At 41.2% G+C, this 59,269-nt stretch overlaps 1 protein-coding gene and 2 long non-coding RNA genes across 3 annotated transcripts; 2 read left to right on the top strand and 1 right to left on the bottom strand.

Annotated features, from left to right (window-relative positions):
- Positions 1 to 2,978: 2,978 nt before the first annotated feature.
- LOC106599267 (uncharacterized) lies at positions 2,979 to 42,730 on the top strand. Its single transcript, XM_045713269.1, has 12 exons — positions 2,979 to 3,080; positions 9,311 to 9,476; positions 10,964 to 12,786; positions 25,851 to 25,926; positions 26,133 to 26,190; positions 26,473 to 26,820; positions 28,021 to 28,139; positions 28,213 to 28,411; positions 34,738 to 34,831; positions 38,807 to 38,972; positions 40,459 to 41,327; positions 41,362 to 42,730. The coding sequence occupies exons 1-12, from the start codon at positions 3,069 to 3,071 to the stop codon at positions 42,145 to 42,147; spliced, it is 4,716 nt and encodes a 1,571-aa protein (XP_045569225.1). The 5' UTR covers positions 2,979 to 3,068; the 3' UTR covers positions 42,148 to 42,730.
- LOC106599835 (uncharacterized) lies at positions 20,916 to 24,781 on the bottom strand. The gene is made up of 6 exons (XR_006762237.1): positions 24,217 to 24,781; positions 23,423 to 23,496; positions 22,542 to 22,596; positions 21,745 to 21,777; positions 21,474 to 21,596; positions 20,916 to 21,191 (listed from the first exon to the last, which is right to left on the bottom strand). It is a non-coding gene; the product is annotated as an uncharacterized lncRNA (long non-coding RNA).
- Positions 42,731 to 44,018: 1,288 nt separating the features above from the next.
- LOC106589163 (uncharacterized) lies at positions 44,019 to 45,232 on the top strand. Its single transcript, XR_001324795.2, has 3 exons — positions 44,019 to 44,405; positions 44,554 to 44,676; positions 44,957 to 45,232. It is a non-coding gene; the product is annotated as an uncharacterized lncRNA (long non-coding RNA).
- Positions 45,233 to 59,269: the final 14,037 nt, after the last annotated feature.

Genomic DNA, 59,269 nt, shown 5'->3' with positions numbered 1-59,269 from the left:
GTAGTGGCAATTGAATGCAATCTTCACAAAAAAATGTCATTGTAAAACATTTCTAGCATGTCTATGTATGGGGAGAGGGTTGACTTGCTCAGTTTTGCACCACAAAAAGCAGTAACTTGATAAAAAGAGTAGAACCAGCTCACCTGCTTTTACTCTGATTTGACTATTAGACGTTCAATGTTTCTTTTGAAAACATATTTTTTAAGGAATATTTTCACCATATTAAAATGAGAGTTCAGTGCATGTAACAAGGTTGATCTTAAAATGAGGGTCACTAATCACATTGATAATAATCTTCAGAAAGGACTTTGTCAAAGCAACAAAATATCTAGTTCTCCTACAATGAGTGTGATTACATGCACACTCATCATTTGACATTAAACTAGCTATGGCAGTAGGCCGAGTATGGCATTCGTCACGTAAACACCTTACACTGCTTATCTTAAGTGGCTTAAGTTGACAATCAAAGTGACGCTGTTAAAAACACCTGGTGTTCTGAGCAATTTTTCAATATATTAGGACACATAAAGGCCTTCATCAGATTCATAGAGGCATATTTAATCTGCATATGTTCTAGCACAAGCATCGCAAGCTTCCTTCTTTTGCTCGAGTGCAGGGAGTTCAGGGAAACTGAAAGTATGCATCTTAGAAATAGTTTTCACATACAAACTTAATATGTCCAAAATCGGAATCAAATATGCTCATCACAAATAACATGGATGCTGTGGTAGTACGTTTATTTTGATAGGCAGTTTTCTGTATTTATCAAGGTCCCATCAGTTAACCTGCTATTCATTATCTTTGTTTCACAGGGGACAGCCCTAACCGTTGCTCTCTCAGTGGGAGGGGCTTATCATAAGGGGAGCCTCAACAACAACATGATGCTGACAAGACGTCTCTCCAGAAGAGCCTCTCCAGATCAGAACGTCTCAATAAACACCAGCAGAGACTTATAGGGAAGAAACCTCACCACCGCTGCTCTGACTGTGGGAAGAGTTTTACTAAACAGAGAAATTGGTCATTCACCAGCGGATTCATGCTGGAGGAAGCCTTATAGCTGTGATAAGTGTGGGAAGAGTTTTGCCTGAGATTTCACCGTGACCAAACACCGACTTATACACACAGGGGAGAAGCCTTATAGTTGTGATCAGTGTGGGAAGAGCTTTAATCAATCAGCAGCCCTGAGCAGACACCAATGCATACACACTGGAGAGAGACAGGAGTAAGGTGTATGTGGAAAGAGCTTTGCTCAATCAGGGTCACTGAAAAAACACCAGAAAGCACAAACATGTTTTCTTTCTTCTCCCTCCTCTCAGTCACCGGTTCAAGATGTCTAAATAAAGTTTGAACAGAAAACATGTTGTAAAGAGTCAGCTCTGGAACCATATGTATCAAGCTTCTTGGAGTAGGAGTGCTGTGGGTTGGCGGTGGGGGTGTTCAGAGCTGTATCTTATTTCAGTAACTCCTATTATCCATTAATTAATTGTATAATGTAGAATAATGTTTCAACAATACAAGGTGTGTATTCATGTATTCAATAGATCAATAAATTAAATCCATTATCTGCTCAACAACGTCTGCTTATCACATTCATTATGTTTTTTAAATCTAATAATACATTTTTAAAAGGACCTTAGTCCTCTTGTATAATTCGTTTGGTCCTAAAAGATGTTCACATATTTATTTTTAAACCCTTCACCAGGTTTTAGTGTAGCTGATGGGACATACGGAAGTACAGAAGACATAGGACTATTAGTGTCGTCAAATTATGTTGTTGAATTTATTTTAAAGGATTTTATTTGTGATATCTTTGAACTTTCCTTATTGTGTATTAAGTGTGCTCCAGAAAGATGTTCACACATTTTATTGTGAATTGAATGATGTGTTGGTTGTTAGGAAGAGGCATCATGAGGGCAGGAAGCCAGCTCTGCCCATCAGTACTTATAGGTCATGTCAACCACAGACCTCACACTCTTCTGTTCTCTCACGGCCAGTAAGGTCTCCTACCAAACTCCTCTCTCTTCACACTGGAAATACACTTGACAATATCTTATACCTTACCATTCTACTTTTTATTGGTGATGTGTTATGTGGAACGAATGTTTGCATGTAAATGTCATTGTAAAACATACATACGAATGTGGTTTCATGTTTTCTTGTTTTGTTTGACGTTGCTGATTGCATATACATTTTTTTTTTTAAATATGTATTTTTTTAAACGTTTAGTTGAATTATGTAGAAGAGACCAGGATATGTTGTTGCCCTGTGTCCCAATACTCAATGTTGTAGTCATGGTCCTGAGAATGAAACATGTTTTAAACAATCAACAGAGATTCACGTGTCTTACAGTGCTACACCTCTGTTATAATAAGTGCTTTTTCCTGCTTAATTGAAGTATCAGATGTAGTTTTTCACCAGTTATAAAGTGTGTTTGTTGTCTCTCTTTATGTTTAATGTTGCAGGGAGGGAGATGCAACAATAGCCTTGAGAATAGCTAGACTCAAATATAACTCGGTTCCAAGTTGCTGTCAGGTAAAAGTAGACGATAGCAGACAGCAGGATTCTTAGTGAAAGGTGTGTTGTTGAACGTTTTCTTGGTTTTACTCAATCTGTATAGATTAGGTAGAATCTTTTCCAGGAACTTTCTGAAGTAAGATTAGCCTGGGGCAGCAGGTAGTCTAGTGGATAGAGCGTTGGGACAGCAACTGAAAGGTTGCTAAATCGAATCCCCGAGCTGACAAGGTAAACATCTGTAGTAGTGCCCTCTAACAATGCAGTTAACCCACTGTTCCTAGGCCGTCATTGTAAATAAAAATGTCTTCTTATCTGACTTGCCTGGTTAAATAATGATGTGAGACGTTATGCTGTCATAACGTAATTGCGCTTGAATATCTAAATACATGTTTGATTGCTCTGGTCTAGGGGTGCATCAGTTGCAGCCTTGAGACTGGAATTCTCCCCTGCGAACTCCCTAATCCTTATCTGAACTCTGTGACAACAAAGTAACTGTACTGTAGCCTACACATTTCTTGTCTTAGTAAGAAACACTGAAGAAAACAATAGCTTCCATGATGGATCCGGTAAGTCTGGTTTCCTTTTAACAGTAAAGGCCTGCTGTGTTGTATAAATGTCTAGGTGTAGTTTCATCATCTTTGATCCTCCACATTCCTGTGTTCGGTTTAAACTGCTGGACAAAAATAAACATGATTGTAAAACTTGTTAGGATATTTTTTCCGTCAGCAGAGTAGTCTACAACTATATCATGTTTGGAAATCTGTCATATTACCTAATTTATCTCTACTTCCTCCCAAACTGTGCACTTGTTCACCTCCACTGATTTGACCAGATACTCACTCTGACAGTGAAAATACATATTCTTCTTTGGGGTTTATCGGTGGTTGGCGTCCAACTTTATGGTACATTACACCACCTAATGTACTAGAGTGTGGGCCAGCAACAGGGATCGAGGACCTAAATCCTATCTGCCAGCCTCGTTTCTCTTAAAAAGTAGAAATATTTGCTCACACACGCAGGAGAGAATCCTTACTCCTGTCTTTGTGGTGTCAGAGAAATTCTATAGAAAGAGAGACTTCAAACAACATATTTATTATAAGATTTGCAAAAATGAAGCAATCAACCATCACTAAGAATAGTCAGTGTTGAAAGCTCAATGAACAGAGCTGTCTTTCGCCTTTTATTGAAAGTACATCCTTTTATATTTGACAGTTAGCCGATGTGCAGAAACAGCCACTGGAAACAGAGTTGTAAGAGGTAATTTAGCTTGTCTGTGTAGATCAAGATGGCTGATATCGGCACCACTCTGTTCCTCCCTGCACTTCCCACATAGCTACATTTCTGCCGATTGTAAACACAGGAGCTCACATATTGCGGTAGCACCCAAGCAGCTCATAAATCTGTACGCTCAGATTTATGAGCTGAGCGTACAAAACAAGCCTGTATCAGCAAAGAATATTAGCATATAACAATAGACAATTCTCTCAGTAAAATAGTAACATATACCATAGACAATTATCTAAGTAAAAACAGTATAGTATGTCTAATTTAACAGTATAGTAGAATAATATAATATTAAAATGTCCACCACAATGGAAAGAGATTTGCTCATTCAGGGTCACTGATAAAACAGCAGAAAGCACAAATGTGTCATCTTTTATCTCCCTCCTCTCCGGCACCGGTTCCAGATCCCTAAATAAAGTTTCAATAGACTACTCTTTACAGGATGTTTTCTATCAACCATTCTCAAACAGTTTATTAAGTCTAATTACCATGGTAACCTATGTATCATAATATGCAGCTCTGGATCCATATGTATCAAGTGTGTTGGAGTAGTAGTGCTGATCTAGGATCAGGTCCCCTATCCATGTATTCTCATTTTGATCTAAATGGCTTAATGTCATCATGGAAAATGTCATAGTGAACCTGTTTGTGTGTAGAGGGGGGATGTTGAGGTGGGTGGGGGTGTTCAGAGCTGTATCTTATTTCAGTAACTCCTATTATCCATGAAATAACTGTATAATGTAGAATAAGGTTTCAACAATACTAGGTGTGTATTCATGAATTCAGTCGATCAGTATATTAAATCCATTATCTGCTCAACCACATCTGCTTCTCACTTCATTTATATGAGACAACTTATAAATGCAGAAGGTCTTTAACTTCATTATGACTCATTCTTATCACTTTACAAGATCCCTATAACGCCTGAAGAGTTTACAATTGTTTTAGTCTCCATTCCCTCAGGTGTTGCTTTATTATTCAGGAACATGTTAAGACCCTCAGAACCTACCTTCGATTACCGCTGTTCACTCAACAGTAGTAAAGATTTGTTTTTGTTTTGGTCCGTTCAACAACAGAGCGGTACTTGCCTTGTATCAACAAGATTTTGTATCTATCTATATACCTTATGTCATGCCTTATTGGAGAAGTAGAAGTACAAAAAAATAGATACATTCAAGTTGTATCTTTTGTAATGACCACCTAGAAACAGTGTTGCATCTTTTTTTTATGGTATTCATGTAAAGAATCTGTGGCAAGACATAAGTAGATTTATAATGGAACAAAATCATGAAGATTTGACACAATTATGGAGAGATGTACTGCATGAATTCTTTACCTACGATATAAATATTTTGGATGGATATTTTTATTTGTTGTTCACCCGCCGTACAGTAGGTGGCGGCAATACGCCAATAGGTGTAGTCTGCCATAAAATCTTAAAGGAGAACAAGACAACAGAACGTTGTTGACGAGGACAGCTAGCGACGAACAGTTCATATCATACAAAGAAACAGCTTCCACAATGGGTCGGGTAAGTCTGGTTTTAACATTATATGCCCGCTGTGTTTTATAAAATGTCTAGGCCTAGTTTTCATCATCTTTGAACCTTCACATTCCTGTTTAGTTCTGTTTGGGGCGGCAGGTAGCCTAGTGGTTACAGCGTTGGCCCAGTAACCGATCCCCGAGCTGACAAGGTAAACATCTGTCCCTGAACAAGGTTGTTAATCCATTGTTCATAGGCCGTCATTCTAAATAATATAATTTTTTTGTATATCGGATTTGCGGTTACATTTTTTTTTTTAAAGTAGCCTACAACTATATCATTTGTATTGTAATGACCCTGTGTTTATAAGCGCGGATATCGACTCTACCGCTCGAGCATGCTTTTGCGGCTTTCTATAGCGCGCTGGACTTCGGGCTAGAAGGTCGAGGTTTCGAGACCTGCTCCCTACTTGTTCCAGCAACATTTAAGGCAGTCCATTCAATCATGTTTAGGAATCTGTGACTATGACCTAATTCTCTCCTTCCTCATGAAGTGTGCACATGTTCACATTCATTCACTGATTTCTTACGTATTAGCCATTACTTGACCAGATATTTAAGTGGCCGTTCTAACAAAGAAAATAAATGGCTGCAGTCCAAACACGTTGTTTTTCCCTTTATTTGGACGGTTGAAGTGTTGTAGAGGAGTGGGCGTAGCAGCACTACACTCTTACAAAAAAAGGGTGCTATCTAGAACCTTAAAGGGTTCTTCGGCTGTCCCCATAGGAGAACCCTTTTGAGTTTCAGGTAGAACCTCTTTGGATGTATCCCCGTCGAAACCGGATGCAGTTTGATTGCCAATTCCCTAACGTTGGCCCTCGATTTAGCTTGAAAGAGCGAGTGAACAACTTTGGTCACTTGCGGGGTTGATATGACCCACAATTCATTGCAAAATGTAGTCACATTGTCAAAATCTGGTGGCCGCTAAGTGTCACATTTAATCAACACCCTGCATTTTCGGTATCTCAGTAAAAATATGAAGCTAGCTTGCAATTATAAAAATATATATTAGTGTTGGTAAATTGGCTTAGTTTTGTAGTGAGGAGTGCAATTCTGAAATGTATTGGAATAAATGACCAAACTATAAAACTAGCTAGCCAGCTATGGGTAACTGTAGCTAGCTACCTGGTAGGAGCGCTAGTGTTGGGGATTTTCCAGTACCTATACTGTTTTCTTAGAAGTAGTCAGCAGAATCGATATGGAGTTTACCATTAGTATATGTGTAAGCAGAACCAATGTGTATGTGCAAGCTGAGTCAATACAGGCTTAACCATTCTGGGTCATGCCTGGTCTTCTGACGGCTTTTGGACATGCACATTAGTTAATCATTTATAGGCACCATTAGCCTGGTCTTGTGAAGGCCATTGGACATGCACATTAGTTAATCATTTACAGGAACCACTAGACATGTACCTGTATTAGGAAGGTACAGTTGATGTCGGAAGTTTACATACACCTTAGCCAAATACATTTAAACTCAGTTTTTCACAATTCCTGACATTTAATCCTAGTAAAAATTCCCTGTCTTAGGTCAGTTAGGATCACCACTTTATTTTAAGAATGTGAAATGTCAGAATAATAGTAGAGTGATTTATTTCAGCTTTTATTTCCTTCATCACATTCCCAGTGGGTCAGAAGTTTACATACACTCAATTAGTATTTGGAATCATTGCCTTTAAATTGTTTAACTTGGGTCAAATGTTTCGGGTAGCCTTCCACAAGCTTCCCACAATAAGTTGGGTGAATTTTGGCCCATTCCTCCTGACAGAGCTGGTGTAACTGAGTCAGGTTTGTAGGCCTCTGCTTCATTATATCCACATAATTTTCCATCCTCATGATGCCATCTATTTTGTGACATGCACCAGTCCCTCCTGCAGCAAAGCACCCCCACAACATGATGCTGCCACCCCCGTGCTTGACGGTTGGAATGGGGTTCTTCAGCTTGCAAGCGTTTCCCTTTTTCCTCCAAACATAACGATGGTCATTTTGGCCAAACAGTTCTATTTTTGTTTCATCAGACCAGAGGACATTTCTCCAAAAAGTACGATCTTTGTCCCCATGTGCAGTTGCAAACCGTAGTCTGGCTTTTTTATGGCGGTTTTGGAGCAGTGGCTTCTTCCTTGCTGAGCGGCCTTTCAGGTTATGTCGATATAGGACTCGGTTTACTGTGGATATAGATACTTTTGTACCTGTTTCCTCCAGCATCTTCACAAGGTCCTTTGCTGTTGTTCTGGGATTGATTTGCACTTTTCGCAACAAAGGACGTAAATCTCTTGGAGACAGAACGCGTCTCCTTCCTGAGCTATATGATGGCTGCGTGGTCCCATGGTGTTTATACTTGCATACAATTGTTTGTTCAGGTGAACGTGGTACCTTCAGGCGTTTGGAAATTGCTCCCAAAGATGAACCAGACTTGTGGAGGTTTAAATTTTTTTCTGAGGTCTTGACTGATTTATTTTGATTTTCCCATGATGTCAAGCAAAGAGGCACTGGGTTTGAAGGTAGGCCTTGAAATACATCCACAGGCTAATTGACATCATTTGAGGTGTACCTATCAGAAGCTTCTAAAGCCATGACATCATTTTCTGGAGTTTTCCAAGCTGTTTAAAGGCACAGTCAACTTGGTGTATGTAAACTTCTGACCCACTGAAATTGTGATACAGTGAAATAATCTGTCTGTAAACAATTGTTGGAAAAATTACTTGTGTCATGCACAAAGTAGATGTCCTAACTGACTTGCCAAAACAAGAGTTTGTTAACAAGAAATTTGTAGAGTGGTTTAAAAACTAGTTTTAATGACTCCAACCTAAATGTATGTAAACTTCTGACTTCAACTGTGTGTGTATATATGTATATATATATATATTTTTTTTTTGTTGTAATGTACTATGGTGATGCCACCAATATAATCTAAGATGGGTTTAAGTAAGTCAGAAGTGAGACAAAAAGATAATGGTGGCGAAATGTCAAAGGGTATTTTGCATAAAGAGGAGTGACTAAGTAAGGGTGACACTGTATAAAAGGAGTGTGCTGAGACTGGCGAAGTCAGATGATCCTTGGACCAGCTTGGCTTTGTAATAGTCTATTTTAATTTAATGTTCCGGTATCTGAGAAATATTATTGGACCAATATTTCCACGACGCTAGCTAGATACGTTAGCTTACTAGGTACGTTGATAGCTTTAGGTTGGTTGTTTTTAAGTTAAACTTCAAGATTTCCACCAAGGACGTTGCCTCCGATCTTCACTCTCCCTCGCTTGGGCAAGGGACATTTTAAGGTACACTCGGATGTAAAACGCAATTCAAGGGCTGAGGGTTTAGGGCCGAGGGTTGTTGAGTTTGTAACGCAGCTGGAAGGCAATCGGGATGAGGCAAGATCAGGTGGGACCATTATAGCCAATGAGAGGGCAGATATGCGTGTTTTCACTAGTTGCCACAATGTCGAACATCTATATCATATTTTTATTCATTTAGGGTTAGGCATAAAGTTAGTGTTTTCAAGGTTAGGGTTAAAATCACATTTAAAAAGATCAGTTGTAGAAATGGATGTGGTTTATGGCTTTGTTTGTGGTAACTAGTGACGACCAGGTACTACTCCCATACAAAGTGTTTTATTCCTCAAAGTTGCCGGGATGTCACGTGTCCTACTTTTACCAATACACTCCTAACAACCAACTCGTTACGAAAATGTATATAAGATCAAATAAGCCAGAAGCAAGATTTTGGGCCCAGTTATCTCTCTTGCTTCTCCTCTTCCGCGTTGTTTGATAGGAAATGACTGGTATAAGAAATATGGTGGAAACTAGCCCATGCCCACCAATCCAATGCTCTTAGATTTGTGGGTTGTAGTGAACGGTTGAACATTTCAGGTAAAAGGAGATATTCGAGGGATGCACCCAAATCAGAGGTTCAGACTGAATTAATACAATATTTGGTTTAATGATCAACTGTAAACTTCTTGTGGCCAACAGGACAAAGCTAGTCCGTCCCCCTCCACACTCCAGGAGTCCCCAGGTCCACCGCCTCTCCGTACTTTACTGCTGGTTCTGGTCGACTGTAGGAAAACACCAGGGCAGAGTGGAACTGAGAGACGAGAAGAGGAACATGGAGATATGATTTCATTAAGTAAGAACCATGGTGTGTGGATTAGTCTGCTTCTGTAACAATTAATTGGTAAATTATATATTGATGAAAATATTTGGTAGTTCCACCCAATTTTGAGAAGTGTAACTTGGTCCCCCCCAAAAAACGTTGGATTTCACCTAATTTTTACTTTCTTTCATGAAGAGCACATGTTCGATTTCATAAAAACATGTTTTCCATCTCAAGAGGTTATATGAAAATACATACTGTGGTAAGTGCCAATGTGCTAAATAAAGTAACAGGGGACTACTGAAAACAACAAAACCACTAGTTTACATTGGTAAAATAGTCCTTTAAATCAGCCACAAATTTGCTTATGACAGGGATGGAAGCTAGTTTTGTTCCACGGGGAGTGAAAAAAATGTAATGCTAGCTTCACAAAAACATTATTCTACCATACCAATTTCTGGATAAAATGGTTCACTTGCTCAGTTTTCTATAAAAAACACCATAGAATCGATAAGACTAGAACCAGAAAATCTGATTTGACGTTCAATGTTTCTTTTGCCCCAAAAAATGTAGAGAACCGTTTCACCATATTAAAACATGGGTTGATCTTAAAATGAAGGACAGATGTAAATGAATCACTAATTACATGAAATAAATAATGTTCAGAAATGACTGTCAAAGTAACCAAATAACTAGGGCTTTACATGCACACTCATAATTTGACATTAAACTAGTTATGGCAGTAGGCTGAGTATGGCATTAGTCATGTAAACACCTTACTCTGCTTATCTTAATTGGTGTAAGTTCATAACCGAAGTAAGGATACAGCTTTAAAACACCTGGTTTTCTGAGCAATCTTTAGAATGATTAGGACATGTGAACACTTTAATCAGAGTTATAGAGGTGTATTTAATCTGTGCATGTGCTAACACAAGCAGCGCCAGCTAAATTCTTTTGCCCGAGTCCTGTGAGTTCAGGAAAAACTGAAAGTATGCAGCTTAGAAATAGTTTTCACATACAAACTTTATACTGCGTCAAAATAATAACATAGTCGCTGTGGTAGAACGTTTATTTTGATTGATAAATGCTGAAAATTGCCAAAGTCCCGTCAGGTAGCCTGATTTCAGATGTGTCCATGTAAACAGGTTTATTAGGGAAATTGTTATTTCATAGCATGTCAACATTTAAATCAATCTCTTATATTAATTGACTTCACAATAATCATATTATTCTGCGCTTGTAACTTTACTCAAAGATGGTAAAACTTGGAGAAATGATTTTATTAGTTGGGTTAAAATCTTTCTAGAAGTTCTACAGGGTTGACGGAGGGACTTGTCAAAATTCAGAAATTTGTCACTTTAGCAAGTCTTTATTCATATTATTTAATAACAGATTTAAAATGTAATACTGGTGCACAATTTCTCCTGGAAAAATATGAAAGGGACGCAAAAGGGTCCTTCCATGAAATGAAGGCCATCTGTTTATGGACCCATATTCGCAAAACCTAAGTATTCAATGTCTTTGTTTCACAGGGGACATCAATAATCGTTGCTCTCTTAGTGGGAGGGGCTTATCATCTGGACAGCCTCAACAACATCATGATGCTGACAAGAAAGAGAAGAGTCTCTCCAGATCAGAACACTTCAAGAAACACCAGCATAGAGGTATAGGGAAGAAACCTCACCACTGCTGCTCTGACTGTGGGAAGAGTTTGGCTGAACAAGACTTGACAATTCATGAGCAAATTCACACTCTAGAGCATGCATCTAAAACCTTGAAATCTCATCTGAGAACTCATTCAGGGGAGGGACCTTATACCTGCTTTGATTGTGGAAAATACTTAAATCAGTCAGGAGCCCAGACTAAACACACAGGAGAGAAGCCTTATAGCTGTGATCAGTGTGGGAAGAGCTTCAATCACTCAGGAGCCCTGACTAGACACCAATGCATACACACAGGAGAGAAGCCTTATAGCTGTGATGAGTGTGGGAAGAGCTTCAATCACTCAGGAGCCCTGACTAGACACCAATGCATACACACAGGAGAGAAGCCTTATAGCTGTGATCAGTGTGGGAAGAGCTTCAGTCAATCAGGACACCTGACTATACACCAACGCATACACACAGGAGAGAAGTCTTATGGCTGTGATCAGTGTGGGAAGAGCTTCAGTCAATCAGGACACCTGGCTATACACCAGCGCATACACACAGGAGAGAAGCCTCATAGCTGTGATCAGTGTGGGAAGAGCTTCAATAATTCAGGATCCCTGAATACACACCAACGCATACACACAGGAGAGAAGCCTTATAGCTGTGATCAGTGTGGGAAGAGCTTCAATCAATCAGGATCCCTGATTACACACCAACGCATACACACAGGAGAGAAACCTTATAGCTGTGATCAGTGTGGGAAGAGCTTCAATAAGTCAGGATCCCTGAATACACACCAACGCATACACACAGGAGAGAAGCCTTATAGCTGTGATCAGTGTGGGAAGAGCTTCAATAAGTCAGGATCCCTGAATACACACCAACGCATACACACAGGAGAGAAGCCTTATAGCTGTGATCAGTGTGGGAAGAGCTTCAATAAGTCAGGACACCTGACTACACACCAGCGCATACACACAGGAGAGAAGCCTTATAGCTGTGATCAGTGTGGGAAGAGCTTCAATAAATCAGGATCCCTGATTACACACCAACGCATACACACAGGAGAGAAGCCTTATAGCTGTGATCAGTGTGGGAAGAGCTTCAATAAGTTAGGACACCTGACTATACACCAGCGCATACACACAGGAGAGAAGCCTTATAGCTGTGATCAGTGTGGGAAGAGCTTTGCTCAATTTGGAATCCTGGCTACACACCAACGCATACACACAGGAGAGAAGCCTTATAGCTGTGATCAGTGTGGGAAGAGCTTCAATCAATCAGGATCCCTGATTACACACCAACGCATACACACAGGAGAGAAGCCTTATAGCTGTGATCAGTGTGAGAAGAGCTTCAATCATTCAGGAGCCCTGACTACACACCAACGCATACACACAGGAGAGAAGCCTTATAGCTGTGATCAGTGTGGGAAGAGCTTCAGTCGATCAGGAGACCTGACTACACACCAGCGCTTACACACAGGAGAGAAACCTTATAGCTGTGGTCAGTGTGGGAAGAGCTTCAGTCAATCAGGAAACCTGACTAAACACCAGCGAATACACACAGGAGAGAAATCTTACTCCTGTCTATGTGGAAAGAGCTTTGCTGGTTCAGGGTCACTGAAAAAACACCAGAAAGCACAAACGTTTTCTTTCATTTCCCTCCTCTCTGGCACTGGTTCCAGATCCCTAAGTAAGTTTAAATAGAAAACATGTTAAGAGTCATGTCTCCCATTCTCTAACAGTTTACTAAGTCTGATTGCCATGGTAACCTGTGTAGCATAATATGCAGCTCTGCATCCATATGTATCAAGTGTCTTGGAGTAGGAGTGCTGTGTGTGGGATGGGGTGGGGGTGTTCAGCGCTGTATCTTTTATTTTCTTAACTCATATTATCCATTAAATAATGTATAATAAAATGTTTCACCACTAGTAGGTGTATATTCATGTGTGGGGGGAAATGTTGTCTGAAGGGAGAGCCTTGAATTGTACTGCTTGTCTCATACAATCATTGGTTCCTGTAGGTGCTGGGTAGAGATGTGAGGGGGAGATGGTCATGACCCCCTCAGACATTTTGGCAGAACGTCCAGAATATGTTCTATAAGTTACATGCAGGAACCAAACGTTAATGATGAATAATGTAAATCATGCAAATATAACTTGTCTGTGTAAGCAGTATATAAGAGAACTAACGGGACTGCCCCGAAAGAGCTCCCGACCGAAGTGTACTATGGTGCATTAAGTTTGTTGCAACCTCTCCAGCTTGCTGATAATAAAGAATGATGCATTTAAGTTTGACAGTCCTTGGTAGTAATTTCCACGAGACATGTATTGAAAAATACATTAAATCCTTTATCTTATGTTGCACTGCATGAGGCAAATGGTGGTCACACCAGATACTGACTACCGTTTTTTTAAGGGATCTGTGACCAACAGATGCATAACAGTTGCATAACAGCTGTTTCCTCCAACATCTTCAGAAGGTCCTTTTCTGTTGTTCTGGGATTGATTTGCACTTCTCGCACCAAATACGTTCATCTCTAGGAGACAGAACGCGTCTCCTTCCTGAGCGGTATGACGGTTGCATGGTCCCATGGTGTTTATACTTGCGTACTAGTGTTTGTACAGGTGAACGTGGTACCTTCAGATGTTTGGAAATTGCTCCCAAGGATGAACCAGACTTGTGGAGGTCTACAATGTTTTTCTGAGTTCTTGGCTGATTTCTTTAGATTTTCCCATGATGTCAAGCAAAGAGGCACTGAGTTTGAAGGTAGGCCTTGAAATACATCCACAGGTACACCTCCAATTGACACAAATTATGTCAATTAGCCTATCAGAAGCTTCTAAAGCCATGACATCATTTTCTGGAATTTTCCAAGCTGTGTAAAGGCACAGTCAACTCAGTGTATGTAAACTTCTGACTCACTGGAATTTAATTATAAGTGAAATAATCTGTCTGTAAACAATTGTTGAAAAAATTAATTGCGTCATGCACAAAGTAGATGTCTTAACCAACTTGCCAAAACTATAGTTTGTTAAGTACATTTTATGAACAGTACCAGTTAAAAGTTTGGACACAGCTACTTATTCAAGGGTTTTTCTTTATAGATTCTTCAAAGTAGCCACCGTTTGCCTTGATAACAGCTTTGCACACTCTTGGTATTCTCTCAACCAGCTTCACCTAGAATAGTTTTCCAACAGTCTTGTAGGCGTTCCCACATATGCTGAGCACTTGTTGGCTACTTTCCCTTCACTCTGCAGTCCACCTCATCCCAAACCATCTCAATTGGGTTGAGGTCAGGCGATTGTGTAGGCCAGGTCATCTGATGCAGCACTCCATCACTCTGCTTCTTGGTCAAATAGCCCTTACAGAGCCTGGAGGTGTATTGGGTCATTGTCCTGTTGAAAAACAAATGATAGTCCCACTAAGCGCAAACCAGATGGGATGGCGTATCGCTGCAGAATGCTATGGTAGCCATGCTGGTTAAGTGTGCCTTGAATTCTAAATAAATCACAGACAGTGTCACCAGCAAAGCACCCCCACACCATCACACATCCTCCATGCTTCACGGTGGGAACCACACATGCGGAGATAATCCGTTCACCAAAATCTCAGATTTCAACCGGTCTAATGTCCATTGCTTGTGTTTCTTGGCCCAAGCAAGTCTCTTCTTCTTATTGGTGTCCTTTAGTAATGGTGTCTTTGCAGCAATTCGACCATGAAGGCCTGATTCACGCAATCTCCTCTGAACAGTTGATGTTGAGATGTTGCTTGAAGTCTGTGAAACATTTATTTGGGCTGCAATTTGTGAGGCTGGTTACTCTAATGAACTTATCCTCTGCAGCAGAGGTAACTCTTGGTCTTCCTTTCCTGTGGCGGTCATGAGAGCCAGTTTCATCATAACGCTTGATGGTTTTTGCGACTGCACTTGAAAAAAACTTTCAAAGATCTTGACATTTTCCGTATTGACTGACCTTCATGTCTTAAATTAATGATGGACTGTCGTTTGTCTTTCCTTAGTTGAGCAGTTCTCGCCATAATATGGACTTGGTCTTTTACCGAGTAGAGCTATCTTCTGCATACCACCCTACCTTGTCACAACACAACTGATTGGCGCAAACGCATTAAGAAGGGAAGAAATTCCACAAATTAACTCTTAACAAGGCACACCTGTTCATTGAAATACATTCCAGGTGACTACCTCATGAAGCTGGTTCAGAGAATACCAAGGCTGCGGCCCAAACACTTAAAAGACACACCCTTCCCCACTTACCCTCACCTTATGCCCTTGGGGGAACCCCCGTCGCCATCTTGGGGGGTGATCCAAATGATTTGCCGAGCAAGGGAAGTTTGCAATGTAAGCCCCTCAGCCCTTATTTTTAGTCAGCATTACGAGTGTGCAATTATGTTCACTCCGGGGCCTGAAACTCCCCATAATTCAATTTGCGCCGATTGTACATCCACTAAGAAAAGTCTGTGAAAACTTAAAAACAACATCAATAGAGAAGTTATTATACAAGTATACAAGTGAAAAATAATGCAAATAGGTTAGAAATTGTGCTACTAATACACATGACGGCACAAACACGTGTCGTAAAAAAGTAAATATGTTTTTGTTTGGTTCTTTTGGAAATTGTAGAAATAAAACATTTGGAAAAAAGAAAGGAAAACGCCGCACACTGCTGCTCATGCTCCCAGGTGATATTTATTTACATTTCGACCCTTAGGTCTTCAACAGGCATCCATATCCCAGGTGGGCGTGGAAGGTCCTATATATAGGGGCAGTACTCTGTAACATCACTTCCTGAAACAGGAGTTAAAAAATGTATAACAGTTTCACAATATTAACATTCAATGTATCAAAATATATGATCATACACAGAGAATGTCATAAATATTTATAGTAATATACATACACATTCAAAATTCAATTAGGATTAAAAAAAACACAATTTAGAATTATTGAAACTATAAAAACGTTTTCAAGTCAAGCTCCTCTTTAAGGCCAAGAGGAGACCATGTGTTGAGCCTGTGGATCCAGAAAGATTCCCTTTGAAGAAGTTTCCTCTCAATGTCCCCTCCCCTGCAGGACATCTTCACCATTTCTATTCCAATGTATCTCAGAGAACTAAAAGGATGTCCAGCTTGTACAAAATGAGCAGCAACCGGATTTTTTGTCTCACCTGTCCGTATATTGCTGCGGTGCTCACTGATCCGTGTCTTAAGGCTTCTATGGGTTTTCCCTATGTAAGACAGACCACAAGGACATGTCAACATGTAAATAACATTGGTGGACATGAAGGTAATCAGGCCCTTGATCTTAAATCTTTGTCCTGTGCAGGGGTGTGTAAATGAGTTGCATTTGTACGTGAAGCTGCATTGAGCACATCGGCCACATTTGTAATTACTCTCCGGAACCTTGTCCAAATTTTTTTCCCTTTTCTCTGGTGGGTAATCAGATTTAACCACAGTATCTCTCATGTTTGGGGGTCTTTTAAAAACCATACGTGGAGGATATTTAAAAATGGGTTTCAATTGTGGGTCAGTATCAATAATGTACCAGTGCTTCCTTATATGTCCTTAAATGCCTTCCCCAATGGTGAGAATTGGGTAAAGCATGATGGGACATGTTCTGCTTTTTCTTTTTCTCTTGGTTTTAAGCTTTCCAACTGTGTTAGTCCTTCAAAACGATCATTGGCATGTTTTACCCAATTGTCTTTGTACCCCCCTTTCCTTAATCTTTGTGTGAGGTCCGTGGTCTGTCTCTGATAAGCAGCATCAGAGCTGCATATTCTTCTGATACGACTGAATTGGCTGATAGGTAGACTTTTAATAAGTGGACGTGGATGAAAGCTGTCACCTCTAAGGAGGGTATTCCTGTCCGTAGGTTTCCTATAGAGATCTGTAGGGATGTTTGTCCTTAATAACCATCACATCAAGAAAACTGATTTGTGATAGGTCATAGTTAAAACCTCTTGACGGTCGCCTAGGATAGGGGGCGCTACAGCGATTTTTGAAATAAATTCGTGCTCATTTTAAACGGCCTCCTACTCAAACTCAGAAGCTAGGATATGCATATAATTAATACTTGTGGATAGAAAACACCCTAAAGTTTCTAAAACTGTTTGAATGGTGTCTGAGTATAACAGAACTCATATGGCAGTCAAAACCCCGAGACAGATCGTAACAGGATGTGGAATTCTGAATTGCGGACTCAACTTCATCACTTTGCCTATAAATCACACCGTGAGATATGGTTCATTGAGCACTTCCTATTGCTTCCACTAGATGTCCCCAGTCTTACAAAGTGGTTTGATCCTTCTACTGTGAAAACTGACAGAATGAGAGTCTGTGGAACGTGGTCACATGGGGAGGGCCATCACCAATTATGACGCCGGCGCCCCTGGCTACCCTCCCCTTTCGAAACGTTTTGAAAGACAATGCAATCGTCCCCCTTGAATGTTATTGGAGCTCTGGTTGAAAAAGGCCCTAAAGATTTATGTTGTACAACGTTTGACATGTTTGAACGAACTTAAATAAATAAAAAAAATCCATTTTGGTAAGAGAGGAGTCCCGCGCACGACGGTACTTTTGGTGCAGCCTTCAGAACGTGCTAACAAGAAGACATAAAGGATTAACTTTTTCGAACGAAAATACATTTGTTGTGGACCTGGGATTCCTGGAAGTGCCTTCTGATGAAGATAATCAAAGGTAAGGGATTATTGACAATTGTATACAAGACTATATTTGATATGCGATTGTTCCAAGATGGCGCTGACCTGTATTGCTAGCCTATTTTTCTGAGTATCGCATCCCCTTTTATCGCAAAGTGTGATTACCCAGTAAAGTTCTTTTTAAATCTGGCATTGCAGGTGCTTTCAAGAGATGCTAATCTATAAATCTTAGAATGACAATATTACATTTTAAAAATGTTTTCGAATAGTAATTTAGTAAATTGTAGCGCTGTTTCACCGGACGCATTTGAGGGAAAATAGTCAACGTCACGCGCCGATGTAAAATGCTGTTTTTATATATAAATATGAACTTTATCGAACAAAAGAATGCATGTATTGTGTAACATGATGTCCTAGGAGTGTCATCTGATGAAGATTGTCAAAGGTTAGTGCTGCATTTAGCTGTTTTTTGGTTATTTGTGATGCATGTGGTTGGTCGGAAAATGGCTATGTGGCTACTTTTACGATATACTCCTCTAACATAATCTAATGTTTTGCTTTTGCTGTAAAGCCTTTTTGAAATCGGACAACGTGGTTCGATTCAGGAGAGGTGTATCTATAAAACGATATAAAATAGTCCTATATTTGGAAGAATTAAAAAAAAAAAAAAAATTGTTATGCAAATGGCGATAGGATTTTAAAACTGGATGTCAGCCCGTCCAGAGGTTAATGGTGAAGTGAAGGTGTTCATTCATAAAGTTAAGATAAGCATGGATTTCCAAAAGTTCTTCCTGGGTGCCTGTATAGATCAAGAAAATGTCATCCAAATATCTCCAAATTAGGAGAATATTGGAGAGAAAAGGGTTAAGGTCTGAATTCAGCACCACCTGTTTTTCAAACATTCCTAGATATAGGTTAGTATAATTAGGAGCCATAGTGCTCCCCATCGCTGTCCCTTTGGTCTGGAGGAAGAAGTCTCCTCTGAAGAGAAAATAGTTGGAGGGTAGTGCCAGTTCAGCCAAGTCCACAATACAATTGGTGCTGGGTAGAGCATTAGGAGGATGTTTATTGAGGTAGAACATGAGGGCCTCTAGACTGCCCTGATAGGGGATGTTAGTATATAGACTGGTAACATCAAAAGTACACAGAATAGAATTTTCAGGTATATGGACAACAGATTTGTAAAAATTGATCAAATCAATAGAGTCTCTAGTATACGTGGGGAGGGAGATCACCCAGGGTCTCACAAAATGGTCTACAAAGGTAGAGATATTCTCTGTCAGAGATCCATTACTACTCACAATGGGCCTGCCTGGTATAGGTGGTGTCATGCTCTTGTGAATTTTGGGTAGAGTGTATATTACAGGTGTGGTTGGGCAGTCAACTTTCATATGCTCATATTCTGTCTTTGTAATTTCCACTTCATTCAACAATTTTTACAATTTATCATGGATCAGAGACTTGAATTGATTAGTAGGGTCCTTTGGGAGTCTTTTGTAAAATTCATCATCACTAAGTTGTCTCAGAATGTCCTTTTCATAGTCTACTGCATTTAGTATCACTATTGCACCTCATTTGTACATGTAGGTAGGGGTGAAGTGACTATGCATAGATAATAAACAGCGAGTACAAAACAAATGGAGGGGAGAGGGTTGTCAATGTAAATAGTCCAGTGGGCATTTGATTAATTGTTCAGCAGTCTTATGGCTTGGAGCCTTTTGGTCCTTAACACCATCTCCGGTAGCGCTCTGGTACTGCTTGCCGTGCGGTAGCAGAGAAAACAGTCTATGACTTGGGTGACTGTAGTCTCTGACAATTTTATGGGCTTTTCTCTGACACCGCCTATTATATAGGTCCTGGATGGCATGAAGCTTGGCCCCAGTGATATACTGGGCCGTACGCATTACCCTCTGTATGGTCAGATGCCGAGCAGTTGCCATACCAGGCGGTGGTGCAACCGGTCAGGATGCTCTCGATGGTGCAGCTGTATAACTTTTTGAGGATCTGGGGACCCATGCCAAATCTTTTAAGTCTCCTGAGGGGGAAAAGGTTTTGTTGTGCCCTCTTCATGACTGTCTTAGTGTGTTTGGACCATGATAGTTCGTTGGTGATGTGGACACCAAGGAACTTGAAACTCTCGACCCGCTCCACTACAGCCCCGTCGATGTTAATGGGGGCCTGTTCGGCCCACCTTTTCCTGTAGTCCACGATCAGTTCCTTTGTCTTGCTCACACTGAGGGAGAGGTTGTTGTCCTGGCACCACACTGCCAGTTCTCTGACCTCCACCCTATAGGCTGTTTCGTCATTGTCGGTGATCAGACTATTTGTGTCATCAGCAAACTTAACCTTGGGATAGGGGGCAGTATCGGGAAGTTTGGATGAATGAGGTGCCCAATGTAAACTGCCTGTTACTCAGGCACAGAAGCTAGGATATGCATATGCATGGATAGAAAACACTCTAAAGTTTCCAAAACTGTTAAAATAATGTCTGTGAGTATAACAGAATTGATATGGCAGGTGAAAACCTGAGAAAAATCCATCCAGGAAGTGGGATTTTTTGATGTGAGTGGTTTTTCATTGAAAGCCTATTGATTATCTAATGGGTTAGGGCCCAAATTGCAGTTCCTATGGCTTCCACTAGATGTCACCAGTCTTTAGACATTGTTTCAGGCTTGTTTTCTGAAAAATGAAGAAGAATGAGACCTTTCTGTCAGGGGACTGGGGAATCATGCAGTACTGGTTTGTGCACGTGACTGTGTGTGCGCCCTTCGTTGTTTTTCCTTTCTATTGAATACGCTATTGTCCAGTTGAAATATTATCGATTATTTAGACAATTGACAACCTGTGGATTAATTATAAACATAATTTGACATGTTTCGACAAACTTTACCGGTACTATTATGATCTATTCGTCTGCATGTTTTGACCACCTTTGAGCCAGTGGATTACTGAATAAAACGCGCCAACAAAACAGAGTTTTTGGTATATGAAAAGGGACTTTATTGAACAAAATGACCATTTGTTATGTTGCTGGGACCCTTGTGATTGCAACCAGATGAAGATCTTCATAGGTAAGTGATTCATTTATCGCTATTTCTGACTTTCGTGACTCCTCTACTTGGTTGGAAAATGTTTGTATGCTTTTGTAAGCGGGGCGCTGTCTTCAGATAATCGCATGGTATGCTTTCGCCGTAAAGCCTTTTTGAAATCTGACAAAGCGGCTGGATTAAGAAGAAGTTAATCTTTATGTCGATATATAACACTTGTATTTTTATGAATGTTTGTTATGACTATTTCTGTCATTTGAATTTGGCGCTCTGCAATTTCACCGGATGTTGTCGAGGTGGGTCGCTAGCGGCACGCCTAGCCTAGAGAGGTTTTAACCACACACAGCAATGGTGTTGGTCAGGTGGCCTACTCCCTTCTCATGGTCTCCTGAGGGTTGGAAAACAAAATAGATTAGTTGAAAGGCACACTTCAGGTCAGGATTTGATAAACCCTAAACTAATATAGAAAATAATGTTTTCAAGAATGAACTTCTCTACATTTTCAAACATGCAACAGCTCCCTTACAGCTCTGTCCCCTGAAGGAATATAATCATTCTCTATTGTACGTCTTCTGACGATTATTACGTTACATTTAGAAAGGTCAAATGTGAGTGTGTGTGTGTCTGCCTGCCTGTCAGTCAGTCAGTTGCTATTCAAACTACAGTCTACCTCAATCAGTAGTGCGTTGCATGGCGATGAACTTGGCTGACTTCTTCCTGGCCTAAGCGATGGTCAGAAGTCTGCACTGAGGGGTGAAGGACAGCAGCAGGAACTGATAGGTGCTCACCTCTCCTGTAATATATTGAGGAGGGACCACAATAGAAGTGTTTAATGCAGAATAAAGCATCTCTCATGATGATTGGATGTCAAATAAATCCTTGCCAATAGTTGAGAAGAGATGCTGTTGCTAGGCTAGTCCCAGATCTGCAAGTCCACTCACCCACATCTACGAATCATAGATCAGGGGGTCAATCTGAAATTATAGAAAGGATTATCGGAGAGAGAGAATTCACCATCAGAGTAGGAGTGCTGATCTGGGATCATATTGACTCTGTCCATATAATACTAGTATTCATTATGATCTGACCTTTGGTAAATTCTTAGTCTGGATTGTTGTCTTGGGTCAAAATGGACCCTGTACATTTATGAAATCTGATTATTAAAGGAGGGGTCACCTGCTACCACCGTAGTAGTACCTAATACATATAGAATACTTGTATCAGATGTTATAGATGCATTTGAAATGATGAGTTTGGTAGCCTAGTGGTTAGAGTATTGGGCCAGTAAACAAAAGATTGATGGATTGAATCCCCGAGCTGACAAGGTAAAAATATTTTGTTCTGCCCTGGAGCAAAGCAGTTAACCCACTGTTCCCCGGGTGCCGAATATGTTGATTAAGGCAGCCCCCCGCACCTCTCTGATTCAGAGGTGTTGGGAAATACCTAGTCAGTTGTACAACTGAATGCCTTCAACTGAAATGTGTCTTCCACACTTAACCCAACCCCTCTGAATCAGAGAGGTGCAGGGGGCTGCCGTAATCAACATCCACGTCTTTAGCGCTCAGGGTATAGTGGGTTAACTTCTTTGCTCCGTGGCAGAACGACAGATTTTTATGTTGCCTTTTTATGTTGCCAGCTCGGGGATTCAATCCAGTTACCTTTCAGTTACTGGCCCAATGCTCTAACCATTAGGCTACGTGCCGCCAATGTAGGAGCTCCCTAGGTGAACCCTCCTTACCTTTACTCGACTCAGGTTTAGATATGCTGTCCATGTATCTCCTTTCTTGCCACGACTGAAAAAATATAAAGACATCTAAATACATGTACAGTTGAAGTCAGAAGTTTACATACACTTAGGTTGGAGTCATTAAAACTCGCTTTTCAACCATTCCAAATTTCTTGTTAACCTGTTGGGGCTAGGGGGCAGTATTTTCACGGCTGGATAAAAAAACGTACCCGATTTAATCTGGTTACTAATCCTACCCAGTAACTAGAATATGCATATACTTATTATATATGGATAGAAAACACCCTAAAGTTTCTAAAACTGTTTGAATGGTGTCTGTGAGTATAACAGAACTCATTTGGCAGGCAAAACCCTGAGACATTTTCTGACAGGAAGTGGATACCTGATGTGTTGAATTACCTTTAAGCCTATGCCATTGAAACACACAGGGGTTGATTAAGGTGTATTCAAAGTACTTGTTTTGCTCTTTATCTAATATACTAAGAATATACTGAAGTACAAAAAATGTGTGCCAATGTGTGCCAAAATAGATCATTTAAATGTATTTAATATACATAATGCAAATAAAATACATGTAATTTATTTCTTTAAAATTGCTCCAATTTAGATCATTTTAAATATACTTAGGTATATTTGTCACAGACATACTTAAATGTAATAAAATATATTAATTTAAGTATATTTAAATATATTTGTTCTGCTTGGGACAGCTATGAATATGAACAAGGAAATGAACAATGCACACCAGGAAAAACCTTCGGAAGCTACTTATTGTGAATTGTTATATAGCAATTTGTAAATGTCTATACATTGGATAGCAAAGGATAGGAGAAATATGATTACTGAAAAGTTATGAATGAGACCATACCTACCACAGACCAGAGAAAGACCACCAACACACTTCGTGCTGTTCTCAAGGCGGTTGTTGCATCTCCCACCCTACAGCCTTAGCAACATGAAGGTAGTCAACTATAGCTGGTGAATTACTACACCTTATACATCAAATGAGGTAAGATCTGTCCATAGCACTGTATACACATAATTATTCATTTATTGCTTCAAATCCATTTAATTCTTACAATCCTGACTGTAGCATTGAGATCAATTATTAACAGAATATACACAGTGTACAAAACATTAGGAACACCTTCCTAATATTGAGTTGCACCACCTTTTGCCCTCAGAACAGCCTCAATTTGTCGGGGCATGGACTCTACAAGGTGTTCGAACGCGTTCCACAGGGATGCTGGCCCATGTTGACGCCAATGCTTCCCAGAGTTGTGTCAAGTTTGCTGGATGTCCTTTGGATGGTGGACCATTCTTGATACACACAGGAAACTGTTGAGCATGAAAAACCCAGCAGCATTGCAGTTCTTGACACAAACCGGTGAGCCTGGCACCTACTACCATACCCCCCTCTGAATGGCAAACACACACAATCCATGTCTCAATTATTTCAAGACTTAAAAATCCTTCTCTAACCCGTCTCCTCCCCTTCATCTACACTTATTGAAGTGGATTTCACAAGTGACACCTGGATTCACCTGGTCAGTCTATGTCATGGAAACAGCAGGTGCTCCTAATGTTTTGTACACTCAGTGTATTGTTCATCACTAAAAACATACTATCAAACACTATATTATAAGATATCATCAAGTGTACTTACAGAGTGAAGTGGAGAGGTTTTGTAAGACAACTTACTGGCAGTATGGAAACAGGAACTAAGTATGTGGTATACATATTAAATGTAGTCAGGGCTTATGTCATTTCCTTCCTCATTAAGACATGGTACTAGAAGGTTCCAGGCCGAATACATTGCAGATGTTGCATTGTAACTAATGGTTACGCAACACATTATCGAGTTTCCAGATGGGCATCAGATTGCTCTATCATATATTTTTTTATAATAGTAATTTGACAATTTAAAATACATAAAGAAGACACACCAGGCAACCAATACATTGACGAAGATTATACTCACAAAAAGTCAAAGACTTGTTTCCATTGTGGTCCACTATTCTAAGAGTGTAGCCAAAATTGCTCAATTAACTCAGGAACCACACCTGGGTGGAAGCACCTGCCTTCAATATACTTTGTATCCCTTATTTACTGAAGTGTTTCCTTTATTTTGGCAGTTACCTGTACACTGGCAATGTGAAGCATTAGACAGGCCAGATCTGGTCCAAATGGGAGATCTACACTGGGAGACATTGCTTATGGGCCAACTATGGTGAATTTTTAAAATATTTTTATTTAACCTTTATTTAACTAGGCAAGTAAGTTAAGAGCAAATTCTTATTTACAATGACAGCTTACACCGGCCAAACACGGACGACGCTGGGCCAATTGTGCGCCGCCCTATGGGACTCAAAATTATGGCCGGTTGTGATACAGCCTGCATTCGAACCAGGCTGTCTGTAGTGACGCCTCAAGCACTGAGATGCAGTGCCGCTGTGCCACTCGGGAGCCCAAAATGAAGTATAAATAAATAAACAAACACATTCTCAGAAATCACAAATGATTATTAATGATAATAATAATACATATGAATAGTATGTATTGGCAATACAGCAGTATACATGTCCACACACAATACATTTACCCTGTGATATATCTAAATGTGTGTATTGCGGCCTACCTAATTTAAGACATGCCAGGAGTGTGCAGGCTGAATCTAATGTGTACTGCAGGGCTGGAACTAAAGCCTGCACAGCAGTAGCTCTCCTGGACAGGAGTTGGTAGTTGGTAGATGGTCACCCCACTGTCCCCTGTCCTTCTTTCCCCCAGAGGAGGCTTGTGGGCAGAGATATAGGAGGACAGGCTCATTGTAATGGTTTTCTGTCATAAAGAGCACATGTTCAACTTAGGAAAACATGTTTATTATCTCAAGACATTGAATTAAAATGTTACTATACTATGTGCCAAATAAAGTAACAGGGTTGACAGTAACAGGGGACTACTGAAAACAACAAAACAAAGGTTACGTATGTTACCATGGTTATGTGAGCTATATGGATATGTCCAATATATTGGTATCACTCTGCGGCGGAGGGATACATCCAAGGTGAGGACTTACAGATTAACTCCCGTGTACACCTGTGTCATGGCTGGGGTCCGCCCCAAATATAAAACCCATGGCCGCGACACACGTTCTCTACATCATTTTTGAGGTGCCTCTAGCACCGTAGAGGATTGGAGTGATCCATAAAGCTCACATAACCGTGGTTACATACGTAACCTTCGTTATGTTTCACTATATTGGATCACTCCAATATATTGGTATACCCGTACCAGATTTAGTCGGTGCTTGAGGGACCCGGCCAGCAAGCGGCGAAGTCCCAGCGGGACCGAGACTCAGGGGCCGTCAATGTGGAAGGTGGGTCCCGGCACAGTCCCCGGAAGGGGAGGTGATGCCCAGGATCACTGAAGCAACTGCAGAGGAAGGTGCCACATTTACCCAATAGTACCTAGCAAAGGTGCAAGAGGAAGCCCAGCTGGCAGCAGCAACGATATCAGCGAGGGGCACTCCTCTCAGTAGAGCCCAGGATACAGCCACACCTCTTGTTGACTGTGCCACCACAGATCCCAGCACTGGCCTGCCAGCCAGGAAGTATGCTGTCGTAATTGTGTCCATGATCCAGTGAGAGAGCCTCTGCTTTGATAACCCAGCCCCCAGGACTGTCTCACCATAGCAGAGAGCTGGTCTGTTGTTCTCACTGCCCGTGTCCACTCCACATAGGCAGCCAGTGCCCGTGCAGGGCACAGCATGCAGGAGGGAGGGCCAGACTCTTCCGCCACTCCCGGGGGGTTGTAAGCAGACAGGATAAAAGGGATGTTCACATGCCTGTCTGACAGAACTTTCGGAAGGAATGAAGAGTTGGGGCGAAGAGATATTCTCCTCCCACCGGGGTCCATCCGGTAGCACTCAGAACTTACTGAAAGAGCATGGAGCTCACCCACCCTCATCATGGAGCTCACCCACCCCCTTCATAGAAGTAATTTGTACCACAAAATCCACCTTCGTAGAGAGGTGTTTCAGGGAGGCAGACTCCAACGGTTCGAAAGGCGGCTTTGCCAAAGCTGCCAAGACCACATCCAAATCCCAGCTCGCCATTGAGAGCGTCCTAGCTGGGCGCAGGCGACGAACCCCCTTCATAAACCTGGAGACCAAGGGATGGCACCCCACTGGCCTGTCCATCCACCCCACATGGCAGGCAGATATAGCGGCCAAATACCCTCTCAGTGTAGAGGCTGCAAAGCCCTCATCCAAGTGAGACTGCAGGTATTTACATTTACATTTACATTTAAGTCATTTAGCAGACGCTCTTATCCAGAGCGACTTACAAATTGGTGCATTCACCTTATGATATCCAGTGGAACAACCACTTTACAATAGTGCATCTAAATCTTTTAAGGGGGGGGTTTAGAAGGATTACTTTATCCTATCCTAGGTATTCCTTAAAGAGGTGGGGTTTCAGGTGTATCCGGAAGGTGGTGATTGACTCCGCTGTCCTGGCGTCGTGAGGGAGCTTGTTCCACCATTGGGGTGCCAGAGCAGCGAACAGTTTTGACTGGGCTGAGCGGGAACTGTGCTTCCTCAGAGGTAGGGGGGCCAGCAGGCCAGAGGTGGATGAACGCAGAGGTGCCGTTCCCTTCACAGCTCCGTAGGCAATCACCATGGTCTTGTAGCGGATGCGAGCTTCAACTGGAATCCAGTGTAGAGAGCCGAGGAGCGGGGTGACGTGAGAGAACTTGGGAAGGTTGAACACCAGACGGGCTGCGGCGTTCTGGATGAGTTGTAGGGGTTTAATGGCACAGGCAGGGGAGCCCAGCCAACAGCGAGTTGCAGTAATCCAGACGGGAGATGACAAGTGCCTGGATTAGGACCTGCGCCGCTTCCTGTGTGAGGCAGGGTCGTACTCTGCGAATGTTGTAGAGCATGAACCTACAGGATCGGGTCACCGCCTTGATGTTAGTGGAGAACGACAGGGTGTTGTCCAGGATCACGCCAAGGTTCTTAGCACTCTGGGAGGAGGACACAAGGGAGTTGTCAACCGTGATGGCGAGATCATGGAACGGGCAGTCCTTCCCCGGGAGGAAGAGCAGCTCCGTCTTGCCGAGGTTCAGCTTGAGGTGGTGATCCGTCATCCACACTGATATGTCTGACAGACATGCAGAGATGCCATTCGCCGCCTGGTTATCAGAAGGTATTGGAGGACATACTGCACCCCGCATGACCTCAGTAGCATAGCCACGTTGGTAAAGCGGCCAAGAGAGCAGAGGGAGCCATATGTGGCTTTCAAGTCTGCATCAAAGACCCTGGGGGGGTCCCGGCTTCAGTCGCGGGTTCCGCTCTATAATCTCCTGGTCCGGGAGGACCATGGCAGCTATCATGGTGTGGTACTCCCGGAGGCCGAGTGACACTACGCCCGCAACATAACTCCATGGTCCAGTCTCTGTTGTGAGTCAGAGAGCCTCCTGGCAGAGGCCCAGCTCTCCTGCAACGCCTCGCGGAACTCAGCAGAGATGGGGACAGATGGAAAGTCATCACTGTCCACCAGTTTGATGTCCAGTGCAGTGGCTACCTGAGTGAGTAGGCTCTGTGATGAAGCCCTGCTGAAGGCTTCTGATGGCCTGTCAGCCTGGTAGCCCCTGCCCACAGGGGTGAGCAGTGCCAGCATCGTCCTCCAGGAACAGCCTATCACTGGCCAAAAGGGAAAAGCTGCCGTCGCCATCGACGCTATCAACCTCCTGACGCCCTCTGATCAAGGTGGCCCCAGCGGTCCGACTCCTGCCCCCGTCCAGGCCTGGCAACAGATGGGCTCTGCCTGTGGTGGCTCCGGCCACGCTTCCTGGGAGGGGTACTGGACCCAGTAGAAAGACGAACAGCTCGCCCCCGCACCACTCCTGAGGGAAGGAGCTCGTCCCCAGCCTGAGCCCGAGCCTGGCCGACCCACTCGTGCATGGCCTCCAATCGCACCAGGCGCAGGCATTCTGAGAACACCACACAAAACAGGCATCCAGTAGGGCGCTCCACCGCCCTCTCCGCGTGGCTCAAACCCAGGTAGTGCATACACGAGGTATGCGGATGCCCAGGGGGGATGCCACCATCACACCTGTCACAAAGGGAAGCCGTATGCTCAGCCAAGCCAGCAAGGCCATGGAGCAGAGGTCCGATGCCCTGGAGAGCTATGTCGTGATCCGCATGGAGGAATCTGATGAGGGATAAATTACCCAGTACCTCTGCAAAGAAACAGGGAAGACCCATGTGGGAAAAACAGGCAGACAAAAAAACAGCAACCAAGTAATGGATTTGATTTATTTGTTTTTTTGTTTTAGGCCAACTGCAATATTACCTAGCCGGTTTAATATCCAAGCAGTAAAAACAGCACCATATGGAGTAACTTCGTTAAGGAACTCCAAAGTTAATGTCTCAGCGTAGTGGAAAGCTCACCATGATACTCTTACACTCTGCAGGGGAAAGAACAAGAAAGAAACCCAGCAGGGTAATTAGCAGAGAACCTGGCGCGGGGAGCAGCATGTTAAATCAATTCACAACACACACATAGTACAAGCCAGTGGGCAAGTTGTGTAAGGTAAATACAGTTTGTGTCAGCAAGAGCCACCATACTAATGGATGCACACTGAGTCGTAGTGTAACACTAACGAAACAAGTACGACAAACCAGGGGCAGAAGATACAGATCAACCACGCACAGCGAGTGGAGCAATCAAGAGGAGAGGTGCTCCAGGCTGCAAACAGCCAGTGAGTTTACTTCCACGCAAGATATTACGCTTACCAGTGACTTACCAAGCGAACTTCAGAAAGTTTGTACCTCAAACCATACGGACGTCCGCCGAGAAAATGAAAGACCCCATGGCCGTGTATCAATTAAAATGAACCATAAAACTGCTTATGACAGGGGAATGGAAGGTCGCTTTGTGAAACAAGTAGTGGCAATTGAATGCAATCTTCACAAAAAAATGTAATTGTAAAACATTTCTAGCATGTCTATGTATGGGGGGGGGGCGTTGACTTGCTCAGTTTTGCACCACAAAAAGCAGTAACTTGATAAAAAGAGTAGAACCAGCTCACCTGCTTTTACTCTGATTTGACTATTAGACGTTCAATGTTTCTTTTGAAAACATATTTTTTAAGGAATATTTTCACCATATTAAAATGAGAGTTCAGTGCATGTAACAAGGTTGATCTTAAAATGAGGGTCACTAATCACATTGATAATAATCTTCAGAAAGGACTTTGTCAAAGCAACAAAATATCTAGTTCTCCTACAATGAGTGTGATTACATGCACACTCATCATTTGACATTAAACTAGCTATGGCAGTAGGCCGAGTATGGCATTCGTCACGTAAACACCTTACACTGCTTATCTTAAGTGGCTTAAGTTGACAATCAAAGTGACGCTGTTAAAAACACCTGGTGTTCTGAGCAATTTTTCAATATATTAGGACACATAAAGGCCTTCATCAGATTCATAGAGGCATATTTAATCTGCATATGTTCTAGCACAAGCATCGCAAGCTTCCTTCTTTTGCTCGAGTGCAGGGAGTTCAGGGAAACTGAAAGTATGCATCTTAGAAATAGTTTTCACATACAAACTTAATATGTCCAAAATCGGAATCAAATATGCTCATCACAAATAACATGGATGCTGTGGTAGTACGTTTATTTTGATAGGCAGTTTTCTGTATTTATCAAGGTCCCATCAGTTAACCTGCTATTCATTATCTTTGTTTCACAGGGGACAGCCCTAACCGTTGCTCTCTCAGTGGGAGGGGCTTATCATAAGGGGAGCCTCAACAACAACATGATGCTGACAAGACGTCTCTCCAGAAGAGTCTCTCCAGATCAGAACGTCTCAATAAACACCAGCAGAGACTTGTAGGGAAGAAACCTCACCACCGCTGCTCTGACTGTGGGAAGAGTTTTACTAAACAGAGAAATTGGTCATTCACCAGCGGATTCATGCTGGAGGAAGCCTTATAGCTGTGATAAGTGTGGGAAGAGTTTTGCCTGAGATTTCACCGTGACCAAACACCGACTTATACACACAGGGGAGAAGCCTTATAGTTGTGATCAGTGTGGGAAGAGCTTTAATCAATCAGCAGCCCTGAGCAGACACCAATGCATACACACTGGAGAGAGACAGGAGTAAGGTGTATGTGGAAAGAGCTTTGCTCAATCAGGGTCACTGAAAAAACACCAGAAAGCACAAACATGTTTTCTTTCTTCTCCCTCCTCTCAGTCACCGGTTCAAGATGTCTAAATAAAGTTTGAACAGAAAACATGTTGTAAAGAGTCAGCTCTGGAACCATATGTATCAAGCTTCTTGGAGTAGGAGTGCTGTGGGTTGGCGGTGGGGGGTGTTCAGAGCTGTATCTTATTTCAGTAACTCCTATTATCCATTAATTAATTGTATAATGTAGAATAATGTTTCAACAATACAAGGTGTGTATTCATGTATTCAATAGATCAATAAATTAAATCCATTATCTGCTCAACAACGTCTGCTTATCACATTCATTATGTTTTTTAAATCTAATAATACATTTTTAAAAGGACCTTAGTCCTCTTGTATAATTCGTTTGGTCCTAAAAGATGTTCACATATTTATTTTTAAACCCTTCACCAGGTTTTAGTGTAGCTGATGGGACATACGGAAGTACAGAAGACATAGGACTATTAGTGTCGTCAAATTATGTTGTTGAATTTATTTTAAAGGATTTTATTTGTGATATCTTTGAACTTTCCTTATTGTGTATTAAGTGTGCTCCAGAAAGATGTTCACACATTTTATTGTGAATTGAATGATGTGTTGGTTGTTAGGAAGAGGCATCATGAGGGCAGGAAGCCAGCTCTGCCCATCAGTACTTATAGGTCATGTCAACCACAGACCTCACACTCTTCTGTTCTCTCACGGCCAGTAAGGTCTCCTACCAAACTCCTCTCTCTTCACACTGGAAATACACTTGACAATATCTTATACCTTACCATTCTACTTTTTATTGGTGATGTGTTATGTGGAACGAATGTTTGCATGTAAATGTCATTGTAAAACATACATACGAATGTGGTTTCATGTTTTCTTGTTTTGTTTGACGTTGCTGATTGCATATACATTTTTTTTTTTAAATATGTATTTTTTAAACGTTTAGTTGAATTATGTAGAAGAGACCAGGATATGTTGTTGCCCTGTGTCCCAATACTCAATGTTGTAGTCATGGTCCTGAGAATGAAACATGTTTTAAACAATCAACAGAGATTCACGTGTCTTACAGTGCTACACCTCTGTTATAATAAGTGCTTTTTCCTGCTTAATTGAAGTATCAGATGTAGTTTTTCACCAGTTATAAAGTGTGTTTGTTGTCTCTCTTTATGTTTAATGTTGCAGGGAGGGAGATGCAACAATAGCCTTGAGAATAGCTAGACTCAAATATAACTCGGTTCCAAGTTGCTGTCAGGTAAAAGTAGACGATAGCAGACAGCAGGATTCTTAGTGAAAGGTGTGTTGTTGAACGTTTTCTTGGTTTTACTCAATCTGTATAGATTAGGTAGAATCTTTTCCAGGAACTTTCTGAAGTAAGATTAGCCTGGGGCAGCAGGTAGTCTAGTGGATAGAGCGTTGGGACAGCAACTGAAAGGTTGCTAAATCGAATCCCCGAGCTGACAAGGTAAACATCTGTAGTAGTGCCCTCTAACAATGCAGTTAACCCACTGTTCCTAGGCCGTCATTGTAAATAAAAATGTCTTCTTATCTGACTTGCCTGGTTAAATAATGATGTGAGACGTTATGCTGTCATAACGTAATTGCGCTTGAATATCTAAATACATGTTTGATTGCTCTGGTCTAGGGGTGCATCAGTTGCAGCCTTGAGACTGGAATTCTCCCCTGCGAACTCCCTAATCCTTATCTGAACTCTGTGACAACAAAGTAACTGTACTGTAGCCTACACATTTCTTGTCTTAGTAAGAAACACTGAAGAAAACAATAGCTTCCATGATGGATCCGGTAAGTCTGGTTTCCTTTTTAACAGTAAAGGCCTGCTGTGTTGTATAAATGTCTAGGTGTAGTTTCATCATCTTTGATCCTCCACATTCCTGTGTTCGGTTTAAACTGCTGGACAAAAATAAACATGATTGTAAAACTTGTTAGGATATTTTTTCCGTCAGCAGAGTAGTCTACAACTATATCATGTTTGGAAATCTGTCATATTACCTAATTTATCTCTACTTCCTCCCAAACTGTGCACTTGTTCACCTCCACTGATTTGACCAGATACTCACTCTGACAGTGAAAATACATATTCTTCTTTGGGGTTTATCGGTGGTTGGCGTCCAACTTTATGGTACATTACACCACCTAATGTACTAGAGTGTGGGCCAGCAACAGGGATCGAGGACCTAAATCCTATCTGCCAGCCTCGTTTCTCTTAAAAAGTAGAAATATTTGCTCACACACGCAGGAGAGAATCCTTACTCCTGTCTTTGTGGTGTCAGAGAAATTCTATAGAAAGAGAGACTTCAAACAACATATTTATTATAAGATTTGCAAAAATGAAGCAATCAACCATCACTAAGAATAGTCAGTGTTGAAAGCTCAATGAACAGAGCTGTCTTTCGCCTTTTATTGAAAGTACATCCTTTTATATTTGACAGTTAGCCGATGTGCAGAAACAGCCACTGGAAACAGAGTTGTAAGAGGTAATTTAGCTTGTCTGTGTAGATCAAGATGGCTGATATCGGCACCACTCTGTTCCTCCCTGCACTTCCCACATAGCTACATTTCTGCCGATTGTAAACACAGGAGCTCACATATTGCGGTAGCACCCAAGCAGCTCATAAATCTGTACGCTCAGATTTATGAGCTGAGCGTACAAAACAAGCCTGTATCAGCAAAGAATATTAGCATATAACAATAGACAATTCTCTCAGTAAAATAGTAACATATACCATAGACAATTATCTAAGTAAAAACAGTATAGTATGTCTAATTTAACAGTATAGTAGAATAATATAATATTAAAATGTCCACCACAATGGAAAGAGATTTGCTCATTCAGGGTCACTGATAAAACAGCAGAAAGCACAAATGTGTCATCTTTTATCTCCCTCCTCTCCGGCACCGGTTCCAGATCCCTAAATAAAGTTTCAATAGACTACTCTTTACAGGATGTTTTCTATCAACCATTCTCAAACAGTTTATTAAGTCTAATTACCATGGTAACCTATGTATCATAATATGCAGCTCTGGATCCATATGTATCAAGTGTGTTGGAGTAGTAGTGCTGATCTAGGATCAGGTCCCCTATCCATGTATTCTCATTTTGATCTAAATGGCTTAATGTCATCATGGAAAATGTCATAGTGAACCTGTTTGTGTGTAGAGGGGGGATGTTGAGGTGGGTGGGGGTGTTCAGAGCTGTATCTTATTTCAGTAACTCCTATTATCCATGAAATAACTGTATAATGTAGAATAAGGTTTCAACAATACTAGGTGTGTATTCATGAATTCAGTCGATCAGTATATTAAATCCATTATCTGCTCAACCACATCTGCTTCTCACTTCATTTATATGAGACAACTTATAAATGCAGAAGGTCTTTAACTTCATTATGACTCATTCTTATCACTTTACAAGATCCCTATAACGCCTGAAGAGTTTACAATTGTTTTAGTCTCCATTCCCTCAGGTGTTGCTTTATTATTCAGGAACATGTTAAGACCCTCAGAACCTACCTTCGATTACCGCTGTTCACTCAACAGTAGTAAAGATTTGTTTTTGTTTTGGTCCGTTCAACAACAGAGCGGTACTTGCCTTGTATCAACAAGATTTTGTATCTATCTATATACCTTATGTCATGCCTTATTGGAGAAGTAGAAGTACAAAAAAATAGATACATTCAAGTTGTATCTTTTGTAATGACCACCTAGAAACAGTGTTGCATCTTTTTTTATGGTATTCATGTAAAGAATCTGTGGCAAGACATCAGTAGATTTATAATGGAACAAAATCATGAAGATTTGACACAATTATGGAGAGATGTACTGCATGAATTCTTTACCTACGATATAAATATTTTGGATGGATATTTTTATTTGTTGTTCACCCGCCGTACAGTAGGTGGCGGCAATACGCCAATAGGTGTAGTCTGCCATAAAATCTTAAAGGAGAACAAGACAACAGAAAGTTGTTGACGAGGACAGCTAGCGACGAACAGTTCATATCATACAAAGAAACAGCTTCCACAATGGGTCGGGTAAGTCTGGTTTTAACATTATATGCCCGCTGTGTTTTATAAAATGTCTAGGCCTAGTTTTCATCATCTTTGAACCTTCACATTCCTGTTTAGTTCTGTTTGGGGCGGCAGGTAGCCTAGTGGTTACAGCGTTGGCCCAGTAACCGATCCCCGAGCTGACAAGGTAAACATCTGTCCCTGAACAAGGTTGTTAATCCATTGTTCATAGGCCGTCATTCTAAATAATATAATTTTTTTGTATATCGGATTTGCGGTTACATTTTTTTTAAGTAGCCTACAACTATATCATTTGTATTGTAATGACCCTGTGTTTATAAGCGCGGATATCGACTCTACCGCTCGAGCATGCTTTTGCGGCTTTCTATAGCGCTGGACTTCGGGCTAGAAGGTCGAGGGTTCGAGACCTGCTCCCTACTTGTTCCAGCAACATTTAAGGCAGTCCATTCAATCATGTTTAGGAATCTGTGACTATGACCTAATTCTCTCCTTCCTCATGAAGTGTGCACATGTTCACATTCATTCACTGATTTCTTACGTATTAGCCATTACTTGACCAGATATTTAAGTGGCCGTTCTAACAAAGAAAATAAATGGCTGCAGTCCAAACACGTTGTTTTTCCCTTTATTTGGACGGTTGAAGTGTTGTAGAGGAGTGGGCGTAGCAGCACTACACTCTTAGAAAAAAAGGGTGCTATCTAGAACCTTAAAGGGTTCTTCGGCTGTCCCCATAGGAGAACCCTTTTGAGTTTCAGGTAGAACCTCTTTGGATGTATCCCCGTCGAAACCGGATGCACTTTGATTGCCAATTCCCTAACGTTGGCCCTCGATTTAGCTTGAAGGAGCGAGTGAACAACTTTGGTCACTTGCGGGGTTGATATGACCCACAATTCATTGCAAAATGTAGTCACATTGTCAAAATCTGGTGGCCGCTAAGTGTCACATTTAATCAACACCCTGCATTTTCGGTATCTCAGTAAAAATATGAAGCTAGTTTGCAATTATAAAAATATATATTAGTGTTGGTAAATTGGCTTAGTTTTGTAGTGAGGAGTGCAATTCTGAAATGTATTGGAATAAATGACCAAACTATAAAACTAGCTAGCCAGCTATGGGTAACTGTAGCTAGCTACCTGGTAGGAGCGCTAGTGTTGGGGATTTTCCAGTACCTATACTGTTTTCTTAGAAGTAGTCAGCAGAATCGATATGGAGTTTACCATTAGTATATGTGTAAGCAGAACCAATGTGTATGTGCAAGCTGAGTCAATACAGGCTTAACCATTCTGGGTCATGCCTGGTCTTCTGACGGCTTTTGGACATGCACATTAGTTAATCATTTATAGGCACCATTAGCCTGGTCTTGTGAAGGCCATTGGACATGCACATTAGTTAATCATTTACAGGAACCACTAGACATGTACCTGTATTAGGAAGGTACAGTTGATGTCGGAAGTTTACATACACCTTAGCCAAATACATTTAAACTCAGTTTTTCACAATTCCTGACATTTAATCCTAGTAAAAATTCCCTGTCTTAGGTCAGTTAGGATCACCACTTTATTTTAAGAATGTGAAATGTCAGAATAATAGTAGAGTGATTTATTTCAGCTTTTATTTCCTTCATCACATTCCCAGTGGGTCAGAAGTTTACATACACTCAATTAGTATTTGGAATCATTGCCTTTAAATTGTTTAACTTGGGTCAAATGTTTCGGGTAGCCTTCCACAAGCTTCCCACAATAAGTTGGGTGAATTTTGGCCCATTCCTCCTGACAGAGCTGGTGTAACTGAGTCAGGTTTGTAGGCCTCTGCTTCATTATATCCACATAATTTTCCATCCTCATGATGCCATCTATTTTGTGACATGCACCAGTCCCTCCTGCAGCAAAGCACCCCCACAACATGATGCTGCCACCCCCGTGCTTGACGGTTGGAATGGGGTTCTTCAGCTTGCAAGCGTTTCCCTTTTTCCTCCAAACATAACGATGGTCATTTTGGCCAAACAGTTCTATTTTTGTTTCATCAGACCAGAGGACATTTCTCCAAAAAGTACGATCTTTGTCCCCATGTGCAGTTGCAAACCGTAGTCTGGCTTTTTTATGGCGGTTTTGGAGCAGTGGCTTCTTCCTTGCTGAGCGGCCTTTCAGGTTATGTCGATATAGGACTCGGTTTACTGTGGATATAGATACTTTTGTACCTGTTTCCTCCAGCATCTTCACAAGGTCCTTTGCTGTTGTTCTGGGATTGATTTGCACTTTTCGCAACAAAGGACGTAAATCTCTTGGAGACAGAACGCGTCTCCTTCCTGAGCTATATGATGGCTGCGTGGTCCCATGGTGTTTATACTTGCATACAATTGTTTGTTCAGGTGAACGTGGTACCTTCAGGCGTTTGGAAATTGCTCCCAAAGATGAACCAGACTTGTGGAGGTTTAAATTTTTTTCTGAGGTCTTGACTGATTTATTTTGATTTTCCCATGATGTCAAGCAAAGAGGCACTGGGTTTGAAGGTAGGCCTTGAAATACATCCACAGGCTAATTGACATCATTTGAGGTGTACCTATCAGAAGCTTCTAAAGCCATGACATCATTTTCTGGAGTTTTCCAAGCTGTTTAAAGGCACAGTCAACTTGGTGTATGTAAACTTCTGACCCACTGAAATTGTGATACAGTGAAATAATCTGTCTGTAAACAATTGTTGGAAAAATTACTTGTGTCATGCACAAAGTAGATGTCCTAACTGACTTGCCAAAACAAGAGTTTGTTAACAAGAAATTTGTAGAGTGGTTTAAAAACTAGTTTTAATGACTCCAACCTAAATGTATGTAAACTTCTGACTTCAACTGTGTGTGTATATATGTATATATATATATATTTTTTTTTTGTTGTAATGTACTATGGTGATGCCACCAATATAATCTAAGATGGGTTTAAGTAAGTCAGAAGTGAGACAAAAAGATAATGGTGGCGAAATGTCAAAGGGTATTTTGCATAAAGAGGAGTGACTAAGTAAGGGTGACACTGTATAAAAGGAGTGTGCTGAGACTGGCGAAGTCAGATGATCCTTGGACCAGCTTGGCTTTGTAATAGTCTATTTTAATTTAATGTTCCGGTATCTGAGAAATATTATTGGACCAATATTTCCACGACGCTAGCTAGATACGTTAGCTTACTAGGTACGTTGATAGCTTTAGGTTGGTTGTTTTTAAGTTAAACTTCAAGATTTCCACCAAGGACGTTGCCTCCGATCTTCACTCTCCCTCGCTTGGGCAAGGGACATTTTAAGGTACACTCGGATGTAAAACGCAATTCAAGGGCTGAGGGTTTAGGGCCGAGGGTTGTTGAGTTTGTAACGCAGCTGGAAGGCAATCGGGATGAGGCAAGATCAGGTGGGACCATTATAGCCAATGAGAGGGCAGATATGCGTGTTTTCACTAGTTGCCACAATGTCGAACATCTATATCATATTTTTATTCATTTAGGGTTAGGCATAAAGTTAGTGTTTTCAAGGTTAGGGTTAAAATCACATTTAAAAAGATCAGTTGTAGAAATGGATGTGGTTTATGGCTTTGTTTGTGGTAACTAGTGACGACCAGGTACTACTCCCATACAAAGTGTTTTATTCCTCAAAGTTGCCGGGATGTCACGTGTCCTACTTTTACCAATACACTCCTAACAACCAACTCGTTACGAAAATGTATATAAGATCAAATAAGCCAGAAGCAAGATTTTGGGCCCAGTTATCTCTCTTGCTTCTCCTCTTCCGCGTTGTTTGATAGGAAATGACTGGTATAAGAAATATGGTGGAAACTAGCCCATGCCCACCAATCCAATGCTCTTAGATTTGTGGGTTGTAGTGAACGGTTGAACATTTCAGGTAAAAGGAGATATTCGAGGGATGCACCCAAATCAGAGGTTCAGACTGAATTAATACAATATTTGGTTTAATGATCAACTGTAAACTTCTTGTGGCCAACAGGACAAAGCTAGTCCGTCCCCCTCCACACTCCAGGAGTCCCCAGGTCCACCGCCTCTCCGTACTTTACTGCTGGTTCTGGTCGACTGTAGGAAAACACCAGGGCAGAGTGGAACTGAGAGACGAGAAGAGGAACATGGAGATATGATTTCATTACGTAAGAACCATGGTGTGTGGATTAGTCTGCTTCTGTAACAATTAATTGGTAAATTATATATTGATGAAAATATTTGGTAGTTCCACCCAATTTTGAGAAGTGTAACTTGGTCCCCCCCAAAAAACGTTGGATTTCACCTAATTGTAACTTTCTTTCATGAAGAGCACATGTTCGATTTCATAAAAACATGTTTTCCATCTCAAGAGGTTATATGAAAATACATACTGTGGTAAGTGCCAATGTGCTAAATAAAGTAACAGGGGACTACTGAAAACAACAAAACCACTAGTTTACATTGGTAAAATAGTCCTTTAAATCAGCCACAAATTTGCTTATGACAGGGATGGAAGCTAGTTTTGTTCCACGGGGAGTGAAAAAATGTAATGCTAGCTTCACAAAAACATTATTCTACCATACCAATTTCTGGATAAAATGGTTCACTTGCTCAGTTTTCTATAAAAAACACCATAGAATCGATAAGACTAGAACCAGAAAATCTGATTTGACGTTCAATGTTTCTTTTGCCCCAAAAAATGTAGAGAACCGTTTCACCATATTAAAACATGGGTTGATCTTAAAATGAAGGACAGATGTAAATGAATCACTAATTACATGAAATAAATAATGTTCAGAAATGACTGTCAAAGTAACCAAATAACTAGGGCTTTACATGCACACTCATAATTTGACATTAAACTACTTATGGCAGTAGGCTGAGTATGGCATTAGTCATGTAAACACCTTACTCTGCTTATCTTAATTGGTGTAAGTTCATAACCGAAGTAAGGATACAGCTTTAAAACACCTGGTTTTCTGAGCAATCTTTAGAATGATTAGGACATGTGAACACTTTAATCAGAGTTATAGAGGTGTATTTAATCTGTGCATGTGCTAACACAAGCAGCGCCAGCTAAATTCTTTTGCCCGAGTCCTGGGAGTTCAGGAAAAACTGAAAGTATGCAGCTTAGAAATAGTTTTCACATACAAACTTTATACTGCGTCAAAATAATAACATAGTCGCTGTGGTAGAACGTTTATTTTGATTGATAAATGCTGAAAATTGCCAAAGTCCCGTCAGGTAGCCTGATTTCAGATGTGTCCATGTAAACAGGTTTATTAGGGAAATTGTTATTTCATAGCATGTCAACATTTAAATCAATCTCTTATATTAATTGACTTCACAATAATCATATTATTCTGCGCTTGTAACTTTACTCAAAGATGGTAAAACTTGGAGAAATGATTTTATTAGTTGGGTTAAAATCTTTCTAGAAGTTCTACAGGGTTGACGGAGGGACTTGTCAAAATTCAGAAATTTGTCACTTTAGCAAGTCTTTATTCATATTATTTAATAACAGATTTAAAATGTAATACTGGTGCACAATTTCTCCTGGAAAAATATGAAAGGGACGCAAAAGGGTCCTTCCATGAAATGAAGGCCATCTGTTTATGGACCCATATTCGCAAAACCTAAGTATTCAATGTCTTTGTTTCACAGGGGACATCAATAATCGTTGCTCTCTTAGTGGGAGGGGCTTATCATCTGGACAGCCTCAACAACATCATGATGCTGACAAGAAAGAGAAGAGTCTCTCCAGATCAGAACACTTCAAGAAACACCAGCATAGAGGTATAGGGAAGAAACCTCACCACTGCTGCTCTGACTGTGGGAAGAGTTTGGCTGAACAAGACTTGACAATTCATGAGAAAATTCACACTCTAGAGCATGCATCTAAAACCTTGAAATCTCATCTGAGAACTCATTCAGGGGAGGGACCTTATACCTGCTTTGATTGTGGAAAATACTTAAATCAGTCAGGAGCCCAGACTAAACACACAGGAGAGAAGCCTTATAGCTGTGATCAGTGTGGGAAGAGCTTCAATCACTCAGGAGCCCTGACTAGACACCAACGCATACACACAGGAGAGAAGCCTTATAGCTGTGATGAGTGTGGGAAGAGCTTCAATCACTCAGGAGCCCTGACTACACACCAACGCATACACACAGGAGAGAAGCCTTATAGCTGTGATCAGTGTGGGAAGAGCTTCAGTCAATCAGGACACCTGACTATACACCAACGCATACACACAGGAGAGAAGTCTTATGGCTGTGATCAGTGTGGGAAGAGCTTCAGTCAATCAGGACACCTGGCTATACACCAGCGCATACACACAGGAGAGAAGCCTTATAGCTGTGTTCAGTGTGGGAAGAGCTTCAATAATTCAGGAGACCTGACTACACACCAACGCATACACACAGGAGAGAAGCCGTATAGCTGTGATCAGTGTGGGAAGATTTTCAATCACTCAGGATCCCTGACTAGACACCAACGCATACACACAGGAGAGAAGCCTTATGCTGTGAGAGTACACAGGAGAGAAGCCTTATAGCTGTGATCAGTGTGGGAAGAGCTTCAATAAGTCAGGACACCTGACTACACACCAGCGCATACACACAGGAGAGAAGCCTTATAGCTGTGATCAGTGTGGGAAGAGCTTCAATCAATCAGGATCCCTGATTACACACCAACGCATACACACAGGAGAGAAGCCTTATAGCTGTGATGAGTGTGGGAAGAGCTTCAATCAATCAGGATCCCTGATTACACACCAACGCATACACACAGGAGAGAAGCCTTATAGCTGTGATCAGTGTGGGAAGAGCTTCAATAAGTTAGGACACCTGACTACACACCAGCGCATACACACAGGAGAGAAGCCTTATAGCTGTGATCAGTGTGGGAAGAGCTTTGCTCAATTTGGAATCCTGGCTACACACCAACGCATACACACAGGAGAGAAGCCTTATAGCTGTGATCAGTGTGAGAAGAGCTTCAATCATTCAGGAGCCCTGACTACACACCAACGCATACACACAGGAGAGAAGCCTTATAGCTGTGATCAGTGTGGGAAGAGCTTCAGTCGATCAGGAGACCTGACTACACACCAGCGCTTACACACAGGAGAGAAACCTTATAGCTGTGGTCAGTGTGGGAAGAGCTTCAGTCAATCAGGAAACCTGACTAAACACCAGCGAATACACACAGGAGAGAAATCTTACTCCTGTCTATGTGGAAAGAGCTTTGCTGGTTCAGGGTCACTGAAAAAACACCAGAAAGCACAAACGTTTTCTTTCATTTCCCTCCTCTCTGGCACTGGTTCCAGATCCCTAAGTAAGTTTAAATAGAAAACATGTTAAGAGTCATGTCTCCCATTCTCTAACAGTTTACTAAGTCTGATTGCCATGGTAACCTGTGTAGCATAATATGCAGCTCTGCATCCATATGTATCAAGTGTCTTGGAGTAGGAGTGCTGTGTGTGGGATGGGGTGGGGGTGTTCAGCGCTGTATCTTTTATTTTCTTAACTCATATTATCCATTAAATAATGTATAATAAAATGTTTCACCACTAGTAGGTGTATATTCATGTGTGGGGGAAATGTTGTCTGAAGGGAGAGCCTTGAATTGTACTGCTTGTCTCATACAATCATTGGTTCCTGTAGGTGCTGGGTAGAGATGTGAGGGGGAGATGGTCATGACCCCCTCAGACATTTTGGCAGAACGTCCAGAATATGTTCTATAAGTTACATGCAGGAACCAAACGTTAATGATGAATAATGTAAATCATGCAAATATAACTTGTCTGTGTAAGCAGTATATAAGAGAACTAACGGGACTGCCCCGAAAGAGCTCCCGACCGAAGTGTACTATGGTGCATTAAGTTTGTTGCAACCTCTCCAGCTTGCTGATAATAAAGAATGATGCATTTAAGTTTGACAGTCCTTGGTAGTAATTTCCACGAGACATGTATTGAAAAATACATTAAATCCTTTATCTCATGTTGCACTGCATGAGGCAAATGGTGGTCACACCAGATACTGACTACCGTTTTTTTAAGGGATCTGTGACCAACAGATGCATAACAGTTGCATAACAGCTGTTTCCTCCATCTTCAGAAGGTCCTTTTCTGTTGTTCTGGGATTGATTTGCACTTCTCGCACCAAATACGTTCATCTCTAGGAGACAGAACGCGTCTCCTTCCTGAGCGGTATGACGGTTGCATGGTCCCATGGTGTTTATACTTGCGTACTAGTGTTTGTACAGGTGAACGTGGTACCTTCAGATGTTTGGAAATTGCTCCCAAGGATGAACCAGACTTGTGGAGGTCTACAATGTTTTTCTGAGTTCTTGGCTGATTTCTTTAGATTTTCCCATGATGTCAAGCAAAGAGGCACTGAGTTTGAAGGTAGGCCTTGAAATACATCCACAGGTACACCTCCAATTGACACAAATTATGTCAATTAGCCTATCAGAAGCTTCTAAAGCCATGACATCATTTTCTGGAATTTTCCAAGCTGTGTAAAGGCACAGTCAACTCAGTGTATGTAAACTTCTGACTCACTGGAATTTAATTATAAGTGAAATAATCTGTCTGTAAACAATTGTTGAAAAAATTAATTGCGTCATGCACAAAGTAGATGTCTTAACCAACTTGCCAAAACTATAGTTTGTTAACAAGAAATTTGTGGAGTGGTTGAAAAATGAGTTTTAATGACTCCAACCTAAGTGTATGTAAACTTCTGACTTCAACTGTACATGTATTTAGATGTTTTTATATTTTTTTAGTCGCAAGAAAGGAGATACATGGACAGCATATCTAAACCTGAGTCGAGTAATGGTAAGGAGGGTTCACCTAGGGAGCTCCTACATTGGCGGCACGTAGCCTAATGGTTAGAGCATTGGGCCAGTAACTGGATTGAATCCCCGAGCTGGCAACATAAAAATCTGTCGTTCTGCCACGGAGCAAAGAAGTTAACCCACTATACCCTGAGCGCTAAAGACGTGGATGTTGATTACGGCAGCCCCCTGCACCTCTCTGATTCAGAGGGGTTGGGTTAAGTGTGGAAGACACATTTCAGTTGAAGGCATTCAGTTGTACAACTGACTAGGTATTTCCCAACACCTCTGAATCAGAGAGGTGCGGGGGGCTGCCTTAATCAACATATTCGGCACCCGGGGAACAGTGGGTTAACTGCTTTGCTCCAGGGCAGAACAAAATATTTTTACCTTGTCAGCTCGGGGATTCAATCCATCAATCTTTTGTTTACTGGCCCAATACTCTAACCACTAGGCTACCAAACTCATCATTTCAAATGCATCTATAACATCTGATACAAGTATTCTATATGTATTAGGTACTACTACGGTGGTAGCAGGTGACCCCTCCTTTAATAATCAGATTTCATAAATGTACAGGGTCCATTTTGACCCAAGACAACAATCCAGACTAAGAATTTACCAAAGGTCAGATCATAATGAATACTAGTATTATATGGACAGAGTCAATATGATCCCAGATCAGCACTCCTACTGGTGAATTCTCTCTCTCCGATAATCCTTTCTATAATTTCAGATTGACCCCCTGATCTATGATTCGTAGATGTGGGTAAGTGGACTTGCAGATCTGGGACTAGCCTAGCAACAGCATCTCTTCTCAATTATTGGCAAGGATTTATTTGACATCCAATCATCATGAGAGATGCTTTATTCTGCATTGAACACTTCTATTGTGGTCTCCCCTCAATATATTACAGGAGAGGTGAGCACCTATCAGTTCCTGCTGCTGTCCTTCACCCCTCAGTGCAGACTTCTGACCATCGCTTAGGCCAGGAAGAAGTCAGCCAAGTTCATCGCCATGCAACGCACTACTGATTGAGGTAGACTGTAGTTTGAATAGCAACTGACTGACTGACAGGCAGGCAGACACACACACACTCACATTTGACCTTTCTAAATGTAACGTAATAATCGTCAGAAGACGTACAATAGAGAATGATTATATTCCTTCAGGGGACAGCTGTAAGGGAGCTGTTGCATGTTTGAAAATGTAGAGAAGTTAATTCTTGAAAACATTATTTTCTATATTAGTTTAGGGTTTATCAAATCCTGACCTGAAGTGTGCCTTTCAACTAATCTATTTTGTTTTCCAACCCTCAGGAGACCATGAGAAGGGAGTAGGCCACCTGACCAACACCATTGCTGTGTGTGGTTAAAACCTCTCTAGGCTAGGCGTGCCGCTAGCGACCCACCTCGACAACATCCGGTGAAATTGCAGAGCGCCAAATTCAAATGACAGAAATAGTCATAACAAACATTCATAAAAATACAAGTGTTATATATCGACATAAAGATTAACTTCTTCTTAATCCAGCCGCTTTGTCAGATTTCAAAAAGGCTTTACGGCGAAAGCATACCATGCGATTATCTGAAGACAGCGCCCCGCTTACAAAAGCATACAAACATTTTCCAACCAAGTAGAGGAGTCACGAAAGTCAGAAATAGCGATAAATGAATCACTTACCTTTGAAGATCTTCATCTGGTTGCAATCACAAGGGTCCCAGCAACATAATAAATGGTCATTTTGTTCGATAAAGTCCCTTTTTATATACCAAAAACTCTGTTTTGTTGGCGCGTTTTATTCAGTAATCAACTGGCTCAAAGGTGGTCAAAACATGCAGACGAATAGATCATAATAGTACCGGTAAAGTTCGTCGAAACATGTCAAATGATGTTTATAATTAATCCACAGGTTGTCAATTGTCTAAATAATCGATAATATTTCAACTGGACAATAGCGTATTCAATAGAAAGGAAAAACAACGAAGGGCGCACACACAGTCACGTGCACAAACCAGTACTGCATGATTCCCCAGTCCCCTGACAGAAAGGTCTCATTCTTCTTCATTTTTCAGAAAACAAGCCTGAAACAATGTCTAAAGATTGTTGACATCTAGTGGAAGCCATAGGAACTGCAATTTGGGCCCTAACCCATTAGATAATCAATAGGCTTTCAATGAAAAACCACTCACATCAAAAAATCCCACTTCCTGGATGGATTTTTCTCAGGTTTTCACCTGCCATATCAATTCTGTTATACTCACAGACATTATTTTAACAGTTTTGGAAACTTTAGAGTGTTTTCTATCCATGCATATGCATATCCTAGCTTCTGTGCCTGAGTAACAGGCAGTTTACATTGGGCACCACATTCATCCAAACTTCCCGATACTGCCCCCTATCCCAAGGTTAAGTTTGCTGATGACACAAATAGTCTGATCACCGACAATGACGAAACAGCCTATAGGGTGGAGGTCAGAGAACTGGCAGTGTGGTGCCAGGACAACAACCTCTCTCTCAATGTGAGCAAGACAAAGGAACTGATCGTGGACTACAGGAAAAGGTGGGCCGAACAGGCCCCCATTAACATTGACGGGGCTGTAGTGGAGCGGGTCGAGAGTTTCAAGTTCCTTGGTGTCCACATCACCAACGAACTATCATGGTCCAAACACACTAAGACAGTCATGAAGAGGACACAACAAAACCTTTTCCCCCTCAGGAGACTTAAAAGATTTGGCATGGGTCCCCAGATCCTCAAAAAGTTATACAGCTGCACCATCGAGAGCATCCTGACCGGTTGCATCACCGCCTGGTATGGCAACTGCTCGGCATCTGACCATACAGAGGGTAATGCGTACGGCCCAGTATATCACTGGGGCCAAGCTTCATGCCATCCAGGACCTATATAATAGGCGTGTCAGAGAAAAGCCCATAAAATTGTCAGAGACTACAGTCACCCAAGTCATAGACTGTTTTCTCTGCTACCGCACGGCAAGCAGTACCAGAGCGGTACCGGAGATGGTGTTAAGGACCAAAAGGCTCCAAGCCATAAGACTGCTGAACAATTAATCAAATGCCCACTGGACTATTTACATTGACAACCCTCTCCCCTCCATTTGTTTTGTACTCGCTGTTTATTATCTATGCATAGTCACTTCACCCCTACCTACATGTACAAATGAGGTGCAATAGTGATACTAAATGCAGTAGACTATGAAAAGGACATTCTGAGACAACTTAGTGATGATGAATTTTACAAAAGACTCCCAAAAGACCCTACTAATCAATTCAAGTCTCTGATCCATGATAAATTGTAAAAATTGTTGAATGAAGTGGAAATTACAAAGACAGAATATGAGCATATGAAAGTTGACTGCCCAACCACACCTGTAATATACACTCTACCCAAAATTCACAAGAGCATGACACCACCTATACCAGGCAGGCCCATTGTGAGTAGTAATGGATCTCTGACAGAGAATATTTCTACCTTTGTAGACCATTTTGTGAGACCCTGGGTGATCTCCCTCCCCACGTATACTAGAGACTATTGATTTGATAAATTTTTACAAATCTGTGATCCATATACCTGAAAATTCTATTCTGTGTACTTTTGATGTTACCAGTCTATATACTAACATCCCCCATCAGGGCGGTCTAGAGGCCCTCATGTTCTACCTCAATAAACGTCCTCCTAATGCTCTACCCAGCACCAATTGTATTGTGGACTTGGCTGAACTGGCACTACCCTCCAACTATTTTCTCTTCAGAGGAGACTTCTTCCTCCAGACCAAAGGGACAGCGATGGGGAGCACTATGGCTCCTAATTATACTAACCTATATCTAGGAATGTTTGAAAAACAGGTGGTGCTGAATTCAGACCTTAACCCTTTTCTCTCCAATATTCTCCTAATTTGGAGATATTTGGATGACATTTTCTTGATCTATACAGGCACCCAGGAAGAACTTTTGGAAATCCATGCTTATCTTAACTTTATGAATGAACACCTTCACTTCACCATTAACCTCTGGACGGGCTGACATCCAGCGAAAAATCCTATCGCCATTTGCATAACAATTTATTTATTTTTTTCCAAATATAGGACTATTTTATATCGTTTTATAGATACACCTCTCCTGAATCGAACCACGTTGTCCGATTTCAAAAAGGCTTTACAGCAAAAGCAAAACATTAGATTATGTTAGAGGAGTATATCGTAAAAGTAGCCACATAGCCATTTTCCGACCAACCACATGCATCACAAATAACCAAAAAACAGCTAAATGCAGCACTAACCTTTGACAATCTTCATCAGATGACACTCCTAGGACATCATGTTACACAATACATGCATTCTTTTGTTCGATAAAGTTCATATTTATATATAAAAACAGATTTACATCGGTGCGTGACGTTGACTATTTTCCCTCAAATGCGTCCGGTGAAACAGCGCTACAATTTACTAAATTACTAATCGAAAACATTTTTAAAATGTAATATTGTCATTCTAAGATTTATAGATTAGCATCTCTTGAAAGCACCTGCAATGCCATATTTAAAAAGAACTTTACTGGGTAATCACACTTTGCGATAAAAGGGGATGCGATACTCAGAAAAATAGGCTAGCAATACAGGTCAGCGCCATCTTGGAACAATCGCATATCAAATCTAGTCTTGTATACAATTGTCAATAATCCCTTACCTTTGATTATCTTCATCAGAAGGCACTTCCAGGAATCCCAGGTCCACAACAAATGTATTTTCGTTCGAAAAAGTTAATCCTTTATGTCTTCTTGTTAGCGCGTTCTGAAGGCTGCACCAAAAGTACCGTCGTGCGCGGGACTCCTCTCTTACCAAAATGTATTTATTTTTTAAATTTAAGTTCGTTCAAACATGTCAAACGTTGTACAACATAAATCTTTAGGGCCTTTTTCAACCAGAGCTCCAATAACATTCAAGGGGGACGATTGCATTGTCTTTCAAAACGTTTCGAAAGGGGAGGGTAGCCAGGGGCGCCGGCGTCATAATTGGTGATGGCCCTCCCCATGTGACCACGTTCCACAGACTCTCATTCTGTCAGTTTTCACAGTAGAAGGATCAAACCACTTTGTAAGACTGGGGACATCTAGTGGAAGCAATAGGAAGTGCTCAATGAACCATATCTCACGGTGTGATTTATAGGCAAAGTGATGAAGTTGAGTCCGCAATTCAGAATTCCACATCCTGTTACGATCTGTCTCGGGGTTTTGACTGCCATATGAGTTCTGTTATACTCAGACACCATTCAAACAGTTTTAGAAACTTTAGGGTGTTTTCTATCCACAAGTATTAATTATATGCATATCCTAGCTTCTGAGTTTGAGTAGGAGGCCGTTTAAAATGAGCACGAATTTATTTCAAAAATCGCTGTAGCGCCCCCTATCCTAGGCGACCGTCAAGAGGTTTTAACTATGACCTATCACAAATCAGTTTTCTTGATGGGATGGTTATTAAGGACAAACATCCCTACAGATCTCTATAGGAAACCTACGGACAGGAATACCCTCCTTAGAGGTGACAGCTTTCATCCACGTCCACTTATTAAAAGTCTACCTATCAGCCAATTCAGTCGTATCAGAAGAATATGCAGCTCTGATGCTGCTTATCAGAGACAGACCACGGACCTCACACAAAGATTAAGGAAAGGGGGGTACAAAGACAATTGGGTAAAACATGCCAATGATCGTTTTGAAGGACTAACACAGTTGGAAAGCTTAAAACCAAGAGAAAAGAAAAAGCAGAACATGTCCCATCATGCTTTACCCAATTCTCACCATTGGGGAAGGCATTTAAGGACATATAAGGAAGCACTGGTACATTATTGATACTGACCCACAATTGAAACCCATTTTTAAATATCCTCCACGTATGGTTTTTAAAAGACCCCCAAACATGAGAGATACTGTGGTTAAATCTGATTACCCACCAGAGAAAAGGGAAAAAAATTTGGACAAGGTTCCGGAGAGTAATTACAAATGTGGCCGATGTGCTCAATGCAGCTTCACGTACAAATGCAACTCATTTACACACCCCTGCACAGGACAAAGATTTAAGATCAAGGGCCTGATTACCTTCATGTCCACCAATGTTATTTACATGTTGACATGTCCTTGTGGTCTGTCTTACATAGGGAAAACCCATAGAAGCCTTAAGACACGGATCAGTGAGCACCGCAGCAATATACGGACAGGTGAGACAAAAAATCCGGTTGCTGCTCATTTTGTACAAGCTGGACATCCTTTTAGTTCTCTGAGATACATTGGAATAGAAATGGTGAAGATGTCCTGCAGGGGAGGGGACATTGAGAGGAAACTTCTTCAAAGGGAATCTTTCTGGATCCACAGGCTCAACACATGGTCTCCTCTTGGCCTTAAAGAGGAGCTTGACTTGAAAACGTTTTTATAGTTTCAATAATTCTAAATTGTGTTTTTTTTAATCCTAATTGAATTTTGAATGTGTATGTATATTACTATAAATATTTATGACATTCTCTGTGTATGATCATATATTTTGATACATTGAATGTTAATATTGTGAAACTGTTATACATTTTTTAACTCCTGTTTCAGGAAGTGATGTTACAGAGTACTGCCCCTATATATAGGACCTTCCACGCCCACCTGGGATATGGATGCCTGTTGAAGACCTAAGGGTCGAAATGTAAATAAATATCACCTGGGAGCATGAGCAGCAGTGTGCGGCGTTTTCCTTTCTTTTTTCCAAATGTTTTATTTCTACAATTTCCAAAAGAACCAAACAAAAACATATTTACTTTTTTACGACACGTGTTTGTGCCGTCATGTGTATTAGTAGCACAATTTCTAACCTATTTGCATTATTTTTCACTTGTATACTTGTATATTAACTTCTCTATTGATGTTGTTTTTAAGTTTTCACAGACTTTTCTTAGTGGATGTACAATCGGCGCAAATTGAATTATGGGGAGTTTCAGGCCCCGGAGTGAACATAATTGCACACTCGTAATGCTGACTAAAAATAAGGGCTGAGGGGCTTACATTGCAAACTTCCCTTGCTTGGCTAATCATTTGGATCACCCCCCAAGATGGCGACGGGGGTTCCCCCAAGGGCATAAGGTGAGGGTAAGTGGGGAAGGGTGTGTCTTTTAAGTGTTTGGGCCGCAGCCTTGGTATTCTCTGAACCAGCTTCATGAGGTAGTCACCTGGAATGTATTTCAATGAACAGGTGTGCCTTGTTAAGAGTTAATTTGTGGAATTTCTTCCCTTCTTAATGCGTTTGCGCCAATCAGTTGTGTTGTGACAAGGTAGGGTGGTATGCAGAAGATAGCTCTACTCGGTAAAAGACCAAGTCCATATTATGGCGAGAACTGCTCAACTAAGGAAAGACAAACGACAGTCCATCATTAATTTAAGAATGAAGGTCAGTCAATACGGAAAATGTCAAGATCTTTGAAAGTTTTTTTCAAGTGCAGTCGCAAAAACCATCAAGCGTTATGATGAAACTGGCTCTCATGACCGCCACAGGAAAGGAAGACCCAGAGTTACCTCTGCTGCAGAGGATAAGTTCATTAGAGTAACCAGCCTCACAAATTGCAGCCCAAATAAATGTTTCACAGACTTCAAGCAACAACTCAACATCAACTGTTCAGAGGAGATTGCGTGAATCAGGCCTTCATGGTCGAATTGCTGCAAAGACACCATTACTAAAGGACACCAATAAGAAGAAGAGACTTGCTTGGGCCAAGAAACACAAGCAATGGACATTAGACCGGTTGAAATCTGAGATTTTGGTGAACGGATTATCTCCGCATGTGTGGTTCCCACCGTGAAGCATGGAGGATGTGTGATGGTGTGGGGGTGCTTTGCTGGTGACACTGTCTGTGATTTATTTAGAATTCAAGGCACACTTAACCAGCATGGCTACCATAGCATTCTGCAGCGATACGCCATCCCATCTGGTTTGCGCTTAGTGGGACTATCATTTGTTTTTCAACAGGACAATGACCCAATACACCTCCAGGCTCTGTAAGGGCTATTTGACCAAGAAGCAGAGTGATGGAGTGCTGCATCAGATGACCTGGCCTACACAATCGCCTGACCTCAACCCAATTGAGATGGTTTGGGATGAGGTGGACTGCAGAGTGAAGGGAAAGTAGCCAACAAGTGCTCAGCATATGTGGGAACGCCTACAAGACTGTTGGAAAACTATTCCAGGTGAAGCTGGTTGAGAGAATACCAAGAGTGTGCAAAGCTGTTATCAATGCAAACGGTGGCTACTTTGAAGAATCTATAAAGAAAAACCCTTGAATAAGTAGGTGTGTCCAAACTTTTCACTGGTACTGTTCATAAAATGTACTTAAGGTGTATTCAAAGTATTTGTTTTGCTCTTTATCTAATATACTAAGAATATACTGAAGTACAAAAAATGTGTGCCAATGTGTGCCAAAATACATCATGTAAATGTATTTAATATACATAATGCTAATAAAATACATGTAATTTATTTCTTTAAAATTGCTCCAATTTAGATCATTTTAAATATACTTAGGTATATTTGTCACAGACATACTTAAATATAATAAAATATATTAATTTAAGTATATTTAAATATATTTGTTCTGCTTGGGACAGCTATGAATATGAACAAGGAAATGAACAATGCACACCAGGAAAAACCTTCGGAAGCTACTTATTGTGAATTGTTATATAGCAATTTGTAAATGTCTATACATTGGATAGCAAAGGATAGGAGAAATATGATTACTGAAAAGTTATGAATGAGACCATACCTACCACAGACCAGAGAAAGACCACCAACACACTTCGTGCTGTTCTCAAGGCGGTTGTTGCATCTCCCACCCTACAGCCTTAGCAACATGAAGGTAGTCAACTATAGCTGGTGAATTACTACACCTTATACATCAAATGAGGTAAGATCTGTCCATAGCACTGTATACACATAATTATTCATTTATTGCTTCAAATCCATTTAATTCTTACAATCCTGACTGTAGCATTGAGATCAATTATTAACAGAATATACACAGTGTACAAAACATTAGGAACACCTTCCTAATATTGAGTTGCACCAGCTTTTGCCCTCAGAACAGCCTCAATTTGTCGGGGCATGTACTCTACAAGGTGTTCGAAAGCGTTCCACAGGGATGCTGGCCCATGTTGACGCCAATGCTTCGCAGAGTTGTGTCAAGTTTGCTAGATGTCCTTTGGATGGTGGACCATTCTTGATACACACAGGAAACTGTTGAGCATGAAAAACCCAGCAGCATTGCAGTTCTTGACACAAACCGGTGAGCCTGGCACCTACTACCATACCCCCTCTGAATGGCAAACACACACAATCCATGTCTCAATTATTTCAAGACTTAAAAATCCTTCTCTAACCCGTCTCCTCCCCTTCATCTACACTTATTGAAGTGGATTTCACAAGTGACACCTGGATTCACCTGGTCAGTCTATGTCATGGAAACAGCAGGTGCTCCTAATGTTTTGTACACTCAGTGTATTGTTCATCACTAAAAACATACTATCAAACACTATATTATAAGATATCATCAAGTGTACTTACAGAGTGAAGTGGAGAGGTTTTGTAAGACAACTTACTTGCAGTATGGAAACAGGAACTAAGTATGTGGTATACATATTAAATGTAGTCAGGGCTTATGTCATTTCCTTCCTCATTAAGACATGGTACTAGAAGGTTCCAGGCCGAATACATTGCAGATGTTGCATTGTAACTAATGGTTACGCAACACATTATCGAGTTTCCAGATGGGCATCAGATTGCTCTATCATATATTTTTTATAATAGTAATTTGACAATTTAAAATACATAAAGAAGACACACCAGGCAACCAATACATTGACGAAGATTATACTCACAAAAAGTCAAAGACTTGTTTCCATTGTGGTCCACTATTCTAAGAGTGTAGCCAAAATTGCTCAATTAACTCAGGAACCACACCTGGGTGGAAGCACCTGCCTTCAATATACTTTGTATCCCTTATTTACTGAAGTGTTTCCTTTATTTTGGCAGTTACCTGTACACTGGCAATGTGAAGCATTAGACAGGCCAGATCTGGTCCAAATGGGAGATCTACACTGGGAGACATTGCTTATGGGCCAACTATGGTGAATTTTTAAAATATTTTTATTTAACCTTTATTTAACTAGGCAAGTAAGTTAAGAGCAAATTCTTATTTACAATGACAGCTTACACCGGCCAAACACGGACGACGCTGGGCCAATTGTGAGCCGCCCTATGGGACTCAAAATTATGGCCGGTTGTGATACAGCCTGCATTCGAACCAGGCTGTCTGTAGTGACGCCTCAAGCACTGAGATGCAGTGCCGCTGTGCCACTCGGGAGCCCAAAATGAAGTATAAATAAATAAACAAACACATTCTCAGAAATCACAAATGATTATTAATGATAATAATAATACATATGAATAGTATGTATTGGCAATACAGCAGTATACATGTCCACACACAATACATTTACCCTGTGATATATCTAAATGTGTGTATTGCGGCCTACCTAATTTAAGACATGCCAGGAGTGTGCAGGCTGAATCTAATGTGTACTGCAGGGCTGGAACTAAAGCCTGCACAGCAGTAGCTCTCCTGGACAGGAGTTGGTAGATGGTCACCCCACTGTCCCCTGTCCTTCTTTCCCCCAGAGGAGGCTTGTGGGCAGAGATATAGGAGGACAGGCTCATTGTAATGGTTGGAATGGAATAAATGGAACAGAATCAAGCACATGAAACACATGGTCCATTCCATGTATTCCATTCCAGCTATTACAATGAACCCATCCTCGTATAGCTCCACCCACCAGCCTCTTCTTCTCTCCCTCATCACATGGTTCCCAGTAGATGGCCAAGCTGCAAAGTCAGAATTGGCTTTATCTTAAATCCTTCTGCCAACAGAAATGTTATTTTTGATCTTAATTTAAGGTTAGGGTTAGGCATAAGGTTAGCAGTGTGGTTAAGGTTCGGTTAAAGTTAAGGTTTAAAATCAGAGTTTAAGAAGAGGAATCGTAGAACTTAGTGGGCCTCCTGACTTTGTAACTTGGCAGGATAGTGATGAGCCCCATCACACTTTAACCTCGTAGGGCTTCTTGGCCGAGCTCTCCCTCGCACAGCACCAGCCAGGTACACACGCAGGCCTGTCCATCTTGGTAATATACAGCAGTGGCTCCATACTACAACTGAGATCCATGATGGAGAACACACTGATAGTCACCTGACAGCGGAACTGGACGAACGTGTAGTAGGAGAAGAACGGAACAAGAGCCACAGGAGGAAGGTAGTTGACGAAGATTATACCCAAGATGACCAGCACCATTTTGAAGGCTTTCTTCTTCACGGGGTGCATCACCTCCTTCCCGGCTACGGAGCGGCGTAGGACCCATATGATGGAGAGGTTACAGTAGATCATGAGGGCGAAGGCGAAGAGGATGAGGCCGCTGAACACCTCGTTGACAGACATGACTCCCAGGATGCTCTTGGTGAGGCTATAGGCCAGGATGAGGGCCCAAGTTACCACGGAGACACCAACGCGGATCTTGTTGTCACGGATACCGGTGAACAGCACCGGGTGGACCACGGCCACGTAGCGGTCCAGACAGATACACACCTGGGAGGAGAGAGATGGAATATAACTCAGATTATAATATAACCCAGATTAATATATAACCCAGATTATAACATAATTCCGATTATAACATGACCCAGATTATAACATAACCCAGATTATAATATAACCCAGACTACAACATAACGAACATCATAAAATAACCCAGATCATAACATAACCCAGATTCAAATATGACCCAATTATAACAGTTTTTTACATTTACATTTGAGTAATTTAGCAGACTTTCTTATCCAGAGAGATTTACAGAATCATTTAGGGTTAAGTGCCTTGCACAAGGATTTTTCACCTAGTCTGCTCAGGGCTTCAAACCAGCGACCTTTTGGTTACTGGTCCAATGCTCTTAACTGCTAGGCTATCTGACGCAGATTATTATAACATAACCACCCAGGTCTAGACAAATACACATGTGGGAGGAGAGATGGAGATGGATTAGGTTTAACCCACATTATAATATAACCCAGAATATAATATGAACATAACCCAGACTATAACATAATAACCCAGGTTTATATAACACAACCCAGATTATAACATACATTTGGGTTATAAAGTGACCCAAGAAAAAATATATAATTATTGCATACAATGTATTTTAAAGTCCCTAATATCACAAGTTCCCTCATCAAAATCTACAGTTGTAAGGTCATTTAATTCACAAACCAATCTTTTCAGATCTACACAGTCAATAATCTCATGTTTAGATTTTAGATTATCTACCCACCAGGAATAGCAGTGCGGTGTCTTTGACCCAGTAGGCGAAGCATTGGATGAACCATCCAGGTTTAAACATACCCCGTATTTAACCCAGATGAAAACATAACCCAGGTCTATATAACATAACCAAGGTCTATATAACATAACCCAGATTATAACACAACCCAGATTATAACACAACCCAGATTATAATATAACCCACGTCTATATAACATAACCCAGATTATAACATAACCCAGGTCTATATAACATAACCCACATTATAATATAACCCAGGTCTATATAACATAACCCAGAATTTAACATAACCCAGATTATGACATAACCAAGGTCTATATAACATTAACTACCTAGGCCTTATTATCTACCCACCAGGAAGAGGGGTGCTGTGTCTTTGACCCCGTAGGCAAAGCGTTGGAAGTACCAGATGCCTTGGTGGCCCAGGACCAGCCTGTTGACCATGTCTATGGGCCCCATGAGGCAGAAGTAGGCGTCCATTATAGCCAGATTAAAGATGAAGATGTCAGACGTGGATGAGTCACTTTTCCTGCTGGAGATCTGCCACAGGACCAGTATGTTGCAGGGTGTGCCTGTTGTATCAATAAGGACTGTGTTAGGATGCGTCCCAAATGGCACCCTATTCCCTATGTCGCGCACTACTTTTGACCAGACCCCATAGACAGTAGGGACACCACTGTGTTAGTGACAGGAATATCTTTACCAAGGCTGAGTCCAAAATGGCACCCATTCCCTATATAGTGTCCTACTTTCCCTATTCCCTGTATAGTGCACTACTTTTGAGAGCCCTCTATACAGTTCACTACTTCATAGGGTTCTGGTCAAAAGATACATCATGCTACTCCACCTACTACCACAGCATTATGGGTACTGTAGTACATCATGCTTCTCCACCTATTACCACAGCATTATGGGTACTGTAGTACATCATGCTACTACACTTACTACCACAGCATTGTGGGTACTGTAGTACATGCTGCCACATAGTTTCAAAACCCAAAGGCGGAAGATTGTAAGACTTCCGGGAAGCAGACCAAGCAGATCAGGCCGGGGTTTGGGGTATGAGAAGTCATTGAGAGAAGTGAAACTTTCTTCCTTAGTTGTTCATTTTTGCAAATCTAAAGGCACAACCTAGATTCCAGCCAATGTCTTAAGTAGTTGAACATGTTATTACTCCAACTACGTGAAAGTGTCAAACTAACGTTTTCATTTTCGTCATAAACAACATGCTGCTACACCTGCTACCAGAGCAGTATGGGTAATGTAGTACATTGTCCTACTACAACCAGTACCAGAGCATTATGTGTAATGTAGTATATCATGCTACTACACCTACTACCACAGCATTGTGGGTAATGTAGTATATCATGCTACTACACCTACTACCACAGCATTGTGGGTAATGTAGTATATCATGCTACTACACCTACTATCACAGCATTATTGGTAATGTAGTACATCATGTACATCACACCTATGGCCAGGTTGAAGACTTTGACTCCAAAGTAGAAGATGAATCCGTAAGGGGCCACAGAGCAGATGTGGAATTGGTACCAAGGAGGCGGGGTCCAAGGTTCCAGGCTAAGGGTCGATGTTGAGTTCAGGTAGAGGTCATTGGAGGTCATCCCCGTGGAGTTAGCCATCATCGCAATGGAAGGTTTAGTCAAAGTGGAAAAGAGATTTGGTTCTAAACAGGGGGAAAAGGGACCAATTGACATGAGTTATAAATATATAATTGCATATAAAAAATACTGTATAGCTGTATATAATTGTAGTGTATATCATTGTATCTGTATTGTGTATGACAGAGTTGAGGACCAATAGACTTTGACATGCTGCCTGCTATCATCAAGCTATTATATTCCACTACATTAACTTTTGCATGTTGTCATAAAAAGTATTTAATATGATTTACGAATATGTTCAGTTTATTGTATGAATGGATTTTCATACCAAAATAAATTGGCACAAAAATCACTCCATATTGTTGGCTGACGTCAAAAAATCACTTGTCACTTTATAAATATAATTTCATTGTGCTTGCTGCACCTATTAAAATTGATGCTTAAAAAATCCGTTATCATAACGCATTACTCGTTCAAATCGAATAGATAGCCACTTACATTTCTTCAGAGCAATATTACGACTTATAAAATTGACAAATTGCTATCAAATACAGTAAAAAAAAAAAATCTTTCAATTACATCAAAATCTCACCTACCTCAACAGAGATGATACGTCCCTCTACTGGTCCTCTTCCACTCTCCTTCAGTCTCAATCCCACAGTAGAACAAACTATTTCACTGGTCCTCCTCCACTCTTCTCCTTCAGTCTCAATCCCACAGTAGAACAAACTATTTCACTGGTCCTCCTCCACTCTTCTCCTTCAGTCTCAGTCCCTCAGTAGAACAAACTATTTCACTGGTCCTCCTCCACTCTTTTCCTTCAGTCTCAGTCCCTCAGTAGAACAAACTATTTCACTGGTCCTCCTCCACTCTTTTCCTTCAGTCTCAGTCCCTCAGTAGAACAAACTATTTCACTGGTCCTCCTCCACTCTTTTCCTTCAGTCTCAGTCCCTCAGGAGAACAAACAATTTCAGTGAGTGTGTGTTTTCCATTTCCAATCTATATGTCTAGTTAACCCTGGACTCAATGACTGTTGATTACAAACTATCGAGTCGAGCACGCCAACTGACTCCCAGTAGCAAAGCCACAGCTCTTCACTATCCTCCGTAGCAGAGCTCTCTATCTCTCTGTTGGCCCCCAGAAGCCAAGCTGTATGCCAAACCGGGCCCTTACTCCATATAGCACCGTCTCACAGGGGCCAATGCTTAATAAAGACAGTCTCCTGGGAGAGAGAGAGGTAGGGAGGGAGAGAGAGACAGTAGGAGGATGACACTTATGGATACGACCAATCTGGGGAACCTCGACAACCTCAACATTATGGCCTCTCTTTGGCGCAGCCGCAACGGAAGGTCGTGATTGGTTGATGGCACTGAACAGGGTGGGCGGTGCCTCTGAAAGGGGTAATGTGATTATGTTTCGGGAAATGACTCCAAAGATAGGGGTGGGGTGTAGAGTTGGATAGATGTAATGAACGACATGGTATCCATACACTAAGCCTGCGTCCAAAATGGCACCCTATTCCCTATATAGGGCCATATGGCTCTGGTCAAAACTAGTGGACTATATAGTGAGTAGGGAC

The sequence above is a fragment of the Salmo salar genome, chromosome ssa02 (assembly GCF_905237065.1).
Source record: "Salmo salar chromosome ssa02, Ssal_v3.1, whole genome shotgun sequence".
Classification (NCBI taxonomy): domain Eukaryota; kingdom Metazoa; phylum Chordata; class Actinopteri; order Salmoniformes; family Salmonidae; genus Salmo; species Salmo salar.
This window is presented reverse-complemented; position numbering and strand designations above follow the sequence as displayed.

What these genes read in the sequence shown, in the direction of transcription:
- LOC106599267 (XM_045713269.1), top strand. An exon ending in GTAATTGTGTCCATGATCCA is followed by an intron (nt 26,191 to 26,472) that starts GTGAGAGAGCCT and finishes TCCATCCGGTAG; the next exon opens with CACTCAGAACTTACTGAAAG. An exon ending in GCTGCAAAGCCCTCATCCAA is followed by an intron (nt 26,821 to 28,020) that starts GTGAGACTGCAG and finishes GTTGTGAGTCAG; the next exon opens with AGAGCCTCCTGGCAGAGGCC.